Source organism: Mytilus galloprovincialis, chromosome 7, assembly GCF_965363235.1.
Source record: "Mytilus galloprovincialis chromosome 7, xbMytGall1.hap1.1, whole genome shotgun sequence".
NCBI lineage: Eukaryota > Metazoa > Mollusca > Bivalvia > Mytilida > Mytilidae > Mytilus > Mytilus galloprovincialis.
Genome location: NC_134844.1, coordinates 7,672,874 through 7,744,962, shown reverse-complemented (window position 1 = coordinate 7,744,962; position 72,089 = coordinate 7,672,874). Strand labels below are relative to the sequence as shown.

At 32.2% G+C, this 72,089-nt stretch overlaps 2 protein-coding genes and 2 long non-coding RNA genes across 4 annotated transcripts; 3 read left to right on the top strand and 1 right to left on the bottom strand.

Annotated features, from left to right (window-relative positions):
* The first annotated feature begins 25,251 nt into the window (after positions 1-25,251).
* LOC143082232 (uncharacterized) lies at positions 25,252-29,845 on the top strand. The gene is made up of 3 exons (XR_012980318.1): positions 25,252-26,648; positions 27,456-27,529; positions 28,258-29,845. It is a non-coding gene; the product is annotated as an uncharacterized LOC143082232 (long non-coding RNA).
* A 17,091-nt stretch (positions 29,846-46,936) lies between these two features.
* On the bottom strand, positions 46,937-50,897 carry LOC143084106 (galactosylceramide sulfotransferase-like). The gene is made up of 2 exons (XM_076260512.1): positions 50,893-50,897; positions 46,937-49,446 (listed from the first exon to the last, which is right to left on the bottom strand). The coding sequence occupies exons 1-2, from the start codon at positions 50,895-50,897 to the stop codon at positions 48,294-48,296; spliced, it is 1,158 nt and encodes a 385-aa protein (XP_076116627.1). The 3' UTR covers positions 46,937-48,293.
* Positions 50,898-53,213: 2,316 nt separating this feature from the next.
* LOC143084379 (uncharacterized) lies at positions 53,214-53,506 on the top strand. Its single transcript, XR_012981040.1, has 2 exons — positions 53,214-53,300; positions 53,334-53,506. It is a non-coding gene; the product is annotated as an uncharacterized LOC143084379 (long non-coding RNA).
* A 973-nt stretch (positions 53,507-54,479) lies between these two features.
* LOC143082226 (ADP-ribosylation factor 6) lies at positions 54,480-69,912 on the top strand. Its single transcript, XM_076257811.1, has 5 exons — positions 54,480-54,677; positions 57,003-57,099; positions 60,719-60,822; positions 67,950-68,148; positions 69,411-69,912. The coding sequence occupies exons 2-5, from the start codon at positions 57,018-57,020 to the stop codon at positions 69,551-69,553; spliced, it is 528 nt and encodes a 175-aa protein (XP_076113926.1). The 5' UTR covers positions 54,480-54,677; positions 57,003-57,017; the 3' UTR covers positions 69,554-69,912.
* The last annotated feature ends 2,177 nt before the right edge of the window (positions 69,913-72,089 follow it).

Here is a 72,089-nt window from a genome sequence, read left to right as displayed (position 1 = left end):
TTTGGTGTAGAAATTTCAGGGGAGGTAGTTGCCTCCCCTGCCTCATAGGTAGTTACGGCCATGCATGTTCAGCCTAAGCAATTTGTGACAGTAATTTAAATTTCAAAATGACTGCATATGAGTGACGTTTTTTCGACGCACTGGTCAACTCCACCATATGAATCACATGACTTTCAGTTAGTATATACCAGCTAAAAATATCTTTATAAGTAAAGAATTGTCACATCTATAAAATAAATACACAAGAAATGGCAAAGTTTGATTAATCATTTTCACAAATAAAAAAAAAGTCCAAGCAAAATTCGAAATTACGTTTACGGAAATCACTGCAGATGAGAAAATACATAGCAGCAAAATCGCGGGTGCGGGCAATTTCACAACAAATGAATATGTTAATTTTTGGTGTTTTCGCTATTTTTGTTTCGTGTTTGTTTCCGCTCCTTGTTTTCAGTCTTGTTCTTGTTTTTCCTGTGTTGACTTGTCCTCACCATTAATTGGACAATTTTTCACTGTGCATTTTTAAAATCTTGAATTTTATAAAAAAAATACCAACTATTAGTTCATTGTACATTTTAAAACTCCTTCAGTTTCGGGGATACTCAACCGTAAAAAAATTTACCCGGGCCCCGGCGCCATAAAACTTTTTTTGCTGAGTAAAAAAATATTCTCAGAATGAATTATTTTACTCAGCTAAGAATGAAACCTTTTTTATCCGCCATAAAAAAATATTCTCAACGTTGAGAATATTCTCAGCTGAGTATTTTTTTCTCAGTGATGTAAGTGGTAAAATAGTTGTTTGAAAACTAAATCGTATACAAAACTTCTCTAAAACGCAGTTTTATCTCTTAAGAAATAATGTAAAACATAAAAAGAATCTATGATAGATAAGATGACAAGTAGCATTTAGTAAGCATCTGTAACCACAGTCCTGACAAAAAGTCACAGAATATAAAGTCGGCAAATAATTTGTGTTATTGTAAGAAATATAGAACTTAATAGATATTATAAGAGAAAGATCTTGAAAAACTTGAGTTATTTACCCGTAGCTTCTTATAAATATGTTTATATATTTTTATATATTTCTTTATTTAGATCTATATTTTGTATTTTTTCAAAAGATAAAATGCAATCTTCGTTGACGTTTACGTGAAGAGTGCTTTCTTTCACGTCCGCACTTTTATCGAGTATGGCGTGCCAAATAAACATTTTAAATATATATAATTATTACGGATCAATAACATACATTATGTATTCAGACGACATAAGACACCATGTGACAATTTTAAGAGAAACAGAGCTGCTTTTTTCTCACATCTACAATGGAAAAAAAAACAAAAACAAAAAAAAAACGACAAACCAAATATTTTTAAATCAATATGAAAGCCAGTAAATAATTTGAATCCGTTTTCAATATTCAAGATACATGTAACTTTAATATTAATATAAATCTGATACAGAATTTAACATGTTTAATACGATTTAACAATTACGCAAGTAGTCATAAAAATTGCTCTGCATAATGAGTTTAATATCATATTGCACAGGAAGAGAAAATAAAAGTACGACGTCGTGTGAGAAGGCATGGCATTTATATTTAATGTCCATTACAGTTATTAACAACACCTTGTACAAATATTATTTTTGAAAACAAAAACAGTTTAATAAAACAAACAAAACTATCCCATTTATTAGGGTCATGAAAAGGGGAGTATAATAGGGGAAGATGTTCTATTTTTCTCTATTCAGTAAAAAATATTTTCTGTACTGAAAATTCTGATCGTGCATATGGAAATTTCCTTCTGTATCATGATTTTGACATAATAAATGATTTGCCTGGATCAACGACATATGTATGACAACAATACCCTCCCTCCCCCCCCCCCCCCCCCAAATCTGTCACTGTACTACTGTACTGCACAAATGATACATTCCTGAATATCAATATTTTAACTAATATCTGTTTAAAACCAAACAGAGGGGGGATTTTTTTAACTTTCTTTGTAAAACTTTTGATATCTAAGATAATGAATAGTAGATAGGACAGTCAGGGGTACTACTTGTACAAGTGTATTTTATTTACTTGAAGAAGTGAAAAAAAATATACACATATAAGTAAATAAATAATGTTTGAATAATCTCCCCTTAATTTTCTGAAAAATTTACTTGTAAAAGTAAATTTTTCTTACTATCCCACACAAATCCTCAAGTTTTGAGATGTAAAATCATGCCTTTAATGATTTTTCCCAGGTTTGCTCAAATTTTTTCATTAAAGTTCAATGTTTCATCTCATTAATTCATCAAAGAAACTGATTGAGCAAAGATCTTGTATATTTGCGCAAGGCATTCAAAAATTGCTCCTTTGGGGCTTGTAAATGAGCAGTGTTAAGAAGATAACAGACAAATGGGACTTTCATTGTCCATGAAATTACACTTAAATGATGAGTAAACACATCTGCAAAGGGTACACAATTTAAAATTCTATTAGAGCTAAGAAATCTTAAGAATTCAAGAAAAGAAGAAAGGATGATTTTTTTACTTATACAAGTAAAAAATTCTTAATGACTAAGGGACATAACTAAGCCAATTTTTTTTTTACCTATACAAGTAAATAAAATTCACTTGTATAAGTATCCTAAAAATTTACTTATATGTGTATATTTTTTTTTACTTCTTCAAGTAAATTAAATACACTTGTACAAGTAGTACCCCTGACGGTAGGATGACATAACATGTGGGTATATTTGATTTATACATGTATTTGGTTTAGTAGATATGTGGTACCGGTACTGCAATCTAATTGATTTACAAGTAGTAAATTGTAAAAATAGATTTAAGAGAGAAAAGAAATTGATAAGCCCAACTGTCCAACAAAATATAAAAAAATGCCTATCTATCATCTATTTTGGAGCATATATTTAAAATTTATTGGAAGAGAACAGAAAAAAAAAAAAAATAATCGAAAACAATGTAATTATCCGTCCTCGAGTATCAGTCAAACAGCCCTTACCAAAAAATGTTGTATTAAATTGCAATGAATTATGGATCTTACAAAACTGGAACATAAGACGTAGTAAGCATGCTGGCAAACGTGAGCTCAGACTTTTTTGATTCTGTAATTCTATTTAAAGTCATAATAAACAAGTGACCGTTGAAAAATAATGTTATTCCAATTCTTGAACCAATGCATACAAACATCAAAAAACTAAGTCTTCTGTGCACGATTTTATCAATTTTTTTTTTCGCATAAATTTCGTATAATCGTCATTTTTTTTCAATCGGTCAGTGTTGTGAAAATATAGCAGGTAATTAAAGTTCGTGTTTTGAAGCCGAAGTTTAACGATTGTCACCTGTTTGTCAACAATCAACCAAAAAAGCATGGATATTGAGAACGTGTTTAACATGTACAATCAGATAATAGTTTATTTTAAGTACATCCATACGTATTGCGATCACCGGATTTTTACGAGATGGGTCACACGGAGGTCACTTTGCATACGGAAAATATGTCGGGGAATTGCTTCCTGGAAGGAAACAATTAGAATAATGTAAACTTCTTCTTAATATGAACAAATTAAAGAATTTTCTTCAGAAAAAAAGTATATCGTACATAAGTTTTATAATAAAACTATCCATTGAGTTATAAAAAACATATGCATTATTTTTTTTTAATTTCTGACACAATGCTGGAGAAGGATGTTAGGTTGACTTTGTCTGTAATAGTGGACGAAATGATACCTCAAGATTTGTTAACTCCTGATGGAAGATCGTGATTTTTGAGCAAAATACTGATGGTTATGGATGTACAGAAATTGCAATGCTTACGTACATCAATTGACCAATTCCGATTACGACCAGTTCAATATTTCACTCGTTTTAAAATTGAGAATGGAAATGGGGAATGTGTCAAAGAGACAACAACCCGACCATAGAAAAAACAACAGCAGAAGGTCACCAACAGGTCTTCAATGTAGCGAGAATTACCTTATTCTTAATTTTTATATAAGAAAATTGTACATTTTAGCACCCCATTTTTCAGTCTTTTTTCTTTATTTTTTTTTTGCACATTTTTTCTTTTTTTGGGGCGGGGGGGGGGGGGGTATTTTCTTTTCTGTTAATCGCCTCGTTTATTTGGGTAATTTCTAAGAAAGATCAGATATTCAAGCGTCAGGCGAGATATGTTAAAAGTGAAGAAGTATCTACAATGAGAAGCTGTTTAATTGGCCGATTTTGTAGTATCTTTTAAAATTTGGTAAGATTAATATGGTACAACCGACTAACAAAGATGGGGTTATCAACTTACATTTTTAATTTTCATATGCTTTTACAGAATTATGAGACATATTTCAGTCGTTTTACCTTACTCTTATTTTTTATGTAAAAAAATGCACATTTAAGCACCCCATTAATCAGCTTTTTTAGACAACATTGTTTTTGAGTATTCATCCTAAAAAAATGTATGAAAAAAAATATGTTAAGAAATAAAGATGTGTATGTTCCTTTGGATAGAATTTTATTTGAGGTGATACGTGAAGTTCTTCATTGCAAATTTTAACAAAAACACTATCAACATTTGTAATTTTATATCAAATTACCTTAAAAAAAAACATTTAAGATTTTTTTATATACTTAAGTATGGTTTTGGCTATACTCAAATATTTAAGAATATTCTTAACTTTGAGTAAGAAAATATCTGAGAATTTTTTTATGGCGGTGCATTTTGCTGAGAATAAAAAAATTGAGAAAATTCTCAGGCTGAGTAAAAAAACTTTACTCAAATAGTTTTATGGCGCCGGGGCCGGGGCATATTTACGTTGCTTAGATTCGCTAATTTGATTGGTTAATGAAATGATTTTGTCACGCATGTCAAACTTAACTCTGTCCCTTAATTCGAGAAATATTGAGTAAGTTTGACGTGTTTTAAGTTTGAAGTAAAAATTAAGAATTTAAATGATGGCAAATACTGACATTGAATTGACGATGAAATAGTTTATAAAAAACACCCATCATTTAAATTTAATACAATAAATTTATGAGTGGGTAAACATATCATAATCTAGAGTACACATCCTTGATAAAAAGAGTGTAATTATGTATTCCAACTTTTCCTGTGGATTTTATATTACTGTCGATGTCAATCTCTGAATATGGTATAAGAAATCACCACTGGAATACATACTTGATGAGTGATAAATTACCCAATAAACGTAAACATGCTAATGTCAGAAAAAAATAAAATGGCCGACTCTATTACAGAAATCTTATATTTGATTGTTGGTACGAATTAAGCATATTTAAGGCACTAAAGGTGGAATTTTACTGCTATAAAGCCCTCGTTTTACAGCCAATTACAATGTGTGAGAAAATCAGTCAAATAGAATAAACTGGACCTTGAAAGATGATTTGGGTGTGCTTGATTACTTTTTCTTACAAGGTACCACAGGCACTTGCCTCAGAAAAAAACCCTATATACCTTAGTATAACACGTAATAATAAGGTATGTAGTGGAAAAAAATCTAAGACGAGTGCCTGTGCAAGGTACCCAACAATTTTGACTAAAATGGATTTGGCTTATTTATTTCCCACAGGCACTGTCTCAGAATTTGTTTTTCCTATATACCTTTATATAACACTAGCAGTTATATTAAGGTATATAGGACATTTTTTTCTGATATAAGTGCCTGTGTTATTTCCAAACATTTTTGACAAACATGTCTACTTTGACCTGTTGACAAATATAAGAATTATTCAAGAATATTCATTATTAATCCACACAATTATTTCTCTTTAATATTAGTATGCAATAAAACTTTCAGCTTATATTTCAAGTCAATTCCCCTAGGCAGAGATGGATTAAGGGTAAAGCCCATGGTGGCCATCCCTGCCCACTGTTTGTGGGGGAAATTTGGTTGAAATGAAGCAACCCTCTTAAGCAGTCAGTGGTACCCCCTTATGAAAATTCCTGGATCAGCCACTGCTTGGTCTAACCCCTTGGAAGTCCAGTGGCAAATATTTTGTGTATATTCAGAACATAATATTGAATTAAGGGGCAGTTGTATCACTTGTTTAGTTAAGTTAAATCTGATATGGTCACATCAGGTTTTGATATATGTATTGTATAATATTTCATAGTTTGATATTGACAGTGTGTCTTATGATTCTATTATCCTTAGGCTAAGTTTAAGTACATGACTTGATATATTTTCTAAATTTGTACAGTTTGCTTGATTTCCATTATATGCCGTCCATTTTAACCCCAAAAAACAAGTTACTTTGGATATAATGTTTTTGACTAATCAATCCTGTTTCTGTCATCACAACTTCTCTGAAACTACAATTAAACAGAATTTCATGCAACTTTTTCTTGGAGTTCTGTCCCTTGGAACTAAGATTTTTTTGCATAAATTTACTATTGCAGATGTTTTTCATTGTAACTATTTTGAATGTGAACTACAGAGTATTCCCTCCAATTGATAGCAATTTCAAGGTATCCAAACTGCTAAGTGAATGATAAGAAATGATGAAACACTATGCAGTCTATCAAACTGCTATTAAATGGACTGCTGAGAACTGCTAACAAACTGCTTAAAATATGACAAGCCGGTAAAAAAACTGCTAATATTTATTAGCAGATTAATCAAACTTGGGGTTAAGTCACTGTTGTATCTGCAACTTTCCTTAAAACTCTGCTATGTTTCATGCCTCTGTCATTTAAGGCAAAAGGTGTGTTACAAGTTACCTTTGAGTCTGACAGTCCTGTCTGCAGCCTCACATTGGTTTCCTTTCTCTTACTTAAGTTTGCCCAACTTGGTTTTGGTTGAGAATATAGTAAAATTGAATAGTTAGTAAACCTTTGCATAGCAAAAGTTGTGATAATTGGTCTGTTGTATGCTTGAAATCTCGTGCATTGCATTGATAAAATGTATCAAAGTTGCTAGCTGTTACTCACTGATTACACTGTAATACTGTATCTATACTATTAAACGAGAAGACCTCATTTTTTGTGTCGCTTCTCTTCTTTCCACAATAGGTTAATCATCGTGCCTCTGTGTCGTATAGGTACAGTGCAAAGTCGCATTTGTCATCCATTCATATGATTATTCAGATTGAGTTATTTTGGGAGAAAAACGAGAAAAAAGGCATACGGATATTATTCCGTCATTGGACGAAATTTTAAGTCAGATTAGACTTCCGGTTTGCGTTTTCTGTATACTTTGATCATACATATGATATACTACGAATAAAGTGAATTTTCTACCAGATATCGTTTCAAAGTTTACTATCCACGGCGGTCACAGAGCTTATAAAATAAAGAGGGTCTGTATAATGTATCAATGACCGCCTTGGATCGATTAGAAAACTGAGAATTGAAAGTAAAAAGCAAATACACTTTATTCAGAGTAATGAATGTTCATAATATACAGATGAGCGCTAACATTATTCATGTGTTATTAAAATTAATTGAAAAAAATGGGAATATTGGGTAAAAAAAAAGTGGACACGGGCTAGAAATGCAATTGTCCTGTCCCAAAATACCTATGACTTATGATACCTGTCAGTTTCTGGAAGTCATCAGTCATTAAATCTTTTACAAAAATTAATTGATCACAAAAATAAGAAGATGTGGTATGATTGCATAGGCGAATCCAAGGGGGCGGCCCCCCCCCTTTCTCGGAATCACGGGAGCATGACTGGAGAGGCCCCCTTATGTCAGTCAGCGGGTCCCCCTTATGACAAGTTCTGGATACGCCACTGGATTGCCAATGAGACAGCTCTCCACAAGAGACCAAAATGATACAGAAGTTAACAACTTTAGGTCGTCGTACGGCCATCAACAATGAGCAAAGACCATACTGATAGTCAGCTATAAATGGCCCCGAAATGACAATGTTAAACAATTCAAACGAGAAAACTAAGGGCCTTATTTAGGTACAAAAAAATAAACGAAAAACAAACATGTAACACATAAACAAACGACAACCACTGAATTACAGGTTCCTGACTAGAATTTTCATAATATACTAAATGTATGTTCATAATGAAAATATCCTGTCCCCAATTACCTATGACTTTTGATACTTTTCCTGAAAGTCATTAAATCTTTTACAAAATTCTTCCTACAACACTTTACATACTTTCAACCACGCTCTGAATGACCGCGATTTCGCGGGTGTGTTCTAGTTGATATGTAAAAAAGAAAGTTTGAAATGATCATAATGTAAAGAAGAAAATGCCAATAATAAATAAAAATATATCCAGAGCTCCTGATAAGCTGTGTTTTTGCATAAATTACGCAATTAAAACGATAGAAAACCCAATTCAATTTTCCTCAGCGTTTGAAAAATCCATTTTGAAGGAAAACCAAATTATTTATTAAAAAACTATACCTTACCAACCCTATTATTGGTTACATGAAGTGCTTTATTTACCGAAAATAATGATTTATTTTGCGTAATTTACTAATTTATTGTTCAATTTGTAATTTTAAGGAAGAAACTTTCGCATTAAAAAAGAGCATCAATCAAAATGCAATAGTAACTACTGGGGCATTCTAGGTCACTTACATTAACGTTAATGTAACCAAAGCAATGGGTCAAGATTTTACAAATGGCAGAACTGAGTCCTTGTAAGAATCTTTAAATTATTTATCCCTTACTAAAAAAAATTTTTAACTTATTCTGAGGAATGGAGAATCGTCACCCATATTATTGATTCAATCGTGGAGAAAGCAATCTCAAATAACTCTGTGCCGCAATGATACTCAGTCATTAAATAACTGCCCATCGTCGTGATCATATATTTAAGTCTAAATCATTTTTTTTTCTAAATATAGCATTGCGCTATTTTTTTCTATAAATAAACTTTATCCTTTACTTAATGGAAAAGTTAAATAAAAATATGGGGTCACCGTTTATTTAAGCTCACAATCCACCTTTGAAAGAAGCATGTATTTTTGTTGAGGTACTTTTTTTCTGTCTAACTAATAGGGGAAAAAAAGGTAAAATCGAAATAAAAAAAGAACTAAATTACAGAAATTGCTTAAATTTTGCAATAGTTTAGTTCATTTGAAAAAAATAATAAAAACATAGGTCACTGATGAGTTTAAAAAGTTATTTCAATTTTTATGCCAAAAATGGCATTTTTTTCAGGGAGATAATTTGGAGCTTTTTCAATGATGTAATCATTTTTAAAGTCATCATGGGCCAAAACGAATTGATTTTTTGGGTTGATTTTTGTACCACACCATAAAGTAACAGCTAATAAAGTAATAGTGTAATAAATACAATTTGTAATGAAAAAACAAATGTTTTTATTTTTGTTGATTTTTTTGTACCCTCGAGCTTCCTTATGGTAGATTTATTGTATACCGCCATCTTGGATTGTACAATCACAGTACAAAATCGGTCTAGTTATTTGCCCAAATCAGCAAATTTGAAAACAGATTTGCAATTTAATGGTTAGACTGTTTATTTATATAAAGAAAACTTGTTAATGTATTGTATTATTTAAAATATTTTAACAAATATCAATCTTTTTGGTTTTTAAAATCATTTTTTTTTTAAATGAGCCATTTAAGGGGAGATAACTCTTTTAGTTTAAAATTGATACTGGGCTAATAGGGAAATTTTTTATTTTTACTTGTGGCAAGAAAACATTTAATGTTCGGTGACACCATATTTTCTTTTTATTTTCTTAAAACATTATAAAACCTATCTTCTCACAATTTATTTCAAAATTTTATTTCATAGAATTTTCTTATGCACTGTTATTTGGTTTTTTTTAATGAACAAACTAACCAAATTTAGGCAGTTTTCAAAGACTCATTGCTTGAAAAATAGCACGGTGACCCATACTTTTTATTATATTTTTGAAAAAAGCATAGAAAAATCTTCATTTTGTCAAATTATAAGAAAATTCTGTCTCAAAAAACATTTACTCATGATCTACCTTAAAGGGACTGTTTGCTGTTTAAATGGACAATATTTTGGTTCATGTCACTAAAGTTGGGTGATTAAAATAACTTTCCATGAATCGATGTTAAATTGTTTTAACACATTTACAGAACTATAATATTGCTACATCATACACATGACAATGAATCAATTTTACCCAAACAGAGTAAATGTCTCAATTTCAAAACCATGAGGGAAAAAACCCAATATATTCAGGAATAATTGGAGTGAAAAACAAAATTTCCTTCTAAATACTAGCTTTTGATCATAGACAAGCTTCTGTCCAAGTTTGTTAAAAATAACTAAAACCGAAGCTCTGCATGAAATCCAATTATCCAGTGTTCAAAGTGTTAATGCAGAAATATTGTATACAATGGGAGATTACTCCATCTAATTAAAATGATTTAAAATTGTCTCCCTTGTATATTGTCTTGATCAAATTATGTAACCAATAATATCTATCAATAACTTTGAATATTTAAGCAAAAACCAATTGCTTAAGTTCAATTTAAAGTCATAAGAAACCTCAAAAAATATAATGCATATGTTTTTAATAACTCAATGGATAGTTTTCATTATAAAACTTTATAATGTACATATACTTTTTTCTGAAGAAAATTCTTTAATTTTTTCATATTTAGAAGAAGTTTACTTTATTTTAATTGCTTCCTTGCAGGATGCAATTCCCCGACATATTTTCTGTATGCAAAGTGATCTGAGTGACCAATCTCGTAAAAATCTGGTGATCGCAATATGCATGGATGTCCTTAAAATAAACTATTATCTGATTGTACATGTTAAATACGTGCTCAATATCCATGCTTTTTTGTTGATTGTTGACAAACAGGTGACAATTTTTAAACTTGGACTTCAAAATACAAACTTTAATTACATGTACCTGCCATTTTTTCACAACAACACTAACTGATTGAAAAAAAAATTGACGATAATATGAAAAAATTATAAAATCGTGCACAGAAGACTAAGTTTATGATGTTTGTATGCATTGGTTCAAGAATTGGAATAACATAATTTTTCACCGGTCACTTGTTTCATATGACTTTAAGACATTAAACTTTTTTGAGTGTTTGCTTAAATTTAATTCAAAAAGGTCAAACCAAAGATTAATGTACTCCGGATTGATTTTGGTGAAATGTGTGTATATATTTAGATTTGTCTTTATACAGTCAGATGTATGTGTTTCATTATACCCCCGCTTTGAAAAAAAAGGGGGTATACTGTTTTACCTCTGTCTGTCCTTCCGTCAGTCCGTCCGTCTGTCCCATGAATATTTTTCGTCACATTTTTCTCAGGAACTACACTACCAGGATTTCTGAAATTTGGTTTCAGGCTTGATATAAGTCAGCTATACTGTGTGATGCGTTTTCAGATTCATCACTCGACAACTTCCTGTTTACCGAACACTTGTATCATTTTTACACCTGATAGCCAAGTTGAAAATTTTTCGTCACATTTTTCTCATGAACTGCACTACCAGGATTTCTAATATTTGGTTTCAGACTTGATATAAGTCAGCTATACCGTGTGATGCGTTTTCAGATTCATCACTTGACAACTTCCTGTTTACCAAACACTTGTATGATTTTACATATGATAGCCAAGTTGAAAATTTTCGTCACATTTTTCTCAGGAATTACCATACAAGGATTTCTGAAATTTGGTTTCAGGATTTATACAAGTCGGCTATACCGTGTAATGCGTTTTCAGATTCATCACTCAACAACTTCCTGTTTACCGAACACTTGCATATTTTTACACTATTAAAATTATCCACTTGCGGCGGGGGTATCATCAGTGAGCAGTAGCTCGCAGTTTCACTTCTTTCTCAATTTTTTTTATTAATCTTTAAAAATCTTTATTGCCTTTAAATGATGATTTTGACCCTTTTTGTATTTCTTTGGGGAAAACTTGTGTAAAGTTGAGTCAGAATATTTCAATTGTAAAAATATTGAACAATAATATATGATTCTTTTACAAATTTTTAGCACTTTTCCAACCACAAGAACAATACTTACACAGTTAGCTATAAGCTATATAACTTTTCTAAAAATTCAAACTACATTGTAAATGCAAACATATACATGAGGTGGTAATGCCCTTTACCGTCAGGGGTCAAACGGTCATTTTCGGCTACCGTGATTCGTCAAAATATCCTTATCGTGATTTGTCAGATGTCTCAAATAAATATCGTTACTGTTATTTTTGGAAAAAATAATAGGTTGAATCGTCAAATTCAGCTGGTTTTTTTATTGTCTAAAAGAAATGTACATTTTATCGTCATGCACTAAAAATTACCATTAACGTCATTTTGCAAGAGTTTTTATTGTCGAGCCTGCAACTTTTGTTGCAGAAAGCTCGACATAGGGATAGTGATACAGCGGCGGCGGCGGTGGTGTTGGCTCACTTCTTAAAAGCTTTATATTTTAGAAGGTGGAAGACCTGGATGCTACATACTTTGTATATAGATGCCTCATGTTACGAAGTTTCCGTCAATGTCCTTGATCTCATTTTCATGGTTCAGTGACCACTTGAAAAAAAAGTTCAGATTTTATTGTAATGTTGAATTCTCTCTTATTATAAGTAATAGGATAACTATATTTGGTATGTGCGTACCTTGCAAGGTCCTCATGCCCGTCAGACAGTTTTCACTTGACCTCGACCTCATTTCATGGCTCAGTGAACAAGGTTAAGTTTTGGTGTTCAAGTCCATATCTCAGATACTATAAGCAATAGGGCTAGTATATTCGGTGTATGGAAGGACTGTAAGGTGTACATGTCCAACTCGCAGGTGTCATCTGACCTTGACCTCATTTTCATGGTTCAGTGGTTATAGTTAAGTTTTTGTGTTTTGGTCTGTTTTTCTCATACTTTATGCAATAGATCTACTATATTTGTTGTATGGAATGATTGTAAGATGTACATGTCTAGCGGGCAGATGTCATCTGACCTTGACCTCATTTTCATGGTTGAGTGGTCAAAGTTAAGTTTTTGAGTTTTGGTCTTTTTATCTAATACTATATGCCATAGGTCAACTATATTTGGTGTATGGAAATATTTTATGATCTTTATGTCAGTCCCGCAGGTTTTATTTGACCTCAACCTCATTTTCACGGTTCATTGCTCAGTGTTAAGTTTTTGTGTTTTGGTCTATTTTTCTTAAACTATAAGTAATAGGTCAACTATATTTGTTGTATGGAAGCATTGTTAGCTGTACATGTCTGCCTGGCATGGTTCATCTGACCTTGACCTCATTTTCATGGTTCATTGGTCTTTGTTTAGTTATCTTGGTTAATGCTAAGTTTATGTGACAGTTTTTAATAAAGCTTTATACTTAGGACTATCAACATAATATTAATAATTAGTAAAGAAGTCGAGACATTTCAGCGTGTGCACTCTTGTTGGTTTAGGGAGAAATTCTCAAGGCGTATGGATTTCTGTCTGAAACCAGGAAACTTTTTAGTAAGATACGATGGGGCATCATTTTTGATTCACTTACATTTTTGTAAATGTCATCACAAACTTGTGATATTTTATTCTCTGTTCAACTGTCATCCAGTACAAGCTTTTGAATAATGGGTTGGAAGGAACAAAAGGGTATGTTTCTAGCATTAATCTAGCAGTTCTCTTTTGTAATTTTAATATCCTATTTAAACCCTCACTGCTGCAACTACCCCGTACTGAACAGCAATAATCAATTAGTGGCTAGATACAATGTATAACCATTATAGAATAATTTTCAGCAGTCTAGATTTAATGCAGGGGAGTTGGATGACATAAATGAGACAAAATTTGTCAGGATTATTAACCCTTTCCTCCATAAGGGACTTATCATTTCTTATTTGGGAGGGGGGGGACTGCTGGTCATAAAAAAGGGGGTTCAATTTTGTTTATAAATTCAAAAGGGGGGATCAATATTTTTTGACATGGAAATAAGTATTTAACATTCTTCAAGAGACAAAATGTCGAGAAGAACATCAAAACAGTCAAATGGAAATATATGTTTACCACTATTCATATACAATAAAGTAAAACAACACAGGAATTTGGTGATGTAGGAAGCTGCCATTTTTTTGTCATTTTGTCCCTTATAAAATGCATATATAAGTGCTTCAAGGTTCATAATCCAAATAATCCAGTCGCTGTATGTTTCACTCAATTTGATCACTACATTGACAAGCATTACTGCCAAGTTTTGTTATTGAACCAGCTTAATAGTTAGAGAGAAATTAAGTATAAATTAAAAAACAAATCTGGACAGGAATTTGTGCAAAATTTTGTAAATTTTGCACAAATTCCTCAATAATTCTCATCACGCTGCATCATGAAAGAATATAGTGTACAGCAATCAATTCTCCAATAAATGATTAAATATTCATACAATATACTGATCAATCTGCATACAAACAGTTGAATATTGATACAAAAGGTAATACTGAGATGATGAACACCAATAATGTACCCTTTTGTTTTTGTTATAAGATACTTTTGGGTTCATTTATACCTCTTACTTCTCAAAATTTGTACTTTTAGGTTAATAAATCAAAAATTTTGGGTTACTATCACAAATTTAAGAATGAAATGTGACAATAAATGAGTAATTGAATTGTTCATGCTGAAAGCATGAACTATCCATATACAATTTTATCGACTCAATGGAGGTTTCACCAAAGCCTAACGTAAAACATATAATAGATTCCTCTGAGTAAATTATGTGTTATTACTGTTTCCTTTTTTTTTACAGAGTTACATAGAAACAAGTTTTCTGTAATAGCCCAATATAGAAAATTAGAAAAAAAAGTAAGAAAAAGCTTCACAAAGATTTGACTTGCTCTACCTACTTTTAGTCACGGAAGAGCCCTATTTCAAGGCAAATTCGGTTTTTGGACATAATCCAAAAGATTTGCAATATTTCCATGAAGTAACATTTTGAGGGGGTCACATAGAAATAGTGAAATATTAGGGGGGGATCAAGAAAATTTTATGTTTGATTTCAAAATGACCAGCCCCCACTCCCAGGTAAAAAATGATAAGTCCCTAATGAAGCCTTTTGACGCCACCCCTTTTCCTCCATAATGACGCCTTTTGACGCCACCCCCTCTACTCCATAATGATGCCTTTTGACACCTGTGTAGTGTCTCAGTTGAAATGTCTCACTTATTAAAAAAAATATCAGACTTAGTAAAATTTGTATCTAATATAAAAAGGATATTTAGAATCTATAACTGAAATTTCATTGATGAAATCTTCATTTTCACAATGCATTCATACTTTAAATCTGATGAATTTTTTTTATTGAAAAAATCCTTTGCTAATCAAGTATTTAAAAAAAAAATTATCCATGACATTTCATGTTATTTGTTGTATCTATGAATTTTGTCAGTTTCAAACATTTATAAAAAGGGAATATTGATTAATAATAATAAATTCCACCTCATTTAGGTCCATATACATGCAACCTTTGATCAGTTAGTTGCCTATGAGTGTGAAGTGCTTGGTTAAGTGCATGAAATGGATGTCATCTAAAAAAGTAGGGAAGAAAGGAAGCAATATGAATATCTTTAACTGTGATATATGAATCAAATTGAAAAAAAGTGACCTAACTAATAAGTCAGTTTAGAGAGTTTTATTTTGCCATTTAAAAAAATACAATTCCAAATGACATTGAATGCTATTTTTTTTTGGCCGCAATTTTTTTTTGTGGTATCATGTTGTATGCGTTTTTATGGTCCTGCAAAGAAGTTGTCAATGCTATATAGTTTTACTCTTGTCTGAAAGTCTGTAATTCCGTCATTCCGCAACAAACCATTATACTGAGGTTTTTTCTCAACGCCTTCAGTATGTGAGTTAAATCATGATGAGTTACAGATCAATTTTAAGTTTTGTTCCGCTCGCCTAAATTTTACGGAAATTACGGGCTTTGGACTTTGACAAATTGATGAAAATCACAGTTATACAGACCTTTTTTTCTAAATGCTTTCAGATATTGTGATGATTTTTGGCATGTGAGTTAACCAAGACGAGTTACAGATCAAGTTTAAGTTTTGTTCCTCTCTGCTAATTTTTGCCAAAATTACAGGCTATGGACTTTGATAAATTGTTTAAAATCATAGTTATACAGACTTTTTTTTTCAAAATGCTTTCAGATATTGGACTGATTTTTGGTATGTGAGTTATTCATGATAAGTTACAGATCAAGTTAAAGTTTCATTCCACTCTGCTAAATTTTGCCAAAATTAAGGGTTTACAACTTTGAAAATTGTTGAAAATCACAGTTATACAGACTTTTCTTCTATATGCCTCCAGATTCTGAGCTGATTTTTGTCGAGCCTTCGACTTGAGTCGAAAAAAGCGCGAATAAGCGATCCTACATTCCATCGTCATCGTCGGTGGCGTCCACAAATATTCACTCTGCACATGGTTAAAGTTTTTGAAATTTTAATAACTTTCTTAAACCATACTGGATTTCTACCAAACACCTTGGACAGAAGCTTGTTTATGATCATAAGATAGTATCCAGAAGTACATTTTGTGAAAATGATATTCCATTTTTTCTGTATTTTACTTATATATGGACATAGTTTTTCTGCGGGAAAACATTACATTCCCTCTGTGGTTAAAGTTTTTAAAATTTAAATAACTTTCTTAAACTATACTTGATTTCTACCAGACTTGGACAGAAGCTTGTTTATGATCATAAGATAGTATCCAGAAGTAAATTTTGTAAAACAATAAATCCATTTTTCCGTATTTTACTTAAAATGGGCATAATTTTCTTCCAGGAAACAACACATTCACTCTGTGGTTAGATTTTTTTTTTTTTTTTACAACTTTCTTATACTATTTTTAATTTGCACCAAACTTGGACAGAAGCTTGTTTACAATCATATTAAGCTAGTATCTAGAAGGAAATTTTGTTAATATTTTGTACCTGTGTATCTGTATTTCACTTATTAATGGACTTAGTTTTTCTTCCAGTTAACATTACATCCAGTCTGCGGTTAAAGTTTTTAAAACATTTATTAGATTCATAAACTATCCTAGATTTTTACCAAACTTGGACAGAAGCTTCCTACTATCAAAAGATAGTATCAAGCAGAATATTTTTATTGATTTTTTCCCTCATTTTTGTTGAGCCTGCAATTTACAGCAAAAGTAGGCGAGCCACTGGGTTCTGCGGAACCCTTCCAAATTTTTTATATGTGAGATTACCATCATGTTTGTGTCCACATGTGTTATTGAAATTGCAGATCTTTCAACTTTTTGAGACAGGGCCATTCTTGTCACTTTGACACATCTAGTTTCCGAAATTGATTAATATTTCTTGTTTGTATATTAAAGCAAAGAATACTGATATGACAGGAGATGTGTAAACTATTATATAAAGTATTCAATTGCAGGAAAACTTCAATTTCATAGTATTGCACCAAAGCAAGCAATCTTCAATTGCACAGTATTGCACAATAGCACGAATTCTTCAAATGAAAGTAAATACAAATATTTTTACCCATTTCATTTTTTTTAAAGATATTTCACCACATTTATTTTTTGTGAGAAACCTATATATTATGTCAAAAATTTGATCGCAATCTAGATTCAAACAGTATCAAGCTTGAATGTTGTGTCCAAACTTGCAAACTGTTCAGGGTTCAACTACTGCAGTCGTATCAGGCTGCACTCAGCGAAGCTATTAATTAACAAACATCACTAAGATCTTTTTACTTTTCTGTATTTTCAGACAAAACGACAAAAAAAGCAAGAAAATGATTGGTATACTATGTATAGTGAGAGAGTTTGTAGACTTTGTAGGTCTGTGTCCGTATGGTCCTTCGGTTAGACCATGTGATGAGCCAGAGAGGTCACCCCAGGTTCAAGGTTTGTGTCGTGATGTTCCTTCCCCTGTGGTAGAGTCTCCTGAGCTACCAAGGGCTGCTGACCCGGAGCAGTGTTTGGTGGAAGGACCCCGTGTTGCCTTGTTTTCAGCAATGCCATTTGAGGTAGAAGTCATTTCTACTTTGGATGACACTGTTGAAAATGATACAGCGGTGTTTGAGGAGGTAGAGGAACATGAGTTGGTTTTCGATACAGATGATGCTGAACTTTTCTCAACCTGGGATGAGGAGCAGCAGCAGGCTGATGAGTGGTGGGAGGATCTGGAAAGGAGGGTTATTGAGGTATCAGAGGAGGTGGAGGCCCTATCCGAGGATTATAGTGAGGTAAAACAAAGGTTGGAGAGTGATGATGAGACTCTGCAGATGTTTGGCGCAAACTTGGAAAGTGAGGGTCGAAATCTGCAGATGCAGTATGTAATCTCCAGGGTTTTACCTTGCTGTAGTCCTGTGGATTTAGAAGAAGGTGTAAGTGATGTGGAGGAGCTGTCTCTGGAGGATGACAAGGTCTTTACTGATGAGCATGATAGAGTTGTGATTTGGGACGAGGAAGGCAGAGCAGCTATAAGGAGAGTTTGGTTCAGGAGGCATTTCATGAAGAGTCATTGTCTGAATGGTTTTTGGAGGACCTTTAGAGGGTACAGTTTGAGGTGTCGGATGTTTCAGCTTAGTATTGTGTGTCGTTGAGAGGAGTAGGTTCAATTTGTATTTTTGTTAGTTTTGTCCCTTTTAGCGAGTTGCCCCCAGATTACCTGACAAGTAATAAATGAATGATTGATGGTATTGATTGATCGGTTGGTTGATGTTTTATTGATGATTGTTAATCTTGAACACTTCATTGACAGTTTGGTCTTTTAATAGGTCATAACAGGTTAGGAATTCTCTGGCAAAAATGAAAACTATAAAAAGATATGAGTAAACCTGCCCTGAGTCTTACTCCCCGAGTTCCCCACTTCCTGTTCAGTCTTATCCCAAACCCCAAGTACTCTACCCGTACTTTCTTTGTATATATATATATATGTAAATAAAAGCATGATTGTTTAATACAATTTTTATTTAAGTCAGACATTGTATGTTACCAAAGATAAATGTACAATGTTGTTGTAGTATGTTATCATCATTAGGATATCAGAGACCTTCATATGTACAGTAATCATAGAAATAGGGTATTAATTTTGTACAGTATTTTGGTGGGAATTCAGAATTTTACTATACCCAAGGTAAAATTTGTAAATATCACATGACATCATCATTGAACTGAACACACCTGACTTTATCAGTAAAAAGTAAAATCACAAAAATACTGAACTAAGAGGAAAATCAATTCGGAAAGTCCATAATCACATGGCAAAATCAAATAACAAAACGCATCAAAAACGAATGGACAAGAACTGTCATATTCCTGACTTGGTACAGGCATTTTCAAATGTAGAAAATGGTGGATTGAACCTGGTTTTATAGCTAGCTAAACCTCTCACTTGTATGACAGTCGCATCAAATTCCATTATATAGTCACCGATGCGTGAACAAAACAAACAGACATAATAGGTAAAAATGTCAAAAATAGGGGTACAGCAGTCAACATTGTGTTATCATCTTAATCACTATAAAAACAACAAATGTAACGAAGAAGCACAAAAAGGCATACATCAAATTAACATCCTCATTTTGATTATATTATACGATTATATTTGTCTATGTAAAATGCACCCATCAAGGAAGGAGGGTATGGGTACTGGTGTAAAATTGCGCGTTTGAAATTCGCACAGGTAGACATGAAATAATTTTGTCGTTCAAAGTATGTCGGGATGCATAAATACAGTCACGCAAAATAGATATAACAAACACTGACTTAGCAGTTAAAGTAATAATAATAGATAAAATAATAGTGTGGTTCAAAGTATGACGTGATACATAAGTACAGAGTCAGTAACACACACCTTTAAATTTGATATGGATCAGATTTTGAAAACAAAACACAGAAGAAATTTGGTACCGATCATCAACCTTGTCAGTCAACATTTTTTGGAGTTGTTTCCCTTTTAATGACCTTTTTTTTTACCATATTTTGGACATATACTATTTATAGATAGAAAAAACTATGAATTATAAATAGATAGATAAACTATGAATTATAAATAGATAGAAAAAACTATGAATTATAAATAGATAGAAAAAACTAGATTATAGAGAGAGAAAAATTTTAAAACTATATTATAGAGAGAGAAAAAATTAAAAAACCAATATTATAGAGAGAGAAAAATTTAAAAACTATATTATAGAGAGAGAAAAATTTAAAAACTATATTACAGAGAGATAGAATAAAAACTATATTATAGAGAGAGAAAAATTTGAAAAGAATTTAAAAATTATCAGCAGGACAAGATCTGTTTTGTGGGATAAAACCAACTATATAGAAGATGTAGAGACGAATGTACAACTGAAACGAATCAGTAAATCACTGAGATCAGAAAAGTTTCAAATTCCCAAGGTCTTAGAAATAAGATTTAGAAAGGTCAGATGCTTATGGTTGCCATCTTACAATATCTTTTTCTTTTTGATAAACATGACTTGTTTTAATTTGGATTTTTTCTAAACTTTTTTGTAAAATGTAAAATAAAATAACACCTTTCCTGGAAACCTGGTAAATGAAACTTCTTGTTTAATCATCCCTCCATGTCTGGTACATCAATATAAAACCATTTTATTCACAAAAGTATCAAGAACTAACCTGGGTGGGATAACTAACATGATACTTCATAAATAGGTCGTCTGGAAGATGTGTGAATGAATGAATGAATGAACGAGATAATAATAGAGAGCAGAGAGACAGATATCTTAAGGGTATTGTGTACTGTTCTGTGGAGGGACGTTATTTAGGAATGTTTATAATTCTAGTAATTTTCAGAACAGTTTGGTATTTCTGAGCTACTAGAAATTTACTATTTAAAGAAAAATTGGTTAATGTCAATTAAATTTAGAGTCAGATTAAATGTTTAACTGTTCCAATAGATTTTAAAGTCAATATTAATGAATTTATTCAATTTTTGTTTTGTCTTTGGCTTTCATAATTTAATTTTTTTTAATTTTTATAACTTTTTTCTTCAGACCAGTTGTTTATAAAAATTTTACAACATTCAAATTTTTGTTTTTATTTTAGTATAGATGCTGTATTATGAACATCGTTCTGAAAGGGGCATGACTCTGACCTTGACATCCTTGATCAACCTTGAGGGTCTCCTCTTTGAATATGACCTTAAAAATCATTCCATAGTGCCATATCTATTTGCATAGACTTCATGGTAAATTCAAAAAGGGGGAATCTATAAAACCTGGTTAAGTCGAATGGTCCACTCCATTATGACAACCTGAACAAATTGAAAACCGGTGGTATTTGCCTTACTTGTTTTTTTTTATTGACATAATTGGTTAACATTACAATAATTACGACGGAGGAGCCAAAATTGGGTAAACATACAACACAACTGACTTAAAAATTCACACACTAAAAATTCACATACAAAAAAATTCACACACTAAAAATTCACACAATAAATTCACACGCAAAAAATTCACACGTAAAAAATTCACACACAAAAAAAATCACACAAAGACAGTCACCAACAAAAAAAGTTCTTGGAGTTGCAGTATATAGTAAAACAAAATGACATACACTGGTAAAAAAATAAAATTTCCTACAGTTGGCGCAGTAGATACCTCTGCTTTATCTGACTGCATGACGTCCATACTCATTTTATTTTAGAACTCACAATTGTCCAGTGAAGGTTATAGTTGTAGAGGTGTTTAGATCTCTTGTAAGTACAAGCTTCAGTACTTATCTGTCACTAGTAATACTGAGAATAAATGTCACTACAACTGAGCTTTTCCTGCATACGATTGGTTTCCTCACATTACTTGTTATTTTATGCAAAAGTCTATACTTTTTAATATTTTGGTCTGTAGTTTTTTCCCTGAAAGTTAAAAGTAACATTTCATTGAGATATTTTATTGGGACTGATTCAAACACAAAACATTGCAGATTTGTGATAAAAAAAAAAAATTTCATGTTTATTATAATTAATATCAAAAGTAACCTGCAATATATTTAATTTTAATGTGAAGTAATGTGTTGGAAAGATGGTCTCTGATAATTTAGTGGTGACAAACATTCTACTTTTACAAAAAAAAAAAAAAAAAAAAAAAAAAAAAATACACTGTAATATCTATGCATAATAATTAATAGTTTTTTTTCAGGTATTTTAATCCTTTCTTCAGTTTAATTTCAGAATGTTTCTGATAGACTGGATAGTGGTTGAGAAATACAGAACATCTTCTGGATTTTGATGAAATCGTGTCGTGATGGAAGTAATGGATACATTATTTTCATGGGAAGGGGGAATTGAATTATGTCGTGATGGAAGTAATGGATACATTGTTTTCATGGGAAGGCGGAATTGAATTATGTCGTGATGGAAGTAATTGATACATTATTTTCATGGGAAGGCCGAATTGAGTTATGTTGTGATGGAAGTAATGGATACATTATTTTCATGGGAAGGCCGAATTGAATTATGTCGTGATGGAAGTAATGGCTGATACATTATTTTCATGGGAAGACCGAATTGAATTATGTCGTGATGGAAGTAATGGATACATTATTTTCATGGGAAGGCCGAATTGAATTATGTTGTGATGGAAGTAATGGATACATTATTTTCATGGGAAGGCCGAATTGAATTATGTCGTGATGGAAGTAATGGATACATTATTTTCATGGGAAGGCCGAATTGAATTATGTCGTGATGGAAGTAATGGATACATTATTTTCATGGGAAGGCCGAATTGAATTATGTCGTGATGGAAGTAATGGCTGATACATTATTTTTACGGGAATTTTCCTTTTAAATATTTTGAATAAAAACATAAAAATTTATTTAATTTTAACGATAAAAACAAAAGATTTTAGATTAACAAAATTTAGCAATATTTTTTTTTTTTTTTATTAAATTTCAAACAAATCACTTAAATTTATTAAAGAAGCATTAAAATATATCCATGTAATTGTTGAGTAAAAATGCTTTTTTAAAGTAATTATCTTTTTCTGAATTAAAATAAATAACTGTTATTTTTTCCAAATTTAAATAAATAACCATTCCATTTCCTAAATTTAGATATCAAAATTTAGCTCACAATAACTAAATTAGTTTGAAAATTTTAATGTTTCACTGAGATTTGGACTTCCAACAACTTGAATTTAACAATACTGTATTATTATAGTGTCTGATTGCAACATGAATACATTACTTACTTTTTTGTCGAGCCTGCAACTTTTGTTGCAGAAAGCTCGACATAGGGATAGTGATCCGGCGGCGGCGGCTACGGCGGCGGCGGCGGTGTTAGCTCACTTCTTTAAAGCTTTATATTTTAGAAGGTGAAAGACCTGGATGCTTCATACTTTGTATATAGATGCCTCATGTTACGAAGTTTCCGTCAGTCACATGTCCAATGTCCTTGACCTCATTTTCATGGTTCAGTGACCACTTTAAAAAAAAGTTCAGATTTTTTGTAATGTTGAATTCTCTCTTATTATAAGTAATAGGATAACTATATTTGGTATGTGCGTACCTTGCAAGGTCCTCATGCCCGTCAGACAGTTTTCACTTGACCTCGACCTCATTTCATGGCTCAGTGAACAAGGTTAAGTTTTGGTGGTCAAGTCCATATCTCAGATACTATAAGCAATAGGGCTAGTATATTCGGTGTATGGAAGGACTGTAAGGTGTACATGTCTAACTGGCAGGTGTCATCTGACCTTGACCTCATTTTCATGGTTCAGTGGTTATAGTTAAGTTTTTGTGTTTTGGTCTGTTTTTCTCATACTTTATGCAATAGGTCTACTATATTTGTTGTATGGAATGATTGTAAGGTGAACATGTCTAGCGGACAGATGTCATCTGACCTTGACCTCATTTTCATAGTTCAGTGGTCAAAGTCGAGTTTTTCAGTTTTTGGTCTTTTTATCTGATACTATATGCCATAGGTCAACTATATTTAGTGTATGGAAATATTTGATGATTTATATATTAGTCGCGCAGGTTTTATTTGACCTTGACCTCATTTTCATGGTTCATTGCTCAGTGTTAAGTTTTTGTGTTTTGGTCTATTTATCTTAAACTATAAGTATTAGGTCAACTATATTTGTTGTATGGAAGCATTGTTAGCTGTACATGTCAGCCTGGCATTGTTCATCTGACCTTGACCTCATTTTCATGGTTCATTGGTCTTTGTTTAGTTATCTTGGTTAATGTAACGTTTAAGTGACAGTTGTAATAAAGCTTTATACTTAGGACTATCAACATAATATCAATGATTAGTAAAGAAGGCGAGACATTTCAGTGTGTGCACTCTTGTTTTAAATTGTTTAAAAATTGAACACTAGCAAGTCAGTAGAACATTACCTATAAACTAGACATGAAACCCAATCACCATACCCCATCACTATACCCCATCACTATACCCAATCACCAAACCCAATCACTATACCCCATCACTATTCCCCATCACCATACCCCATCACTATACCCAATCACCAAACCCAATCACCATACCCCATCACTATACCCCATCACTATACCCCATCACTATACCCCATCACCATACCCCATCACTATACCCCATCACTATACCCAATCACCTTACCCAATCACAATATGGATAGAATAAAAGGTTAAGGTTATACTGGCTTGCTGATGTTTTCTTCTTCGTTTTCTTTAATTATCCCCTCGACCCACATAGCAACAGCTTTATATATAGTTGACCTGGGACTGAGCTTTGGAGCAGGTTGGGTGGAATAAGGCAACATCCAGGAACTGGAATTTAAGAGCTCAAAGGTCTTGGAGGAGAGGCCTAGGGGTCGGATGAAAGGGAGAGTGAGACTCCAGGCACTTGTATTTAAGGGCAACAGGGTAGGGGATAGTTAACCCAAAACAAATCCAGGGACTTATTTTTAAGAGCATGGGGGTCGGGGAGGGTTATCCCATGGGGGTCCAGGGACTTGTTTTTAAGGGCTTGGGGGTCCGGGAGGGTTACCCCATGGGTGTCCAGGGACTTGTTTTTATGGGATTAGGGGTCGGGGAGGATTACCCCATGGGAGTCCAGGATCTTGTTTTTAAGGGATGGGGATTGGGGAGGGTTAACCCATGGGAGTCCAAGGACTTGTTTTTAAGGGATTTGGGGTCAGGGAGGGTTACCCCATGGGAGTCCATGCAGGGACTTGTTTTTAAGAGATGGGGGTCGGGGAGTGTTACCCCATGGAAATCCAGGGACTTGTTTTTAAGGGCTTTGGGTCGGGGAGGGTTATCCCATGGGAGTCAGGGACTTGTTTTTAAGGGATTGGGGGTCGGGGAGTGTTACCCCATGGAAATTCAGGGACTTGTTTTCAAGGGCTTTGGGTCGGGGAGGGTTATCCCATGGGAGTCAGGGACTTGTTTTTAAGGGTTTTTGGGTCAGGGAGGATTACCCCATGGAAATCCAGGGACTTGTTTTTAAGGGCTTGGGGTCGGGGAGGGTTAACCCATGAGAGTCCAGTCTATGTGAGGGCTTGGAGGTTGGGGAGGGCTACTCCATGGCCTAGTGTAATAGAGAGTTGCTGGGTAAGGAGGGGAAGAAAGTAATGTGTTGGTGTTGTAATTTCACACTGTTCTGATACTGTTTAGTTGCTTTAAAGTTTGTGAAGTACAAATAACCCTGTACTTTTGGATGAAATGCATTATAAATTTCAAAATAATGAACACTTTCGTTTTTGAATTTAAATACATAACACTTTCTTTTCTAGATTTTAAAGAAATAACTTTCTTTTCTGAATTAAAATAAATAACACTTTCTTTTCTGGATTTTAAATAATTCCTTTTCTAGTTTTTAGATAAATAACCATTCCTTTTTCTAAATTTAAATAAATAAACCTTCCTTTTTAAAAATTTAAATAAATAATCCTTCCTTTTTTAAAATATATAAATAAATAAACCTTACTTTTTATTAGATTTGAATAAATAACCATTTCTTTTTTTAAATTTGAAAAAATAACAATTTCTTTTTTTAAATTTGAATAAATAACAATTTCTTTTTCTTAATTTAAATAAATATATAAACCTTCTTTTTTCTTAATTTGAAATAATGACCCCTTTTTTTTGTGTGCTGGTGGTGTTACCACAGGTTTGTGTATGCGTCTAGTGTGGTTGGGAGTCATAGACTCTTACACTGCCGCTGGATAGCTTATATTCATAGGTGAAAAGAAAGCTGAGTGTGTAAGTCTTTCCTTCCAGTACATAGCCTCTACACTAACAAGACTTCTACAGTGCCTCCCCGTGACAGCACATGGTAACTAGGATCTAGTGTCCTAGGCTTTACTGTAGAGGATCTCGGAGTAGCAAGGTCCCTAGAGATGAAGTGTGTAGGCTGATCGACATGCAGACATCCCTACACTCATCAACCTTGCCCCAGTTATGGGTTAAATAGCCCGCTGGATGATGGTCATCAGTCTTCAAAGGATGTCTAGGAGAAGAAAACTCTGATATGAAATTTTTGGTAGATTTGACTCTTCAGCCTTGGTTTGCAATTGATCTAAATGAAATAAAGCTTGAGTAAATATTCTCTGGTTCTTCAGGTTTGGGATTGAGAAATATGCCAACAACCTATCCTTGTAAAAAGGAAGAATGATTATATACTGATTAATCTCCCAGATGAGGAACATCACAACTGGGTCTGCATGAAGCTTTAACATTCGAAAGACAAGGTAAATATGCATAAGGTACATGTAGTTGATGTCTAGTCATTTCATTTCAGCAGCTATGATTTTGATGTACAAGTTCGCATTTTAGTGTAGAAAAGGGAGAAATTTCTAAGGAAGAAATCTGACACTAACCAGAAAACCAGATTGAGTAACTAACCCAATAAAATAGAAAATTTTAAAAACATTGGTGCTTCTGAACCAAAATACGTATTACATACATTATGTAAATACTTCACATTTAATATTATACGTTATAAATGAAAATGCTGTATTTACTATACTAAAATAAAATTCAGTGTATTGAAAACTCACCACACTATTCTCTCTCACTCTCTTTCTCTTTCTATATATCTTCCTCTCTCTCTTTCCAGTGTTCAAACTGCTCTTATATTTGTATTTAAAAAAAAAATTGATTCCTATTATTGAAAGATGTATTGATTAGATAATATCTATATGTTTATATATTATATATTGCAATAATATTTGTGTATCATCACATACATCTAAACAATTACATGTATATTCATAGCAATTTGATATTTACACCTGGCCCATTGGACCTATATGTCACTTTAGCAATAGTATATCTTATTTATCTGTATTAACTGCTATGATTAGATGTTGATAAAATTGACTAAATTTCATATACATGTATAAATATCGAAATAAGATGTGGTAATTAATTGTCAATGAGACAACTGACTCCACCAGAGACTAAAAGATATACAAGTTAACAACTATTGGTCAACATACGACCTTTAATAAGTGTTTTTACTACCATCTCAGTTAAGGATTCATTTTTTTTTTCAGTTATCCTGGATATTTATTGAAGTAAAATCTAAGGAAAGTTAAGGACCTGGATGTAAAATAATATCAACTTTAAGGTATGTATGTTGACGGTAACAAAATCCTTGTTTCAAGGTAACATTAAAGATAATGAACGGTTCTAGTTTATTGCTTCTATAATAATACAATACCTAATTACAGATATAGAAATATGAAGATGTGTGTGATATGATTGCATTTTAGAAAACTCTCCAAAAAACCAAATGACATATAAATTAACAGCTATAAGTCACAATTCTGCCTTCAAAAATGAGTAAAACCCATACCACATACATGTTACGTTAGCTATAAATTGGCCAAAAAATGAAAATTGTAAAAAAATTCAGTCGAGAAAACAAACTGCCTAATTCATGTCCAAAATAATGAACAAAACAAATATGTTACACAGCAACAAACATTAACCACTGAATAACTGGCACATACAGAGTGTGGCAGGGTTAAACTAGTTTGAAGGCGTATTGTCTTTATCCATGAAATCTTTGGTTGAATGAAAATTTTTAATCCATGGTGCCTGAAAAAATTGACATGTTTATTTTAAACAAATCTGAAGCAAAATGTAAGTACAATGATGGCATTTCATACTTAAGATGCCATAAGATTTGATACAATTCTGAACTGCTTTATATGAAGAATTTCTTCAGTCTCTGTCTCCTGGCTATTCCATATATGGATACAATGTAAATATCTTCTGACATCAACATTATATATAATTTTTTGTGAATTTTAGTTTACATGTTTTGAATGAAATTTTATTTTCTATTTGTAGACAAAGCGTGCTTGTTAATTTAAAAATCAACTGAAGCAGAAGAATGGATTCTGTTGTTCTGAGGAACTTGGAAACACTTATTTACAAAAAAATATGTAGTAATACAATTATGTTTACTCTGAGAGATAGAAAGAGGGGGAGAGTCAGTTGTAAAGATTTATTCTTTTAAACCAGATATGTTGATTACTTTTGAATTTCATAGGCCTACAGTTCCCCCTAAATAGTCTTAATTAATACATGTACTAGGTGTTTAATGTAAGACTTTGATGTGACTTGTGAGAACAACCAGCTGCCATTGGTAAAAATTAATTTTTATGCCCTTTTAGTTGGGAGGGGGGGGCATATTGTTTTACTCCTGTTCTAACTTCCTACTGTCCTATTATGAGTAAATAAATATAAGAAGATGTGAAATGTTGACAATGAGACAACTCTTCATCCAAATCACTACAGATAATTCCAGATAACTACTCCTAGAGTTTAATGAGTTATCTCCCATATTTGAAGGTACTTTTGGTAACAGTATTTCGTGATAAGGCTGATGCAAATAGGAGACAACTCTTAATTTTTTTATAAAAAGATTTTAACTTGTTTTTGAATTTAACAAACTAAGCATAAGTTGTGAGAAGTGGAAACTAGCAGGCTGAGATTTAGGGTTAAGGGGTGGGAATACACTGCTTACAATGCTTATCTCTTCATATGAGCTAGTTTGTTCACTGCATGGAAGGCCTGCAATAAATAAGAATGTATTGGTTTACTTATAATTGTTATATATTTTATGTTAGATATGCTATATCAGATGTAAATAAAGTAAGATGACAGTATTATTAAGAGCTCTCTGAATAAAATCAGCTTGTAAACATAAGTCTAGATAATGCATTAAGTGGTTTGGTCTGACATGGTGATTTCAAATTATATTTACGTCATCATCATCTCCAAAGTGTTTCCATTCTCAATTTTATCTGATATTAAACGCCCTTTCCTCACAATCATGACTTCATTTTTAAGTTTAATGAGTTATCTCCCTTATTTGTAGGTACTTTTGGTAATAGTATTTCATGATAAGGCTTATGCAAATAGGAGACAACTCTTATTTTTTGTAGAAAAGATTTTTTTAAACTTGTTTATGAATTTAATGGTAAATCTTGTGACTTTGTAAATTTTTTCTCAGCTTTAAAACAATATCTAACACCCTGCCCATGAAATTGAATGTTGCTCCTCATGATTTTAGCCAGTGAATTCTTTTGCAATAGTTTAAAAGAAATGTCAAATAGTATTTCATAATGCATTTAAAAGAATGGTATATTTTATAGAATGCTAATATTGTTTTACTTGTATGTTTAGTAGTCACAAAAAAATGTAATATATTATTATTTGTTTTACTTTTTTCAAGTGGAATAGATTGTAAAGTTGAAATTTCTGTAACAATTAAACACCTAAGATTCTTCCATAGAATATGTATGAGGGTTTTCTAAAGCAGGGTGTATGTTTTTTTCAATATTACCATATTCTTATATCTTAGGTAACAGTATTATACAAGGTGATTGCTACATTAATCATTTCTCATTTTAATAAATAACATTAATTTGAACTTTTTTTTGTTTCTTTAAAATGATATTTAGAACAGCTTTTTAAAAATAAGCTTGTTTCAGTTATTTTGAGTTTTCATCCCTGGCTGGGTCAGACCACACAAGACTAAAAGCTGGTATTTGCTATGTATCTGCTTGGTACACAACATTTAGTAGCAATACATACTAAAGAGACTGGTTGGCTTGTAATAATATATCTGGGTATATTGATATCTATAGAATAATATTTTAGTGTATAGTGATTCTATAGATATAAGAAGATGTGGTATGAGTGTCAATGAGACAACTCTCCATCTGCTGAATTATGTTTTGGGGTATGGTGATTCCTGTCGGTTTTGAGGTTCACTTTAAATTCAATGGTAATCATTTCAAACTGTTTTTTTCGCTTGTTTTTTTTTTTACATAGATCAGGCCATAATGGTTTCTGCATTTGAAATTGTATCATGTTTTATTATATTGGCCCCTTTTAAAACTTGCTTGCAGTGACCTTTTAACACCTACATCATGAAATAAGTACCTACTAATTTGTACTACTAGTACATAGTAATAACACTGTCTGTCATCTGACTCTTGTGTAACCTTGGATCAAGAATATCGTGACCTGTTATGTTTTGTGCACAGTATACCTTTAAAATGAAGGTACATTATCATTCATTTGATAGTTATTTAAAAGCTATATGGAGGTAATCTGACTAGCATTTGTATGACATAAATGTGTCATTTTTCATGCAAAGACTTGCAAGGCAAAAAGAAGAACCATATTGCATTAGATACCATAATCGTTTATTGGGAAAGACTGTACTTTGACATTTTCATAGCTTTCTTTTGGTTTTACTCTATTGTTGAGTTACTGTCGCATTGTATTTACCCAAACGGTGACATATTCTTGGATCCTTTTGAAAACCTTCAAGGAAACCAACTAAAACTGGACTACTGAGTACATTTGTACTTTAATAAAAAAAAATATTTCACTTCTTACCACAGGAAACTTGGATGCAATGTTTTTATTAGCTCACCTGGCCCAAAGGGCCAAGTGAGCTTTTCTCAGCACTTGGCGTCCGGCGTCCGTCGTCCGTCGTCTGTCGTCCGTCGTCTGTCGTCCGTCGTCGTCTGGCGTCGTTAACTTTTACAAAAATCTTCTCCTCTGAAACTACTGGGCCAAATTTAACCAAACTTGGCCACAATCATCATTGGGGTATCTAGTTTAAAAAATGTGTCTGGTGACCCGGTCAACCAACCAAGATGGCCGCCATGGCTAAAAATAGAACATAGGGGTAAAATGCAGTTTTTGGCTTATAACTCAAAAACCAAAGCATTTAGAGCAAATCTGACATGGGGTAAAATTGTTCATCAGGTCAAGATCTATCTGCCCTGAAATTTTCAGATGAATCGGACAACCCGTTGTTGGGTTGCTGCCCCTGAATTGGTAATTTTAAGGAAATTTTACTGTTTTTGGTTATTATCTTGAATATTATTATAGATAGAGATAAACTGTAAACAGCAATAATGTTCAGCAAAGTAAGATCTACAAATAAGTCAACCTGACCCAAATGGTCAGTTGACCCCTTTAGGAGTTATTGCCCTTTATAGTCAATTTTTAACCATTTTTCGTAAATCTTAGTTATCTTTTAGAAAAATCTTCTCCTCTGAAACTACTGGGCCAAATTAAACCAAACTTGGCCACAATCATCATTGGGGTATCTAGTTTAAAAAATGTGTCCGGTGACCCGGCCAACTAACCAAGATGGCCACCACGGCTAAAAATAGAACATAGGGGTAAAATGCAGTTTTTGGCTTATAACTCAAAAACTAAAGCATTTAGAGCAAATCTGACATGGGGGTAAAATTGTTTATAGGGTCAAGATCTATCTGCCCTGAAATTTTCAGATGAATCGGACAACCTGATGTTGGGTTGCTGCCCCTGAATTGGTAATTTTAAGGAAATTTTGCTGTTCTTGGTTATTATCTTGAACATTATTATAGATAGAGATAAACTGTAAACAGCAATAATGTTCAGCAAAGTAAGATTTACAAATAAGTCAACATGACCGAAATGGTCAGTTGACCAATATAGGAGTTATTGCCCTTTATAGTCAATTTTTAACCATTTTTCGTAAATCTTAGTAATCTTTTACAAAAACTTCTCCTCTGAAACTACTGGGCCAAATTAATCCAAACTTATCCACAATCATCTTTTGGGTATCTAGTTTAAAAAATGTGTCCGATGACCTGGCCATCCAACCAAGATGGCCACCATGGCTAAAAATAGAACATAGGGGTAAAATGCAGTTTTTGGCTTATAACTCAAAAACCAAAGCCTTTAGAGCAAATCTGACACGGGGGTCAAATTGTTTATCAGGTCAAGATCTATCTGCCCTGAAATTTTCAGATAAATCGGACAACCCGTTGTTGGGTTCCTGCCCCTGAATTGGTAATTTTAAGGAAATTTTACTGTTTTTGGTTATTATCTTGAAAATTATTATAGATAGAAATAAACTGTAAACAGCAATAATGTTCAGCAAAGTAAGATTTACAAATAAGTCAACATGACCGAAATGGTCAGTTGACCCCCTAAGGAGTTATTGTCCTTTATAGTCAATTTTCAACAATTTTTATAAAATTTGTAAATTTTTACTAAAATTTTCCACTGAAACTACTGGGCCAAGTTCATTATAGATAGAGATAATTGTAAGCTGCAAGGATGTTCATTAAAGTAAGATGTACAAACACATCACCATCACCAAAATACAATTTTGTCATGAATCCATCTGCTTCCTTTGTTTAATAGTCACATAGACCAAGGTGAGCGACACAGGCTCTTTAGAGCCTCTAGTTTTAATTATTGTGGTAGGTTTATCAGTAGTTATTTTATAAACATAACATATCAGTAATAGCATTGTATACTTGATTACATGTATGGGAAGTTAAGTCGCCATCTGTGTTGCGGGTTCACAGATACTATACCTTCCATTTAGGTATAGTAACGTCCCCACCATACATATCAAGTATCTGCTAATACTGATATGAACTGAGTGAGATAGATCACTCAGTTGGACCGTGACCAAGTCTGTTGACTTGGTCAGACCAAGGGTCAGACAGCGACCGAGTCGTGGTCTAATCCTTTCCTTTGTACCATGCATGAACTGAGTGAGCTCGATCACTCAGTTCGATTTTAATGGGGATGTTTTTAATTTTTATCCAAATTTTAATCGGGGATGTTTTAAATTTTTATCCATATTTTAATTGGGGATGTTTTTAACTTTTTATCCAAATTTTAATCGGGAATGTTTTAAATTTTTATCCATATTTTAATTGGGGATGTTTTTAACTTTTTATCCAAATTTTAATCGGGAATTTTTTAAATTTTTATCCATATTTTAATTGGGGATGTTTTTAATTTTATCCAAATTTTAATCGGGGATGTTTTAAATTTTTATCCATATTTTAATTGGGGATGTTTTTAATTTTTATCCAAATTTTAATCGGGGATGTCCATATTTTAATTGGGGATGTTTTTAATTTTAATCCAAATTTTAATTGGGAATGTTTTAAATTTTTATCCATATTTTAATTGGGGATGTTTTTAACTTTTATCCAAATTTAATTGCGGAAGTTTTTATCTTTTGGGGATGTTTTTAATTTTTATCCAAATTTTAATCGGGGATGTTTTAAATTTTTATCCATATTTTAATTGGGGATGTTTTTAACTTTTTATCCAAATTTAATTGAGAAAGTGTTTATCTTTTGGGGATGTTTTTAAAAGATAATTGGGGATGTATTTAACTTTTTATCTAAATTTTAATTGGGGATGGGCTTTTTAATTTGTTAACTGGGTCAGGTTTTTTTTTTATATTGGCTGTATAAGTCATGCTTTAGTCAAATCAGAGACTCTAAAATTGGTACTCCAAAAGGAAGAGACTGGTGGTCACTGCGGCCATTTGTTTCGGTGAACTAGCACCTTAAAGTCCAGATAACCCTCAGGCCAGCTGGCTAGTACATTAGCAGACAGGTACTTTTGTACCATTTGGCATTTTTTAAACTTTTGGCAATTTTTAATTTAGACTATTTTCTTTCATTTATTTTAAAATATTTTTTACACCTTTTGATTAAATATATATATTTTGGCTTCAAAATGGTTATCCAAGGATAATTTCTTTAATTAAAATTTACATCACACATTTTGGCTTATTGTAACTTTGGCTGTTACCTTAATTTTCAAAATAAATTATGATAACCATTTAATATTGAAATAAAAACTACAACTCCAAATTGGCTCAATATTAAAAAAAATAACGTATATGTTGAAAAGGTTAGATCTTCTTTTCAGAATTGAATTTTTTCATTCTTCCATGCCTGGTACTTCATGATTAAAATCTTTTCATCAACTAACACATTTTCATGGGGATATTTAACACACAGAGTAGGCTAACATAGGTGGTTAAGGTTGGTATGGATATGAGAGAAATGGAGGAAGGGTGAGGGTAAATAATGAGAGTGGTATGTATGGATATATGTTCTATAGGGAGAAAAAGGACAAATTGAGTAGATGAGGGTAATATTGAGAGTTGTATGTAAAGTAGTTGGGGACAGAATGTTAATTTCTTTATAAGGGCTTGATGTACTGGTCTAATGGAAGTGCAGTTTTCTTTTTTCTCTTGTGTAGTTCTTATTTTCTTAAAAAATCTGGAGTAAACATTTTAACTTCTTAAAGTATTGCTGTCAAAAATTAACAAGTTAACAGCCTTTCTTGTTACTGATTATGTGCTGCTTATAAATTAACAGTGTAGCACTTCTCAGTGACCAGATAGGGTTGCAGCTTTTCATCAATTTTAGCAGCATTATCTTACAGTTTTAGATGCAGTGATCAACACACTTAACACCTGATTAATGTTTCTTTCATTCTGAGAAAATTAGCTTTCCAGTCTTTTATAAATTTCTTGGTCTAATGTTTCTTCTGTATCTTTGCTGTTAAGTTTGTAGTTCATTCTCATCATGTGTGATTTTTGGGGAAAGACGGCTTCAATCCTATCAAATATGTTGTCTTAAGTTCAAGGTCACATATAGAAACAATGACGAGCAAAAATCCAACTGACTTTTGGGAAAAAATACGTAAATTAGGATCTAGAAGTAACAAATGTATACCACAGGAAGTCGTTGATGATAATGGTACTATAACTAGATCTGAACAAGAAGTTTTGGAAAGATGGCGTAGTGATTTTGAAAATTTATACAATGGTTTGTCGAGTGATGAATTTGATTCAGAACACTATATTCAAGCTAAAGTACACAAAAACCTATTAGAGGAAAATATGGAGGACCCCTTGTATATGCCGAATAATCTTTTAAATGTGAACATATCAAGAAATGAAATAAATTCTATAGTAATGCAAGCGAAACTACGATCTGCAAGTGGATATGACGAAATACCATACGATGTTTTAAAATTTCCTGTAGTTATTGAAATATTACACAATCTTTTTCAACTGATATTTGACTCGAGTTTAATTCCGTCTGCCTGGAGAAAATCCATAATTTGTCCTATATTGAAGGATCCGTCGTCAGATGCACGTATTCCGATGAATTACAGAGGAGTCAGTCTATTATCATGTGTAAGCAAACTCTATAGCGCATTTGTTAACAAGAGATTATCAACTTTTCTCGAGACTGAAAATATTCTTGCAGATGAACAGAATGGGTTCAGGAAAAATAGGTCTTGTGAAGATCATATTTTTACCTTAAACAGTATTGTGAGAAACAATCCCAACCTCTTTGCGGCATTCATTGACTTAAAAAAGTGCTTTGATTTCGTTGATAGAGACATGATGTTGTATAAGTTGCGCTTAAATAATATAGACGGCAAAATTTACAATTCAATTAAAAGCATTTATCAGCATACAAGCTCCTGTGTGCGTATCAACAATAAGCTGACGAATTGGTTTGACTGTAAATCTGGCGTAAAACAAGGGGATAACGTTTCTCCGACACTTTTCTCTATCTTCATCAACGATTTGGTTAAAGAAGTTAATGATTTGAATTTAGGATTTGATATTAATGGAAGACAGATTTCACTTCTACTTTACGCAGATGATATTGTTATGTTCGCAAAAAGTGAGGATGAACTTCAACAAATGTTAAATGTGATTCATAGCTGGTGTAAACGTTGGAGGGTTCTGATCAACACGGACAAATCTAAGTGCGTGCACTTTCGTAAAGGACGTAAAAAGCAGAGTGAATTTAACTTTTCAATCGGCAATAATGCGTTAAAAACAGTGGACGATTACAAATACTTAGGTGTAACTTTTAACTGTAAAGGTAACTTTAATTTACATGCAGAGACTCTGGCTAAAGGTGCAGGAAGAGCCTTAGGTAAAATTATTTCGAAAATCCATAGTTTAAAGGATTTTGGTTTTCAGTCTTATGAAAAACTTTTTAACTCGTGTGTTACTCCAATCCTCGACTACGCATCTGGAATATGGGGAAATAGGAAGTTCCAATCAATAGACAACGTACAGAACAGAGCAATTCGATATTACTTAGGCGTTCACAGATTTGCACCAATTCTAGCACTGTATGGGGATACTGGATGGATACCAAGTCAGTTTCGGCATTGGGTGAACATTATTCGATACTGGAATAGGCTTTTATCGTTTGAAGACGACCGATTAACGAAAGTGGTGTTCAATATGGATTATGATCGTTGCACAAACAATTGGTGTAGTGACACTAAAGATATTTTCACTAAACTCAATATGTTACATTATTACGAAAGTAGAACAATGGTGGATTTAAAATCTTTTGAACAAATTGTACGAACTTATTACAGTGATATATGGAGAGAGTCCTTGATAAATAAACCAAAGCTACGATCTTACTTAAACTTTAAAACAAACTTCGAACTAGAGCACTATGTTAAACTAAATCTTACAAAACACGAGCGATCTGTGCTAGCCCAGTTTAGATGCGGGATATTACCGATAAGAATTGAGACTGGTAGATATATTGGGGAACCAGTAGAAAACAGACTATGCCGATTTTGTAATTCTCAAAATGTTGAAAGTGAGCTACATTTTCTTATAAACTGCACATTTTATAATGATATCAGACAAACTGTTTTTAGCGAGATATTAATGGTGCCTGACTTTACGCAACTAGATGAGCAGGGAAAATTAACATTTCTAATGGTGAACCATCCAAGGAAAATAGCTAAATATTTAGCAGCGTCACTTTTCCGTAGAAAACGAACAGTTTACTCTAGTTAACATTCTTAAACTTTTTCACAAACATTAGATGAATAATATATGAACTTTTACAATCGTTAATTCTTAATCTATAATTATCTGTATTTAAATTTAAATTGGCAATTGACACGTGATATTAGAACATTTATATTGAACTAACAGTAAAAGGTGACTTATTGGTCCATTGGGCCGGGTGTATTATACATGTAATTTTATTTTGTAAAAATTTATGCTGATTTACACATGTCACTATAATAAACAATTTACTTACTTACTTACTTACTTATACCAACACAAACTAAAAGCAGTGTAGAAGCAGTGTTTTCACATATACAACCTTGCTAGGAAGTAAACTTAGAAATGGTAAATCAATACATGGAAGACCCCAAATAATTTTAGTCCACATATAAAGGGTAATTCATTTCAGGACAGTACCTTTGGAACATTTCACACTTGAGACTATTTTTGTGGAATGATTTCAACAATAGTTTACGTATTATATAAAACGCTATTCCAAATTATTCCATATGTCAAAAAAAAACCATTAATGATTACCAATTATTGGAGAGCCAACACATGAAACATCTATACTTAGATTACATTTATAAGTTTGCTAATAAGTCAATTCAAGGAGAACCACCATTAGGCAGCAACCATTTGATTTTCTGGGGGGGGGGGGGGGGGGGGGGGGGGGGGCTATGGGTTTTTTTCTACGCAAACTTTTTTTTTCGCCTTATATATATGTAAAAAAAAAGAAGATGTGGTATGATTGCCAATGAGACAAAATGACATAGAAAATAACTGTTATAGGTTGCTGTACGGCCTTCAACAATGAGCAAAGCACATACCGCATAGTCAGCTATAAAATGCCCTGAAAATGACAAATGTAAAATAAAGCAAACAAGAAAACTAATGGCCTTATTAATGTACAAAAAATACAAATATATAACACGTAAACAAATGACAACCACTGAATTACAGGCTCCTGACTTGGGACAGGCACATACTTACAGAATATGACAAAGTCAAACATGTTAGCGGGATCTTTTGCTTTTTCAGTATTTTACTAATACATTAACTTAGTTTTTTGCAGTGAATATTTACACAGTATCAGTCTGATTTTGATTATTTTTTTTATTAAAACTCCTTATTCTGCCCTAAAATCTGAACATTTTTAAATGTGATGATAATTTGATGAAGGCATATGTTATAATAATGTCTAATTGTTTCTGTTAAAGAAGATTTTAATCGATTGCATAAATGGTGTAGTTGTGATATCGATAATGTAGGGAAATTCCTTATAAACTGATATTTGGCATCATTTTGCAAAATTTATGACCGCATTTTGAAAAAAATTAACAGTAGCCACCTACATGAACAAATACTTTTGTTAGAATATTCCTCATTTACCAAATTTTGGGGTTTTCACCATAATTTCAAAAGGAAGGGGTGGTCCCACATATAAAATCTTAAAACATGGTTTAAAAAGGTTTCAAATCTCGTAAAAAGTTATGATTTGGTGAATCAACTCATTTGTCTATCTGTTGAGATAAAGCAACCATATTATGATTTCATTACTTTGAAGTTAATGTAGTCTGAAATTTGCCAAAAAAAATTTGACATGATTATTTAACTGGAAAATTACATTTAGCTGAATGCAGACCTGACTGAATTGCTATATTAATTTAACTCCCACTAATTTAATAATATTATTTGCACAGAAATAGATTTTTAATTGGGAAATGGACTTTTAAATGTTATTGTGTACCAAGTTTGAAGCAAGGTGAAGGGAAATGAACTACTGATATGATACACATACCATTATCTTAGTCTGTCCATATCAATGATTTTGTCATATCCAAGGATTTGTATAGTAAGGAGGTTCTTTTACTTTACAAATCCTTGCCATATCTATCTGCAAATGTGCACCCCACAAGTCACTATTTTCTGTGATTAATTTATTGGGTATCATAGCATAATATACAGAATGACATTCTTAATTGCCACCAATTGCTTGTGGGAAGAATTTGTAAAATAACTTGTTACAATGTTTGCAAAAATCTACTATAATCCTTAAAACTTTTAAAACAAACAAAAACAATAAAATAAATTAAAGAATAACACACCTTTTCCTGTGAAGAAATGTGTTTACATTAGAACAAAATATTAAGGCCAAAATGGAATCATTAATAGAATCTGTGATAAAAAAAAAACTCTAGAAAAGAATTGTATACAGACTAAGGTTCTTAGTGTGAGAAAAGACTTTTAAACAGTATAATTCAAATTCTAAATATTGCATATAAATCATAAAAAAGAGAGACATATGACATACTACTTTCATCTTTCCATTCCCACAACTATCATTCTGATTGGGAATGATTCACGAGGAAACCAATATAATCATAAGTCAGTTGACCTGTTATGTACAAAGAGGGATAACTCGAACATTTAAAAAAAAAAATTTAACACCACAGAGCATATAAACAGAACACATTAATTATATAATGTATCTTATTGTTATTAGTAAAGGATTGGGTAAAGATTTTTTTTATATATTTTACAGACTACTGCTTACATATGGACAGACGAATATATGTAGCTGTTACTTCCATTTTCATTTGGGTACTTTTTCCAAACAAAAGGGTAACCTATTCTACAACTGAGAAAAAATTGACTTAACTGGTAACACTTCTAACAGTCAGATATATATACAAACAAAGGAAGAAAGATAAGTTACCGATCATGATGCCAGTGGTGTCACCTTTGGTCTGATATTGGCGAATTTCTGATCAAGGATTGGAAGAAGGCTATTGATGATAATCAATATATTGCTGCTGTGTTGATGGACCACTCGAAAGCCTTTGATTGCCTTCCTCATAATTTATTAATTTTAAAACTAAAGGTACATGGATTATCTGAAACAGCTTTAAGCCTGATAGACAGATATTTAAGTAAAAGAAAACAATGTGTAAAAGTTGGTATAGATATGAGTACCTGGAAAGATATATATAAAGGTGTACCGCAAGGATCTATATTAGGACCTGTACTTTTTAATATTTTCTTGAATGACATTTTTCATTTTGTGTCAAGCAGTTCATTGTATAATTATTCAGATGACAATACTTTGTCATATTCACACTCTGACATAGACACTGTGGTAAATATTTAAGAAAACGAAAGCTAATAGAGCTAATAAATTGGTTCAGTCTAAATCATATGGAGACCAACCCTGACAAGTGTCAGGCAATAGCCATAGGCAAGAAAACTGAAAATAAAAATATTTCATTTAATTTAGATGGTAATATTATACATTGTGAAAAAGAAGTGAAATTACTTGGTGTAACAATTGACTATCAGCTTAAGTTTGATGCCCATAATTCTAACATTTGTAAAAAGTCATCAATACAGTTACATGTACTTAAACGTATTGGTAAACATCTAACAAAATTAGGTAGACTTACTATATGCTATTCATTTATTATGTCAAATTTTAACTATTGTCCTGTAATATGGCACTTCTGTGGTGATTGTTATACCAGAAAACAGAGAAAATACATGAGCGTCCCCAAAAATGTATATATGAAGACTACTGTAGTAGTACTTATCAACAACTGTTAATTAAATCAAAATTACCAAGTTTAGAAATCAGAAGAATTAGAATGATAGCAATTGAGGTATTGAAAATTATTAATAAACAATGTCCATTATATCTACATGAACTTATTGAAATTAAAAAATGTAATTAACTCTTTTAGAAATAACAACATAGCAGAGGTTCCCAGGGTAAGGACAACTACCCATGGGCTACACTCATTTAGATATGCAGGAGCCAAACTCTGGAACAAACTGCCAAATAAGATGAGGGAAGAAATGCCATTGGGTCAGTTTAAAAGTTTGGTTGGTAATTGGGAGGCAGTGGCGGATCCAGAACTTTTCCTAAGGGGGGTGGGGAGGGCGCTGACTGACCTAAGGGGGGCCCGCTCCAGTCATGCTTCAATGATTCCCTATATAATCAACCAAATTTTTCCAACGAAAAGGGGGGCATCAGCCCCCCCCCCCTTGGATCCGCCTATGGGAGGGCAGTTCTTGTCGGTGTTCCTCCTGCAGATCTCAGTGAGCAGGAGATCAGTTTATTTATTTATCTTGTATACTCTGGCTTTTAAATTTTGCTGCATATTTTTTTTATTTGCATGTGTTCTTAAAATGCTTGAATTACTTTTAGTGCTTTATAATAGCTATTACATGCATATTAGTTTATCTTCATTTTATGTTTGCTTTATATGCTTTAATTGTGATTATTAATTGCTGTGCTTGATAACATTATTCATTTTGCATGATGTGCTTATGTTTTATGTGTTTTATGTATTGTGCTTGTCATATATATACATGTATGTCGGATAAAAGCTCTACAGAGATGATGTTGTATTGTTATATATATATGACCGGAACTCCAGGAACTGTCAATATGGCTTAGCATAATCTATAAAGATCCGGCACATGTGAACCAACGAACAACAGAATCCTGACTTGGGACAGCACATACAGATTGTGACGGGTTTAACATGTTTGTGAGCCCCTAACCCGCCTCCTTACCTTGGAAATTTGTGTAACAGTATAACAAAAACGGTAGTCCTATAACATATGACTTCGCATTTTTATTCAATTTTTTAACGTTTTTATACTGATATTTTCAGTTTTTATTTTTTTTTAATGCGATTCTATTTTTATTTTGGCATATATCTTTGTAGTCTTTGTGCCGTGTTTGGAAATTTTTAAAATTGTACCAGCGTCTGTGATGTTCGTTTTAATTGTATAAATTTCAAGATTTTGATAGTGTCTTAATTTAAATATATTGACATGATTCATTTAACATCGTGTTATTACCGAGTAAGGATATCTGTTATCCGAAATATCTAACATATTGTTCGTTTTATTGTGTTTTTTTGGTGATGTTGTACCCTTTTAGACTTGTTATATATTATATTTTGTAGTGTACTGAATCATGATAATTATATGATCCATCGCCCCGTAAGATTTATCGTTGACTATTTATTCAGTCATTTTATATATATTACTGGCATTTTCTAAATTTAGGCATTTTGTAAAATGACTGAATTTTCAGGCAATTTATAAAATGCCTAACCTTGACAGGCATTATACAAAATGACTAAAAATACCTAGTCATTTTGTAAAATGACTGAAATTTTGAAGCAAAATTCAACAAATTGCCTGTTCAGTTTCAGGCAATTTGTGGAAGTATGTTATTATTGACAAAAACGGACATAAATACAATATCTTGCAAAGGATTAAATATCTAATGGTTCGGTAGAATAAATTTATTTTCCAAAAAACAGCTGGGAAGGTTTTTGTATGTTTTAGAAATTCTGGATTCAAAAAAGTAAATCAATGTAACATGTGAAGCAGAGAAAAAGATTTTTTTTAAATGACTGATTGTTTATTGTTTGCTTTCAGTCGCAAATATGTCATGCATATTCTAGACGTGAACAATTTGGTTACAATTCATATGGGTTATTTCTGTGAGGGGATTGACCCAGATAAAGGACATACATTTCAACTACCGCTTGCACTTGAAATGAAGGTATTTTGGATAGGCACAGTAAATTCCACATGCAGAACAGCCATAAATAAAATAAAAATGTAGAGTTCTTAACGTGGAGAAAGTATGGCATTTTACTAACATATGATAATATTTAATATTCCAATTCAGAAATAATGTTTTCATTTATACACCTACATCGAAACAAATCCCCCTCTACAATATGGGTTTTGTCATACAAGGCTGTGTTTTGATGTGATGCATAATATGGTTGGTAGTGTCATCTGATACATTTTTCAATCAAGATAGCCTATTGCAAATTGTTGCTAGAATTAAATTTATTTTTGCAAAAGATAACAATATTTAAAAAAAATGATTTACATAGACTATAAAGGCAATAACTATATATAAGGGATCAATTGACAATTGCTTATTGCGAAACACAATGTTAAGTGTTTTGTCGGTAAAGGTAATGGAAGAGCCAATGTAACTATGATGATTCCAGTTTCTTCAAATATGGTTGAAGTTCTAAAACCAGATTTTACACAAACAAATTATGTATTTACAAAAGTTTAGAACAAATATTGTGTAACAGTTCTGTCATCCAAACATTTTGAGAAATGATAAATAATAGTCCATTTTTTTTGGAATAATTCATTAAAATTTATTCTTGATTATTTATTCTTATTTTTTAATTCAGTAATAATTATTATAAATCAAACTGTTCTGATGTTCAAAGCTTTCAATTGTTTTTATTTTTAATATTTCATTCTTTAAAAATAATTTCAGGCATTTTGTAAAATGCCTCTCAATTTTTCCAGGCATTTTGTAAAATGCCTAGAAAAATTAGTCATTATGTATAATGACTGAATCTTGCAGGCATTTTAGAGAATGCCTAACATTTTCAGGAATTTTACAAAATGCCTAAATTTAGAAAATGCCTGTAACATATATATATAATATATATATATATATAAGTACGTCTGAGCCAGTGACAACTCTACAACAGATTTATCTATCGGATCACCAGCAGTGGTGGTGATACATGGCTGTATACATTATGTATATATATGCAACTCGTCTAAACATCAACCCAACAATGTTAGATCTGTAAATTTGCTTTCGCAAATGTTTTGTTCTTCCCTCGCCGGGATTCGAACCCATGCTACTGTGATATCGTGACAGTAGCACGTGTTCGAATCCTGGCGAGGGAAGAACAAAACATTTGCGAAAGCAACTTTACAGATCTAAGGCAGCAACCATTTGATATTCGGGGGGTTGGGGGGGGGGGGGCTATGGTTTTATTTTCTGTACAAACTTTTTGTTTCGCCTGCGGCGAAAAACAATATATTTTTTTCGCGACAAGTCGAAAACAATTATTTTCTTTCAATTTTAGCATTACATGTAGTGGCAGCTGAGGGTGAAACAAACATTTTTTTTTTATTCATCAAAAACAAATTATTTTTCTCCAAAAAATAAACATAGCCCCCCCCCCCCCCCCCCCCCCCGAAAATCAAATGGTTGCTGCCTAACATTGTTGGGTGATGTTTAGACGAGTAATATATATATATATATATATATAAGCGAGTCTAAATTGAAAACTACGTTCAAACCTATGATTGAGTTGGATAAAAACCGCAATTTTTATACGTGTGCATGTAAAACAAATTTCGTTGTAGAAGGGTCTAAATACAGCACAAACAACATTTTCCAAAAGACCAAACAGATGAAGAAGTATATTTAAAGAAAACGCATTTGACTAATAGATCGAACAACTGATGTTCTTTAACCCTGTTGACTGCCATTGACGATTCCTAAATAAAAATGATCACAAGATGTAACAAAATGGATCTTAATATAAATTTAATACTAAACAGAAAACAAGTACTAGTAACTTGTGGCCACGATGTTATGCCACAAACATAAGGTGTTAATATTTTTTTGAACACCAGATCCGGATTTCGACAATAAATGTCTCTTCAGTGATGTTAGGGATCGAAACGGTATTTGGAAGACCATATAAATTTAGATAGACTCTTGAATTCTAAGAGTCAATATAGGATGATCGGATCATATAAACCGGAGGGAAAATATGATACAAGCCCAAACGAAAAAATATAAACGAGTCTAAATTGAAAACTACGTTCAAACCTATGATTGCGTTGGGTAAAAACGGCAATTTTTATACGTATGCATGTAAAACAAATTTCGTTGTAGAAGGGTCTAAATACAGCACAAACAACATTTTCCAAAAGACCAAAAAAAGTGAAGAAGTAAATTTAAACAAAACGCATTTGACTAACAGGTTGAACAACTGATGTTCTTTAACCCTGCTGACTGCCATTGGCGATTGCCAAATTAAATTGATCACGAGATGTAACAAAATGGATCTTAATATAAATTTAATACTAAACAGAAAACAATAAACGTGTGGTCCAGATGTTATGCCACAAACATAAGGTGTCAATATTTTTTTGTACACCAGATCTAGATTTCGACAATATATGTCTCTTCAGTGATGTTAGGGATCGAAACGGTATTTGGAAGGCCATATAATTCACCCTCAATTTAAGATAGACTCTTGAATTTTAAGAGTCAATATAGAATGAACGGATCATATAAACTGGAGGGAAAATATGATACAAGCCCAAACGAAAAATATAAACGAGTCTAAATTGAAAACTACGTTCAAACCTATCACTGCGTTGGATAAAAACCGCAATTTTTATACGTGTGCATGTAAAACAAATTTTGTTGTAGAAGGGTCTAAATACAGCACAAACAACATTTTCCAAAAGACCAAAAAAGTGCAAAAGTATATTAATTTAAACAAAACGCATTTGACTAACAGGTTGAACAACTGATGTTCTTTAACCCAGCTGACTGCTATTGGCGATTGCCAAATAAAATTGATCACGAGATGTAACAAAATGGATCTTAATATAAATTTAATACTAAACAGAAAACAATAAACGTGTGGTCCAGATGTTATGCCACAAACATAAGGTGTCAATATTTTTTTGTACACCAGATCTAGATTTCGACAATATATGTCTCTTCAGTGATGTTAGGGATCGAAACGGTATTTGGAAGGCCATATAATATACCCTCAATTTAAGATAGACTCTTGAATTTTAAGAGTCAATATAGGATGAACGGATATATATATGTTATATATATATATCTGTCTCTGTTAAGGCCTAGCTAGGTCCATACAACCAGTTATATAATAAGATATACTGGATTGGTCCTGTACCGTACGGATTTTAAATTTTCATTTACTGTTATCTGTTATTGTCCCTTTTCAATTCCTTGTTATCTGTTTTAAGCCAAATCAATTTACTGTTTCGCTGTTATTGGAAACCCCTTGCCCCCCTCTTCTATAACAGCTATTTGTTCATTATTTTATAAAAACTGAGTATTCTAACACCGTCTATTTTTTGAAAACATAACAACATTGGTCTTAGCTACATTGACTTTGAGTTTCCAGATTTCACAATAAGATAAGATAAGATAAGATAAGAATTTTATTAATCTAATCAAGAACCCATAAAGGGCAACATTTTACAACACAATATGATTGGAAAAAGCAAAACAGAAAACTAATACCATACTATAACGTTATGGACAGGATCAGAGCCTAACACAACATGTGTTTTATCTAACTATTATATTAAATCTTATAACAATAAAAAATTATATTATTTCATATATTTTGTTTACATCTGAATCTTATTTCTAAACCTTTAATAATGTAATTTCCTAGGCACATGAGAGTTGGTAAAGGCTCATTTGTGAACTGCCAGAAATATTTCTTATCATTAGGTAGTTCTTCAAAATTAGTACAAAAAGTGATAACTTTGTTAAATAATAATTTCCTCTGTTCATTATATAATGGACAATTTACTGTAAAATGGGTCTCATCTTCAATAGAATTTGATTCATGTGATAAGCAGTGATGACATAGACGTTGAGTTCTCTCTATGTATTTTTTACTATATCTATCTTTCTCAATTCTAAGATCATGAGCACTTATTCTCATTTTACATATAGCTCTTCTTATACTAAAATCTTTAATTGATAAATAAGACTCCTTTACAAAGTCAGTCTTGAGGTTGAAACAATACAAAAAAACATAGCATTTAGTGCAGATTGCAAAAATAACAGTATAATCTGCATATAGTAACAGATACACAGTAAACTTCAATATCATCATTATCAAACAGAAAGTGAGAAATAGTGCATACATCATTAAGACCATCATTGTCATGTGCTAAGAACTCTGTTAGATCATTAAGTATTCTTGCATAAGATACTGACTCTATGCTATATATTTGATATTATTTCAGCAAAGTTCTGACTCCTACATTTGAAGCAAAATATTCACAGAAACTATTACCATCTCTTACGCATGATTTTGCATTTTCCTACAGATTCTGTACAACAATAAGCATTTTACCATCAATACCATTTCGTATCAATTTTTGCCATAGTAAAACTCTACTAACCGAGTCAAATGTTTTTTGAAAATCTACAAAGGCACATTATAACTTTTCCCTTCTAAATAAGTATAGATCAATTAGATATTTCAAATTAAAAATTTGGTCAACAGTACTGTAACCCTTTATAAAACCAGCTTGCTCTTCATATAACAAACCTAAACGTTCAAGATACTTAAATAATCTATTATTGAGAATACAGGTAAATAATTTTCCAAAACAACTTAATATAGTTATACCTCTATAATTGCCAGCATCTGCAGGGTCACCCTTGTTTTTATATATATGGCATATATAATCCTGAGACAAGGTTTCTGGTACTATACCGCTTTCAAAAATAGTATTAAAAATTTTCACATAAACAGGTAAAAGTCTATTTGCTGCATTTGTCCATTGTAAAATGTGAAGATATATTAGAGTTATTCCTCTTTATATGGTGACATGCGAACTGACTGTGTGAATGGGGTATCATTTACAACAATATATATTGATGTAAATAGATTATGGAATATATTTCATCATAACTGTATGTTTGTATGTCCGTTCGTACTTGGTATGATAGTTTTACACACTATAAGGTTTAAAAAAGATTCAGGTTAAAAAAGTTTTTTCATATACCAGTTAGTAGTTCAAATAAATGGTTTAATCACCTTAAAAGTAATAGAATTATAGTGTGTCTTTCTATGTTGTGATGTCACACTATTGTTTCAAATAAGGGTGAATGTTGGTACCTATGAAAACGTTTAAACCCGGTGCAATTGTTTGCCTCGAAGTCAGGAGTCTGATGTTCAGTAGTTGTCGTTTGTTGATATGTTTGGCGTTTCTATTTTTAATATAGACTAGACCGTTATTTTCCCCGTTTGAATGGTTTTACACTAGTCATTTTTGGGGCCCTTTATAACTTGCTGTTCCGTGTGGGCCAAGGCACCGTGTTGAAGATCGTACTTTGACCTATAATTGTTTAATTTTATAAATTGTGACTTGGATTGAGAGATGTCTCATTGGCACTCATTCCACATCTTATATATCTATATCATATATTTTATGATAAATCAAGTTAATCTATACTTTTCCTCTGAGTTGCATTGGACTGCTGAAATGTTATCTTAACTTTAATCTAAACTAAGCTTGTAGTTTGTGTTAGGCCACTGTAATGCTACCTTTTCCAAATTTTAAACTTTGCCTCTGCTTTTTTCGTTAATCGTTTTACTGTTTTAAATTCATATTCCATCATAATCTCGCATTCCCTTGTTGTTACTGTAAAATTGTCGTTCCAAATTGTTTCTTCTATTTCAAAAACTTTCGAATTAGAAAATTTCTCAGATTTTCTCTCATTACAGAAATGTATAACGGATTTATGAATAGATTTAAAATTTTGAATTTCATTGTTAATATTATTACCACTTTGTTGAAGTTGTTTAATTAATTCATCTTTAAAATACTGATACAGTTTGAGGTCGGCATGGTTATATTGCCGGATGTTGAACTTGTCTTCCTCGGACACTATAATTGGTTCTCGTTTCTTCCTTGTGTTAACATTCAGTGGTATATATAATATATCTTTTAAGTTCATACATAGAATTCGTTTTAGGAGTACCAACGATTCGTCAAAATATTCTGTCACTATAACAAGAGCAAAATCTTTGTCCAGTGACCTTAGGAATTCGTCAATAGCTGTCTCATTATCAAAGTCTTTCGCTTCAAGTCCAAAGTCAAACGACATCCTATTGTGCATGTAAATCTTTAATAAATCTGGACATAAATTGGGATTTTTTGAAAACTTTGAGATTAATTCACTTTTGTTTTTAATTTTAAGTTTGAACTGTAATTCTCTTAACAATCCAAAGAAATGTGCTGCAGAGACAAATTGTGAAACAGGTTCTCTAATTATTCCTATGTTAACCACATCCGCTCCTAGTAGTTCCCTAAAGCTATTTCTACTGTAAATAGCATGGTTACATAATATATTGTATGTTTCAGTTGGTGGAATTGGGAAAATCCTGTCTCTCTGTAAAATTGTATTAAATCCGAGATAATTCCATTTTGGACTATTTAGTTTTGGTAAAGCAATGTTTAATCCACGTGAATCTCCATATCGTAGTAATATATTACTGACAGTGGTGCCACCTGTTTTGTGAACTTTAAGGAAAGCCACATTAACCGATCGCTGCTGACATACATGCACATGAGACCGGTGATAATAATTGATGTCGTTTGTAGAAGACAAACTGTTGAGAAACTCGCGAAAATGTGAATAAAACACCACAGTAAACAATATGCATAGAAAAGACAGAATTCGTAGAATTCCTCTGAAAAGGGAAAAAAAAAATATTATTAGAATACTATCATGATTTGTTATAATATTATTAATTTTTAAATTGAAACCAGGCAAATTGTGTTACAATTCTTGAACATGAGAAGGATTTACCGTGTTATATATGAGAAGATTTTACTCCTGTCTCGTGTTTCTCGTAATCTTTGGTTTTTATACTTAACATGTTTAACATGAGAAAGTTTAATACAAAAAGGAATGTGTGTTATGATTGCCAAAGAGACCACTCTCCACAAGAGACCAAAATGACACAGAAATTAACAACTATAAGTCACCGTATGGCCTTCATCAATGAGCAAAGCCTATACCGCATAGTCAGCTATAAAATGCCTCGAAATGACAAATGTAAAACAATTCAAACGAGAAAACTAACGGACTATTTTATGTACAAAAAATGAATGAAAAACAAATATGTATTACATCAACAAACGACAACCACAGAATTACAGGCTCCTGGTTTGGGACAGGCACATACATACAGAATTTAGCTTTTTCCCTGTTCTTTAGTTTACTAACCATGTTTCATATGAGAAGATTTTACTCCTTTCTCCTGGTATATGGGTTACGTACTGCGTTTTATATGAGAATGTTCTTCTCCTTTCTCCTGGTCTTTGGTTGACTAACTTGACTTACCTTGTTTCATATGAGAAGTTTGTACTCCTTTCTCCAGGTCTTTTGGGTTTCTAACCGTATTTTTATAAGAAGGTTTTACTCCGTTCTCCTGGTCTTTGGGTGACTAACCGTGTTTTATATGAGAATGTTCTTCTCCTTTCTCCTGGTCTTTGGTTGACTTACCTTGTTTCATATGAGAAGTTTGTACTTCTTTCTCCAGGTCTTTGGGTTTCTAACCGTGTTTTTATGGGAAGGATTTACTCCGTTCTCCTGGTCTCTGGGTTACTAACCGTGTTTTATATGAAAATGTTCTTTTCCTTTCTCCTGTATGGTCTTTGGTTAACTTACCGTGTTTTATATGATACGATTTTACTCCTTTCTCCTGGTCTTTTGGTTACTAACCGTGTTTTATATGAGAAGGTTTTACTCCTTTCTCCTGGTCTATGGGTAACTTACCGTGTTTTTAATCGCATTGTCTTCATATTTATGAACTCGGAGATCGATATTTATAGTTAACTAGGAAAAATTTTATAGATATTATTTATATGTATTTAACCAACTGTTTTGTTTTTTCTTTTTTTATTTGTAACATCTGTTTAGAAATTTGAATATTTAAATCTCAGTATTGCAGTCACTATATGACCTTTATATGTGTCTTCTGTATATTATCTTGGACGAATTTGATAATATTTAGTTTTGTTCAGTTCTTAGTCTTTCCTCTTTCCGATTTCTCGTCCCTGATCTTGTCCACAGTAGTTCAAAGAAAGCACTTGTCATATTTAATTAAGGTTCTACAGTATGCTATACTTACATCATCGTGAGATGTCAAGTGGTGCATTTGGGGTTTAGTGTGTGCGTTGGGGTCTGCATTTGAGGTTTTGCTTGTGGGTTGGGGTCTGATAAGGGGAACTTTGAGGCACAAAGAAAAATGGAATTTTCTTTATACCTTTATGGATTTAAAATATGTGTATGTTAAAATGATTGACTTGAGAGCAGCAAGTAATAAGATGCATCTGGGTATTCATATATTGCCTACGCAAAGATCACAAGGTTCTGATGACATTTATCTTTGACCTCGAATATATAATTTTTCAATACAAAAAAAAAACAAACGAAAAAGATATAGAGAATTTAAAGAACGGACAAAGTTTTACATGACAAAAAAAAATGGGTTATTAAGTTTACAGGGGTCATATCCATCCCTGTTCTTTTTAAGTTATTGTGAATGGTTGATCTCCCCCTCCAAACCCCTAAGAATATATTTTCTTATTGATAATATCAAGATTGAGTCCCCGGTGTCATCTCAAACCCCTACAATTTAACTTGATAATGATGTCCAATAAAAATCTTAAATGGTAAATGATTGAAATCCCTACCCCTAACAATATATTTTCTTGTTTGTCATATTAAGATGAATTGAATGGTATATGACATGAGTCCCCAGCTAGAGGTTACCCCAATCCCTGCCATTTGATGTTCTAAAGTCTCGAAAATAGTTAAGTCTCCAACACTAAACCAAATATTTCCTTGTTTTTTATGAACTGAATGATATACCATAAGAATCATTTGACATTTTACAGATGAAGGATATTAGTTATCCGATATATCTAACATGTTTAATTGGGGATGTTGTACCCTTTTGTTAGTGTCTTATTAATGTCTTATATATATTGTATTATTCTCCTTGTGAGCTCATTTAATGGAAATAAAACTTCTTCTTCTTTTATATAACGTGATTTCTCAAAGCTATATATTTGGGGGACTTCGTTTGGCTAACTGTAGAAGTGTCATGTCTTCATTGTGTATTCTTTAATTTGAAGGCATTCTTTATCTTAATATTAATCTCCATATTCGTTATACATAAAGCACTCCATTATCTCTTTTCTGTAGTTTAAATTAAAAAAAATAAGAAGAAGCGATATGCTTGCCAATGAGACAACTCTCAAAAAGAGACCAAAATGTAAGTAGGATCATGTATAGCAAAAACATATAAACCAACTACTAGTCTATAGTAAAGTTCAAGAAAACAATGCGTCGGTTTATTATCGCCACAGAACTCGTGGAATAATAAAGCAAAAGCAAAATCTCTTTAGTTGAAAAGACATGCGCTAACTACAGATTGAGACTTTTTAAAATATCCTTTTTTTTTTAAACTTCATTTAGAGGGAACCAGATCGAGAAACTTTCATGACATATGGAAGTGTCGATTATAATTGATGTTATACTCTCAAGTAAAAAATAATTCTGAAATAATTTTGAAGTAAAATCAATGCAAACCATACTTCGGTTAAATAATGATCTGAACAGATAAAAGATAAGTATTGGTAAGACAACCAATGGCAAGTTCGAGTCGCTATTTTATATGATAGCATAAGCATAATACCATACCTTGTTGGGCGAACCTTGTTTTTCAAGCAGTTATATAGCCCCCCCCCCGGCCCCTCCCCCCACCAAACAAGACAAAAAACCAACGAATATGGCGTATCCATCCATGACACATAATCAGTACATGCAATTAAGACTGCCGCTCATCTAAATTATGACAACTTTGTGTTTTATCTTCATATTATTTATGTTTGTATTATTCAAACTAAACATAAAAGGGGGAAGGGATAATTAGAAACTGAATTACAATTTTAACAGGAATTTCTAATATTAAATTTTTCTATTGGTTTTCGGTAACTTCAGTAAACGAGTCCCGTGACCCCAATTTTCCTCTCAAGTTTTCTGAAAGCACTGGCATTTTAAAAGACACTTTCATATTATATTTTTTTAAATCCTATATATTTTTTTTTCTTTCTGTCGGTTAAAACTTCTCATTAGAGCTTATGTGTGTCGCTGTTTGTATACCTTGCCGACTCAAAATAAAGCTTATTTATTATTATTATTCTAAAACACATATTGTCTTTGATATTACCTGGACCATCGGAATATTATTTCCCGGATTTAACCAAAAACATTGACCTATTAACGTCACTAAATGATATTTGAATTATTCGAATAGACCTTTATTCGATATATGTTTATTCCAAAATGTTTGAGCCAACTGATTTAAATTCACACTTTCATTATTCCGAGACTATCTTAGTATCTATGATTTGATACTAGTATGTGTAATTCGTTACAAGTGTGACGGGATTGCTTCCCTTAGAAAAACTTAGTAGATACTTAGTCAGCCGTAAGCGGTTGAGCTAAGGAAGTACTTCTTTAGCTCAGTCGGTATACGCGCTGCCTTGTTAAAGATAAAAAAAGGTATACGCGCTGCCTTGTAACACAGAGGTACCGGGTTCGAGTCCCGGTGGAGACAAGCAATTTTGTAATGAAATTCGTGGTCTCCGGTTACATTGGCGCCCAACAATAATAACCCACGGTTAGAAGAATTACCTAGCCAGGTTAAAATATAAATATAAAAAAAAAGATGAAAATATCATCATTATAGAGTATAATGACTCTTGACGTGGGGGAAGTGTGACGGGATTGCTTCCCTTAGAAAAACTTAGTAGATACTTAGTCAGCGGTTGAGCTAAGGAAGTACCTCTTTAGCTCAGTCGGTATACGCGCTGCCTTGTAACACAGAGGTACCGGGTTCGAGTCCCGGTGGAGACAAGCACTTTTGTAATGAAATTCGTGCTCTCCGGTTACACAAGTAAGTTGGAGATTTATCCTAAACCGAGGATTAGGGTAGTCTGTGTAGTAAGACTTACAAAACAATGATCTACAAATCGTTGCCTAAACTGGGGGTATAAACTTATCTAAACTCTGTGACCCCGGCTCAAGTTAAACCAGGGTGAAAGTCCCTGCTATTCCAAAGATTGTCGAAAACAACATTTTAAGCTCTCTGATACTTTAGTATAGAAAGTCCCTGTACAGACTTAAGTTACAGACGGCATAGGCGGATCCAGGGGGGCCCTGGGGGGCCCGCCCCCCCCCTTTTCGTGGGAAAAATTTGGTTGATTATATAGGGAATCATTGAAGCATGACTGGAGCGGGCCCCCCCTTAGGAAAAGTTCTGGATCCGCCACTGGACGGGGAAATATAACGATGAGGGTGTTTTTTTTAACGACCTTGAGGGTCTTGCACGAAGTATCGGGTTTAAATAGAGTGTGATTGCATTACAATCTTTGACTTCCTCGAAAATCATTCATGTGTAAAATTGATCAATGACTTCATCTGCTCCACATCACGCCCAAACTCTCGTGAGAATTTGCGTGTTCAGATTCAAATAGTGTATTATTCCGCATTTTGATTTCTGTGGTTCTGGGCTCAGTTTCCGATAATCTTTTATTTGACTATTATTTTGCAAGTGTCTGTAGCATTATAAGAGCGCTTTCTTTCCGCACTTTAAGAAATTAAGGCCGAAATTGTGGACTATTTTATACGCCATTTTGCGGAAGTTTTGACCACCGCCATGGGTGATAATACCGCTTACAGAAATGGAACTTGACAGAAAATTATTACAATTTTCTTCTGTTATATGTTGTTGTTCAAAGTCCAATTAATACAACGAAATACTATTTTGTGAATGTAAACAAGTTAGATCCCTTCTAAGTGTCAAACGAGCCCTCTACTCTGAAAAATACACCTGCAAACATTGAGGTAGGTGGAGACCAACATAAAATGACACCGGTGACTTTCTCGTTCATCTAAATGACATTACACTTCCATTTACACTTAAATTTGTAATTAAAGGGAAGGGATTGAATGATGTTATCATGCTTAAAAAAAACCAATGTAACGACAGATCTGTACTAACTGATTTCTTCTATTGATATAATGAATATTTACTGAAAATAAATACTCGTGTATTACACATATAATTTTTCCTAGACTTAAGACTACAATATTTATAAAATATTAAATAACTTTAAACTTGAAACAGTTACACACAGTCTCTTAATGGACATATTTCGAGTGATATGAAGAAATTGAGGAACTCATGATTTAAACGAACGTATATTAATTTACTAAACCAGTAAGACATGTACAAGAATTCTATATATTTATCTTATTTCTGTGGCAAAGTCAACAAAATATTAGTGATTATATTTTTCCATCCCCAATTGATTGGTATTTTTATCTCTTAACCATGTTAACCTTTCCACCATATGTACAGGGCACGTTTACTGGTCCTTTTTACGTTATTTTATTTTATCTGTTATTTTTACCTTCGTCTTTTTTTATCTAACCCATATTTTAATAAACTTTTAAAAATTTTAAATAAATCTTTGATTTACCCACTTTTGTTAATACTTCCGATAACCCAGTAAGGGGTGTTCCTAAGATGGAAGCTTATACATAAGAAAGAAAAGAAAGAAAGAAGGTGATTTGCTATGCTGTCAAATCATTAATTATCATTGTTATCACATTTTGATCAGTTTCCATTTGAAGCTTATTGAATCATTTACCCATCTAGAATTGAATTTCTTTTTATAGTGTACATGTGAACATTGAATCAAGTTTTACTTTTTATTTAAAATTATTTATACATTTTTCCTGAAACTCTCTGGTGCCATTTTGGGATTTGACTGCTCGCTGAAACCCTTATCTACAGATCAAGTCCTATTTTCTCTGTACAGGAATTTTTTTCCTAATTTATATTGTACATCACCTATAGGCTATAGCACCCCTCCTTTAACCCACAGCATGTAAGAATTGAATACAAGACCTGTCAGCCTTTTAGAATTGATTTAACATTTTGTAAGTAGTTGTACTTCAAAGTTATATCAGGGTTATCCTTAATAAAGCATATGTGCATATTTCCCTCAAAGAAACCCTTTTTTTCTTTTGAATTTCTGAGAAAGAGCTAAACAAATTATGGTGTATTTGCTTCCAATTCAATAATGCAACTCATGTGACTACAGTCTACATGTACATTGACACAAATCACTCATTTTAGTAAGTCACTTGACTGTACAAAATGTGTCAACATTGACTTGAAAAACAAAGTCAGTCACTTGATAGATACTGCTTAAAAAAATCATTCAAATACAAGTAAAACTATGACAAATGTATGATTAAAATATTAAAATTATCAAAAAAAAATACCTCAGACTCGGACACAAACCCAAAAGAATTTACTTTATGAAATATCATCATATTGAAAATAAGGTAAGAAAGTCTGAACTTGTTTTACCTTTACATCTACATGTAATATTGAATTTAGACAGTTTTCCAACTTTTGAAATGAATGGATTTGTCTTGCTGATTTTTGCTTCATTTATTTGAAGATTGTTGCTAAATATATATATATATATATATAATCCACACCTCACAAAGTTTGTATTAAGTAACCATTTGTTCCAACTTTTTTTATTTTATACAATAGAAATAAGATTAAGAAGATGTGGTAAATGTATAAGTGCCAATGAGACTCATTCAAGTCACAATGTGTAAAAAATAATCAATAATAGGTAAAAGTCAGGCCTACAACACAGAGCCTTTGCTCTCACTGAACAGCAAGCTCTAAAGGGCCCAAAATTGAAATGACTAATGTAAAACTATTAAAAAAGGAAAACCAGCAGTCTAATCAATATAAAAAAAGAGAAACACTAGTGATCCACATAAACAAATGCCAACCACTGAACAACAGGATCCTGACTTAGGACAGGTGCAAACAAATACATAGGGTTTATAAATTTAAACAGTTCCACCTTAAACTGAAATATTACTAAATGAAATTGAGAATGGAAATGGGGAATGTGTCAAAGAGACAACAACCCGATCATTGAGCAGACTAAAGTGCAAGTTACAATATGTACATTACAACATAGAATATCACACTATTAAATATCAATTGAAATGATTAACTTTAACAAAAAGACATATTAACAAAACAAGTAAACATATACTGAACGAATGAATTGATCTTTGCATGCATATCTTGTTTTAATTCACATACTAATGTATTATTATTTTTTTCAGATTTGAGGGATAAAAATGGGGAAGTTACTATCCAAAATCTTTGGTAACAAGGAGATGAGAATTTTAATGCTTGGTCTTGATGCTGCTGGAAAAACAAGTATCCTTTAAAAGTTCAGACCTTATTTTTATACGACTGCAAACAAATTTTGTGGTTGTATATTGGTATCATGTTGTCATTGTCATCCGAAGACAGTTGGTTTCTGGACAATAACTTTAGTATAAGTAAATAGAAAAGGAATATTGAATATTAGAAAAATTTTACAATGAAAACTTGATAGATGATATTTTTCTTTTCATCATATATAGATCTGCATCACTGATTACTTAATTTTCTAATGTTGAATCAGGGCTGTATATTGGGCCTCCTTCATTTTAGTACTAAGTTTTCTTTGTCTTGAAAATATGCTAAGCTTGTTGTTTGAGAATATCTAATTAGCTTTATAATATCAAAGATTAGTTAATATTATGTTCTATTTCATACTTTTAAACGACCGAAAAAATTGAAAATTTTTTGGTCGTATATTGGTATCACGTTGGCGTGGTTGTTGTCGTCCGATGACATTTGGTTTTCGCACTCTAACTTTAGTAAAAGTAAATAGAAATCTATGAAATTTAATCACAAGGTTTATGACCATAAAAGGAAGGTTGGGCTTGATTTTGGGTGTTTTGGTCCCAACAGTTTAGGAATTTGGGGCCAAAAAGGGCCCAATTAAGCATTTTTCTTGGTTTTCGCATAATAACTTTGGTATAAGTAAACAGAAATCTATGAAATTTTAACATAAGGTCTATGACCACAAAAGGAAGGTTGGGATTGATTTTGGGAGTTTTGTTCCCAACAAATTAAGGGCCAAAACGGTCCAAAATTAAACTTTGTTTGATTTCATCAAAAAATGAATTATTTGGGGTTCTTTGATACATACGGCAGATTTTACAGTATTTTGTTCTGTCTCCTACTTTCATGTTGCTAACGTGACAGAGACAAAAATGAGTAACGTTAGCGACATTTGGACATGTCACATGAGCAACAACATCTTTAAAAGTTAAAATGTATGCACACAGTGATGTTTGATATACGCCTGGAGTAATAAAATGTGTACAGTCTGGTTTAGAATTTCTAAATATACAGAATGTTATTTGCAGGTGTACTTTATATCAAATGAATACACAAGAAACCAAAAAATGAGTAACGTTAGCGACATTTGGACATGTCACATGAGCAACAACATCTTTAAAAGTTAAAATGTATGCACACAGTGATGTTTAATATACGCCTGGAGTAATAAAATTGTACAGTCTGGTTTAGAATTTCTAAATATACAGAATGTCATTTGCAGGTGTACTTTATATCAAATGAATACACAAGAAACCAATTCGTAATAGTAACATTAGCAACATCTACTATCATGACATTACGTTTTGTTGCGAACGTCTTTTTGGTGGACGGAATACATGTAAGGTCCTCTTGTAACGATATTACATACAACTTACCTTCTTTGCTTTCCCATCATGTGAAGGAACTGACTCTGAATCTATTTCTGCAAAGGGCGATATCGTAACTCCTATACAGGAGAGTTACAGATCTAAATATATGTTGCTCACGTGACACTGAATTGGACGGAAACGTCGAGCAGTAACGTTCGCAAAAAATAAAACAGCCAATGATATTGATTCCTCAAGTCCTTTGAACCCCTTACGTCATCCAAATTTAATATGATTGCTATTTTCAATTATTTATAAAACCTGGGATAAAAATAACTACAATGGACTGTCTGAGAACCATCAAGAAAATTGCGATCGTGACATACCACAATGGACGGAAAAGACGTGACGTTAGCAACAATATTATTAAATTACCTTTTTTAGCCTTTACCAATAAAAATCTGCCTTAAAGTTATGATTAAAACACAAAAGAAGACTTTTTATTAAAATATAAGTCCATGTTATTAGGCTCCACTTATAAATAATACTTCAAAATTCCACTCCAAATAAGCTGGATGTCAGTAAAGTAGGTCATGATGTCTTTTCCATGTCCAATATTTTGAAATTGAAAACCCTCTAATTCTAACAAAAAACACAAACACAGAGTAATTTTTATTTTTATTTACTCAGAAAGACACATTTTATTCATTAACATAATGCATTACTCCATTACACAGTCTGTTTCACAGTTTCAGCAATTGCTTTTTTGATGGATACAAAAAAACAATATTTCCTTCTTATTGTAAAATCTGCCATACATGTATGCCAAATCTAACCGTGTATTCAGATTCTTAATTTTTGGTCCTGTTTTCAAATTGGTCTACATTAAGGTCCAAAGGGTCCAAAATTAAAGTAAGCTTGATTTTAACAAAAATTGAATTCTTGGGGTTCTTTGATATGCTGAATCTAAACATGTACTTAGATTTTTGATTATGGGCCCAGTTTTCAAGTTGGTCCAAATCGGGGTCCAAAATTATTATATTTAAGTATTGTGTAATAGCAAGAAATTTTCAATTGCACAGTATTGCGCAATAGCAAGAAATCTTGAATTGCACAGTATTGTGCAATAGCAAGAAATCTTCAATTGCATAGTATTGCGCAATAGCAAGAAATATCTAATTGCACAATATTGTGCAATAGCAAGAAATTTTCAATTGCACAGTTTTGCACAATAGCAAGAAATATTAAATTGCACAGTATTGTCCAGTTTTCAAATTGGTCTACATTAAGGTCCAACGGGTCAAAAATTAAACTTTGTTTGATTTCAACAAAAATTGAATATATGGGGTTCTTCAATATGCTGAATCTAACCATGTATTTAGATTTTAGATATTGGACCATAATAGGTAAATGTCCAATTTAAAATTTTTAAGTTTAAGTTCTTAGACCACATTCATTCTGTGTCAGAAACCTATGTTGTGTCAAACTTTTTAAACACAATCAAAATTCAGAGCTTAAATGTTGTGTCCATACTTGCCCTAACTGTTTAGGGTTCGACCTCTGCGATCCTATAAAGATGCGCCCTTACGGAGCATCTAGTTTTTATTTTGGGATATATTTAAACACGTATGGAGTGACTATATTCATGTAGTTAAGATTTCTACTGTCAAATTTTGAATCTGTGCTGAATCTGCTGATGATATACATGATATTGGCAACAACTTCAATAAAATACAGTAATTTGGAGCTGTAATTTCTACAAAACGAAACATATGTTTATGGCTGTTTAAATATAAAGCAAATATAATTCAATAATGCAGTAGTCTAAAATAAACGAAAAATTCAAACTAATTCAATATGAATTGATATTTAACTTCTAACATTTTCATCTCCACATGTACAGTAGTATACATGTACATATATGAATGTTGTTATAGTTTTTGCTTTTCAGATAAAGAATAATAAACAAATGTGAATACAATGCATTTGTACTCCACATTAAATACTGTAAATTTAGAAATTATTGTGTGCATTTATCATTGCAATTTTGTCATTTTAGACTAAAATGCGATTTGAATTTTTGCAATATTGAAAAAAATCCTGTTCAATTCATATAAAAAAATTCAAAATGCTAGTTTAAATTATTGCGATTATAACCCTGTCACATTTTTAGCAATAATAGAAACATTCCAATAATTTCTGATTTGACAGTAACACATTTACCTCATTAAGACGCCATAAGTTTATCATTCACAGTGCACATTTTATTAAAGATTATTCCTTAACCATGATTTCAGCTATTTTATACAAATTAAAACTAGGACAGTCGGTGACGACTATACCAACTGTAGGATTTAACGTAGAAACTGTAACTTATAAAAATGTCAAATTTAATGTTTGGGTGAGTATTGTAACTTTACTATTAAATACAAAGAGCATGTGAGTAGGTATCACATGTAGTATAAATTGATATATTAATCATGTTAATTAAAACAAATTGTGCAATATTTCTGTTTAAAATTGGCAGTCTGCACCTTTAGCCACTAGTCTAAAATCCAGACTTGGAATACTTTAAACCGAGTTTTACTGTGCGTACTGTTATGTGTTTCTTTAATATTCTACATTATTTAGAGGTATATGGGGAGGGTTGAGATCTCACAAAACGTGTTTAATCCCGCCACATTTTTGTTCCTGTCCAAAGTCAGGAGCCTCTGGCCTTTGTTAGTCTTGTATGTCTTTAAATTTTAGTTCAATTTATGTTTTGGAGTTTAGTGTGATGTACTAGTACTCAATTTTATTTCGGGGCCAGCTGAGGCCAAACTCTGGGTGCAGAATTTCTCACTGGGTTGAAAGCCCATTGGTGGCCTTTGGTTGTTGTCTGCTCTCTGGTCTGGTTGTCCTATTCCCCATTTCCATTCTCAATTTTTTGGTAAAATTCTAGTTTCGGACTAGTAAGTTATAGCAAAACTTTATTAAGACACATATGGAAAATGTTGGAATACTGGTCTTTAAGAGTTTTTGGTGCAGACTGAATCGGTAAAATGGGCCAGCACTTACTTATGTTTAAATGTGGTTTAACTTCGCCTCAGTGTGCTTACTGTACACCATATATAGTATGCTGTTGTATATTTTCTCAGACATATTGGTTTGAACTCTCTAATGGTTATTTTATAATTCCTTTTAAAAATGCATAATGAGAAATAGAAATAAAGGTTCTATACCACTACAATGAGTATAATACAACATTTTAGACTTTAAATGTAAATTTTGTATCTCTTCCATGTTTTGGCTTGACTTATGAAGAAATGCACATGTTGATAAAAAAAAGTAGAGCAGTTGTGGGAAAATATGAATGGGCTAAGTACATATCTTTAAGTATAGATATAAAAATGATTTACTTCAATTATGCTTAGATTTATATATATATTATGTGTATATAATTGGGCGCATAACGTTTGCGCGCATTTGGGGATTAAAATGTTTTACGTTTGTGCGCAGCTTTTGATTATATTTGCGCGCATTTATCTTACAGGTAAACTCAGGTAAAAAAGGGAATATAATAAAATATAAAGTGGGTGGAATCATTTTATGATGAATATAAAACTTTTGGTATTGATAGAATATAATGCAACCGACTTGAATCCCACTTCTAGGTGACTTAGACTAACGTAAAGGGTACTTTTACTTAAAAATACTTGAATAAATTTATAAGTAAATAAGTATTATTACCTGAGCTTATCTGAGTTTACCTGTCAAATAAATGCGCGCAATTGAAATCAAAAGAAGAGCGCAAACGTAATGCACCGATATAATTTGACATAGAATTCAAATCAAAATATTAATATATACAGATGTAAAAAGTCTTTCATTCATTTCATGAACTAGCAAGACCTAAAATGTTTCCATGACATAAGTGTCAGGCTACATAGCAGTTGGTCATGGTTTTATCATGGATGCTTATTCATATATATATAATTTAGGATAGTTTTAAGAATCATTCAGTTGTTAAAATAGAAAAGAAGCAATATTGTAAATAAATTTACTATAACATGTACATCATAAAAATTTTCAAGCACTACAAATACGTTCCTTTAGAAATGAGAGGTTTAAAAGAATAATATGTTTTTGATATCTGACTTTTTGTAAGTATTGTGTAAGATTGTCTAGATCTTTTAATGTTGGAAGCAAAATAATTCTGTCTAAATATTCATTTTTCTTAAAAGAAAATGAACATTGATAAAGGTCTGAAATTAAGGGTCTGGAGAAATGATAGCAGTAGATAAAGGATTCCCCACTGTTGGATATCTAAATTACAGATACAACTTACACCCTGTGGATCTGTAGGGGGTCATCAATACAATGTATAACAAATTCCTGCAAAGTTTTTGTAAAAATAAACAATGAAATACAATAACATTAATAGACAAAATCGCCATTAATAGTAGACATGACGTCATGATAACCATATGAAATATACTAGCCCCATGTGGATTAATAGTTGCTCATTTTAGCTGCTAGAATGGATATTCAGTTTAGATGATAAGTAGGTCATGCAAACATTTAGTGATGGTTGATTTCTAGATGTCTGCTGATTGTATACCCTATGTGCTTTCTTAAGTGTGAGGTATATGGTGATGGAGGGGTTTGTCTTTCTTAAGTGTGAGGTATATGGTGATGGAGGGGTTTGTCTTTCTTAAGTGTGAGGTATATGGTGATGGAGGGGTTTGTTGTATACCCTATGTGCTTTCTTAAGTGTGAGGTATATGGTGATGGAGGGGTTTGTCTTTCTTAAGTGTGAGGTATATGGTGATGGAGGGGTTTGTCTTTCTTAAGTGTGAGGTATATGGTGATGGAGGGTATATACCCTATGTGCTTTCTTAAGTGTGAGGTTTATGGTGATGGAGGGGTTTGTCTTTCTTAAGTGACAGGTATATGGTGATGGAGGGGTTTGTTGTATACCCTATGTGCTTTCTTAAGTGTGAGGTATATGGTGATGGAGGGGTTTGTTGTATACCCTATGTGCTTTCTTAAGTGTGAGGTATATGGTGATGGAGGGGTTTGTCTTTCTTAAGTGTGAGGTATATGGTGATGGAGGGGTTTGTCTTTTCTTAAGTGTGAGGTATATGGTGATGGAGGGGTTTGTCTTTCTTAAGTGTGAGGTATATGGTGATGGAGGGGTTTGTCTTTCTTAAGTGTCAGGTATATGGTGATGGAGGGGTTTGTCTTTCTTAAGTGTGAGGTATATGGTGATGGAGGGGTTTGTCTTTCTTAAGTGTGAGGTATATGGTGATGGAGGGGTTTGTCTTTTCTTAAGTGTGAGGTATATGGTGATGGAGGGGTTTGTCTTTCTTAAGTGTGAGGTATATGGTGATGGAGGGGTTTGTCTTTCTTAAGTGTGAGGTATATGGTGATGGAGGGGTTTGTCTTTCTTAAGTGTGAGGTATATGGTGATGGAGGGGTTTGTCTTTTCTTAAGTGTGAGGTATATGGTGATGGAGGGGTTTGTCTTTCTTAAGTGTGAGGTATATGGTGATGGAGGAGTTTGTCTTTCTTAAGTGTGAGGTATATGGTGATGGAGGGGTTTGTCTTTCTAAAGTGTGAGGTATATGGTGATGGAGGGGTTTGTCTTTTCATGAGTTTGTTCATCCTTATGTTCCACTTTGATACCTGAAACTGCTTGTGACAATTTTGTAAAGATTTCACAAAATTTTACTCATACAATGTACTGTTGCCCTCCTATTTCATTTCTTTAATTGAATTATTTTCTTTTAGGCACATACGTACATGACATGTCTGTACAATAGTGCATTTTGTTTATTTGCATTAGTTTCTACTAAAAAGTAAAATCACAAAAATACTGAACTTAGAGGAAAATCAATTCGGAAAGTCCATAATCACATGGCAAAATCAAAAACAAAATGCATCAAAAACGAATGGACAAGAACTGTCATATTCCTGACTTGGTACAGGCATTTTCAAATGTAGAAAATGGTGGATTAAACCTGGTTTTATAGCGCTAACCCTCTCACTTTGATGACAGTCTCATCAAATTCCGTTATATTTACAATGATGCGTTTACTAAACAGACACTAAACCCTTTTCATAATAAAAAAACTTTCTTATAATGTTAACCATATAATGTCATTGTGCATTTTTTGTTGTTGGTTCAAAGCATTTTTTGGGGGGTTTCCAATACAAATGCATTGACTTTGCTTTATTAAAAGGTATCCATTTTTTATTCACAACTCCTCCTTAACCTACCTTTTAAATATATCTAAACTTTCTCACATTATTACAGTTTCCCATATATATATACATGATATACTGTTATTGTAAAATTCCCCTATTTCTATTTTTGAAAGGAAGAATTTCCATTCTGCCCTTCAGGAAACAATGTGAACACTTATCACTATATATCATATTTATATCCTCTCAAAGCCCAATTAATTTTTAATGAGAATTCCATGATTTATTTCCAGAATCCTCATTGTATGATGTTATTGTGCACATATTTTCTTTTTTTCTTCAGATTTTTATGTATGATCCTTGGATGGGACAAGGGGTGCCTCTAGTTTCTGCTTGTGGTTTTCTTTCCCAAATCGAGCAAATATTTTTGTTAAAAGATAACAACTAAAATAGCTATCTGATGAATAAGAAGGAAATAGCTTTCTGATATATCTTAAATATAAAATCATTCTGTTTAAACAGCTGAAAGTCTTTCATTTAAGTTTCAATATTTAAAAAAAAATTCCCATGTTTATTTAAAGCTGAATATTACATAATTTTGAATATTTTAAGGACATTGCAAAAGTGACTAGTAATGTAACAAGTAACCCTTTCAAAGTCATGTTACAATAAAGGTCATCAAGTTAGTTATTTATTAATGACTAAAAAATGTGTGTACAGGAGGAGTGATTCATACAATGATAGGACGTGTAATAAGAATGAAGTGTATCTACTTCCTTAATTTGATGTAATTATTGCTAACAATCTAATTTCCTTGTCCTTTACATAACTTATATCTTAAGGACTCTTTAGTCTTAAAGTAAACAGTAATGACAAGATCTTTACTCGAAGTTGAGGAGAATATAATTGGTACATGTACTATCTTTTATGGTTTAAGAACCTCAAAGGGTTTCATTTAGATGGTAGGACTTAAGAAAGCGAAAAAAGGTTATGAAACTTATGACTATAAAAAGTTGTTTTTTTGTGTTGACTTTATAAAATACATGGGCCTGTTTCATTTATCATATGAAAACTAAGATTTAACATGCCCAGAGACTTCATAATGCTCCTCATTTCCTCAATTTAATTTGTTTCTTTAAAAAGGGAGGTCTGTCAAAAAAACATGTTTTTAATTTAACTTTTAATCTAGTCATTCAGTATAAGTTGCAATTGTATAAACTGAATGTCAAGATTTTCAATATTGTTTGCTGAAATAAAAGATATATTGTTTGTAAATATGAAGACTTAGTCACTATAGTTGATAATTCAAAACAATAACTATATATCTTTATTGAACTTAAGTGGGTATATGAAACTTTGTTAATATCATATAATATAAATACTAAAGTCAGATATAAAGATAAGTATAATATGATATTTACATAACAAGGAGAATTGTTCTATTTTATTAACATGTTACATCCTAACATTTACAATATTTAGATCATCTTGTGTTGATATTTGTACCGCCCCCATCTTCCATTCTTTTATTCATATCTTTGATTCCTCATCAATTAGATTAAATTATGGAAATTGATGAAAATATATTAATAAATATTAGAATAAGGTTTAAAACATTAAGCATATGGGAAACCTGAAAAAAAGCCATTCAGGAGGAATTCCTCCTAACAGTTTACTCAATATTTTATAGAGGACTATTATTTATCTTACATTAAATAAAATAAGTTTTTATTGGCAAAAAACAACATAAGTTTGAGTAACCCTTGTTTAAAGTGTGAAGTTCAACTTCAGAATTATCTAATATCCACATATTTTGTTGTCCTGTTCAAATATTATGTGGAGATAAAGTTAATATATACTTACCACCCTTATGACACTTACCACCCTTATGACCCTTTTACATTGTCATATGTGTAACATAAACATTGATCATTGTAAATAATGAAAGTAAATATTATAGATTCATAGAAAGAGGTATTATTTTTGCCTTTGAATAAACAAGATTTCTGATTTCTTACTATGACGAAAGTATGAATTTAACTTGACAAGAAAAGCCTTGTTTACAAGATTAGAAGATATATAAGTTTTAAAGGAATGAAAGGTCTCAATGTTTATGATAATGATTTTAAAGTCATGAAAGTTGTTATTCTGAATAAAACCAAAGAAATAAAAGTTTAGTTTTCTGAACATTTTGAATGTCACTAAAAAAAATCCAGGACCTAACTTTTTTCTCCAACTGTTAGGGAATAAGGGACAAAATAAGCAGTTTTGTAGTTTCCTGAAAATAACTTGTGTGTAATGTATTAATCTCACTGAAAATGTACCACAATATTTCATATCTCAAAAAGGAGGCTTAGATTGAGTATGGGGCATAAAAGGGGCAAACAACTAGCAATTTTCTAATTTCTAGACATGTACAATAACTTGTGTTTTAGTGTATGGATCTATCTGAATTTGTAATGCAAGGTTCCATACCAGAAAGGAAAGGCTGGCATTGAGTTTAAGGATCATAATTCTAAGGGGTTCAAAAAGTGGGGGGGGGAGGGATTTATTTTTTATATGTCCGCAATTTTTTTTCGTTTTTCGTCCAAAGACATTTGGTTTCCGTACAATAAATTTAGTTTAAGTAAATATAAATCTATGAAATTTAAACACAAGGTTTATAACCACAAAAAAAAAAGGTTGGGTTTGAATGTTGGGGTTATGTTCCTAACGGGCAAACATGGGGCCTAAATAAGCACTATTCTAGTTTTCAGGCAATAACTTGTGGAACTTTGTATAATTCTTTTTGAAATTATACCACAAGTTTCCATACCACAAAGGGATGGTTAGGATTGACTTTTGGGTGTCATTGCTTAAACCATTTAGGAATTAGAGGCAAAAAAGGGTGAAAACAAGGGTTTCCTAGTTAATAGGCAATTTAAAAGCAGTGTAAAGGAGGTAATCCAAACATATGTAATGTACAATGTTGTGTAAGTTTGGATTTACCTCCCTTACACTGCTTTTAAATTATGTATATATATAAAGAAATGTTGTATTGTCTTAAGGTGATTACATGTAGTTGTCGTCAATTTATTTTTAGAAATTACTTGTCCCAATTGTTTAGGTTCAATCTCTGCGGTGGTATCAGGCTGCACTCAGCGAAGCATTTCATTTTTTAAATTATTAAGCAATGCTACTAGGTATCTGTATCTAAAAGGGAGTAAACACAGTAGTTCAGCTTAGATATTTGTAGATGTTGCATTGTAACCTTGTTTTGAAGAAGTTGGGTAGACATACATGTGTCTTATGTAGGGAAACTGTGATTAATTCAAACATGATGAAATTTCCCTGTTTATTTCAGGATGTTGGAGGACAAGATAAGATACGACCATTGTGGAGGCATTATTATTCTGGAACACAAGGACTTATATTTGTAGTAGATTGTGCCGATCGTGACAGAATAGACGAGGCACGTCAGGAGTTACATAGGATTATTAACGATAGAGAAATGAGAGACACTATTATACTTATATTTGCTAATAAACAAGATTTACCAGATTGTAAGTCAACCAATATAATTATTTCTAAAGGGGCTATAATGTGCGAGTCTAAGGTGTTTGTATCTCTTTGAATTTCATGAATTTATCGATAAATGCAAATACTAATATATCCCCAAAAATAATTAGGTTTACAATAATTGGTATATGATTTGCATATCTATAAATACTTGAATTGGATCGGTCAATTAGAATTTTTCTCTAAGTTTACACTTCGATAAACCATGTTTCCGAAACTACTTTCGTAGTCTATTTATGTGCAATACACAAGCTTGCAGGGATCCCGGGATTTTCGGCAAATAATGATAAAAAAACAAATGCATAACAGTTGTGTCTATTTTAGTGCATATATCATGTATTTGACAAAAAAGAAATAAAATAAATACACTAAAGCTACGAAAATGTATTAATTCAAAATTCAAATAAAATTCCACGAACTTTCATGAATGATTTGGTGAATTAAAGTCATGGTAAACACGACGTCATACAAATGAAAACTTTTATTGGAAAGATTATTTCGTTACTTGTACCTTTCAAATTCAAATATCATATCTCATTAATTTGAAGTTTTGGAGGTAGGTGCTATTTTATTTAGGATTCTGTTGCATTTTTCGAATATTTATAGTTTTAGAAAGTCAATATGGCGGCCAACTCCTTAGTTACGACATGTCAATTGTGCATTTGATGGTTATTATAGTAGCATTTACAAAACAAATGTTAATTTAAAATCGCTATTATTTGGCTTAAGAATTATAAGATTAATCCTATAGTAAATCTACTTCTAACAGGAGTGTATTGAGTTTATTGACACACATTTTCTTTCTAAAAACACTTGTTAAAAACAATACTTGGTAATACCATATATATATATATATGTATATAATTCAAAGTAATTTTTCAAACTGAAACTATCAAACTGAGGAAAGAAGTAGAAAATTATTCATGTACACTTAAAATACTTCGTTAATTGGAATGAGTCATCATTGTTTAATATTTATGAGAAGATAACACCTCCGACCTGAAAAAAGGAAAACATGAATTTAGAAACAATTTTGATATATTAACTGACGTCCAAATTATTCAAATGATAAATAATGTAAAAATAACCATGTCTTGGTGTTCTATTACCCTATCATAAATAGGTATTGAATTCTCGCATAGCATTGTAGGATGTGGTGATGTTATGAAATAAAACAAAAAATTAATGTGTTTAATTGAAATGAAAAATATGATAGTCTCAAAATGAATATTATTGTTCTTTTCAGCAATGAAACCACATGAAATTCAAGAAAAATTAGGATTAACACGTATACGTGATAGAAATTGGTATGTTCAGCCATCATGTGCTACGTCAGGAGATGGACTATACGAAGGACTGACTTGGTTAACATCCAATCAAAAGTCTTGACCCTAGTCATTCAATTTAGTGCACTGCAGCTTCATCCAGAATGGGCCAAACACAGGAAAAGACTGGCTGAAAAAGGCCGCCTACATTTCTCAATTCTATCTAAAGTGCTGTTTTGTTGTAAATTTTTGCTGAAGAATTATCTGATTATGTATGATGATAATGTAAAGAATGGAATGTTTCCAATGACACATGTATACATTTAGAAATGGAGGGAGTTTTCTCAGCGTTAGTGGTCATGTATGTTGAGGTTGAGAGACTGTTGAATGGAGCCACCCCTTTGCTGCAGATTATTATTCATTTAAAGAAAATTTTAACATTATATTTTCTTCATTTTTATTTAGCTTGTATATTTTAACAAATAAGCTTTTTCCTCTTTCCAATATGTCCATGTATCATGCATATGTTGATCTTGATATTTCTGAAAGTAACAGTCATAGCATTGTAACTTATTTAATACTTATTGATGACCACTTGGTTAGTAACTTGAACACTTCAGTAACTATCATGACTATTCAATTTAAAAGTCATGGCCATCTTTCAAGATTATCCTTTATTATATTATGATTTTCAATATTATAGGGTTCTCATTAGTTGGCTCATGATGTATATATAATGTTGAAATACCCATGCATACCTCTAGAATTTCATTTTGCTTAAAAAGATGTCCATATTGAACGCCTGATTGTCATTAACATACACTACAGCTCGGGTGGATTTTGCTTGTCCACCCGTCCACAGTGGGAGTGGGCACCGGGTGGGCAAAATTTCTAGCTTGTCCACTCTGCCCACCCATAGGAGTGGGCTGCAATTTCTTTTGTTTAATCAAAAGACTTGCAAGTACATTCAATTGGAAAAAGCAGATAAGCATTTATAATCAATATTTTTACAAAAAAAAGAGATTATAGCTGGAGTGAGCACGGGTGGGCTGTCCACAGTGGGCTGGTGGAAAAAGCAAAATCCACCCAGGCTGTTGTGTACATGTAGACCTATATTTATAGATGAGTTTACAATGCAGTTTCCTACACCCTTTTTGTTATAAGGAATCATTCAGATCTTCAAATTTTCTGTGGAAATGGAATTTGGTTATAAATGAAAAAAGAATTTATTAAAAAAAAAACTTATCTCTATAAGTACAATTTCTGCCTTCATTCAACAGTTTAATAATAAAATAAATTCAAAATTTTGGTTTCTTTTTACAACTTTGACAGTACACTGACTACAATTGTTTCACTGTTGTGTTTGACACAGAACTGTAATAAAATAAAACCTGACCCTAATTTTTTTATTTAATTATTTTTGAAATAAATCTTCATTTTTGTTTTACAGCTACATGTATATTGATAATTAGTTGTCTACATGATGAGAAAATAACATTTACACAAACAAATGTACCTCTTATTGTATTGTAATGTCTCTTACAAAAACATTCATATTTGTATTAATCTACAGTTTGACATAATTTCAGACTTTTTATTTAAAACATATTTAAAAGGTGTGGAAAAGCTTTTTGTTGATGTACATATTTTTTTTATATTTTTAATATGCTGTATAAAGCAATGTTTCTGTTTTAAATTGTTATAGTTTGAAAGATCTAGGCACCAGAGCTAAGTGGACTAATGGCATACATGTAGTTGTACATTTTGATTGACAGACACAGTGATGCAGTTTCTTACAAATGAAGAAATTGTGTTTTAATTGTTTGTAAAATTGTAATTGTGCAATCTGAACTCTCATCTTATTGTTATAATTAATGTGTGATTAATTCTTTATACAGTTGAACCACAGGTATTCGAACAAAATTCAGCCTTCTCTTTACATAATCATTTAAAAGTAAGAATTACACATGTATATTAGTCAGTACAACTAACTAGAGAGGTGAAGGTTTGAGTAGCTGTGGTTCTACTGTAGATCTCTTGCTCAGTAGGTAGCAACAAATTTAAGCCTTTCCTTGTATGTATAAATATTAAAAATATTGGTTGAATTAATGAGAGACCTCAAGTACATGTATGTAGTGTTCAAATCCAAATTTCTGGATATACAATGTAATAACAATTTAGGTTGTTGAATTATTAAGACTGTGAATGCTATTCAGATGAACAATATCTCTGTAAATCACTTTTAATTTTCTTCAAATATTATTTGAACTTTCTCATTTCTGTTAAAGTTATAATTGTAAAAATTAATATATTCAATTTAAATATGTTTGAACAAAAGTTGTGTCACGTTAATTATTCAGGGTATACATTACCTGGTGCTGATTTATCATGTGATGTAGAAATTTCATTAACAGAAGGATATAAGAAGTTTTCTATGGTTTCTGTTTAGAAGTGATGGAAGTCTAAATAAACTTTCAAGTGTTTAGAAGTAACTGTATCTGTTTAGGAGTCACTCGTCTAACTTGAAAAGTAAATCTCCAATTTCAAAAATAGGTCAAACTTTTTATACGACCGCAAATTTTGAAAAAATTTTCGTCGTATATTGCTATCACGTTGGCGTCGTCGTCGTCGTCGTCCGTCGTCCGAATACTTTTAGTTTT

Excerpts from the sequence above, each read along its gene's own strand:
- LOC143082226 (XM_076257811.1), top strand. The coding sequence starts at position 57,018 with ATGGGGAAGTTACTATCCAAAATCTTTGGTAACAAGGAGATGAGAATT. Across the intron at positions 57,100-60,718 it reads TGATGCTGCTGGAAAAACAA|CTATTTTATACAAATTAAAA; the intron begins GTATCCTTTAAA and ends CCATGATTTCAG. Across the intron at positions 60,823-67,949 it reads ATGTCAAATTTAATGTTTGG|GATGTTGGAGGACAAGATAA; the intron begins GTGAGTATTGTA and ends TGTTTATTTCAG.